Source organism: Somniosus microcephalus, chromosome 16 (assembly GCF_052327205.1).
Source record: "Somniosus microcephalus isolate GS21.2 chromosome 16, FLI_Smic_1.0, whole genome shotgun sequence".
NCBI classification, from domain to species: domain Eukaryota; kingdom Metazoa; phylum Chordata; class Chondrichthyes; order Squaliformes; family Somniosidae; genus Somniosus; species Somniosus microcephalus.
The window spans coordinates 72,067,963-72,140,051 of record NC_141002.1 but is presented as its reverse complement, the minus strand read 5'-3'; the positions used below and the strand labels follow the sequence as shown (position 1 = coordinate 72,140,051).

The 72,089-nt window shown below is 44.5% G+C and overlaps 1 long non-coding RNA gene across 1 annotated transcript; it reads right to left on the bottom strand.

Annotated features, from left to right (window-relative positions):
* Positions 1-22,434: 22,434 nt before the first annotated feature.
* On the bottom strand, positions 22,435-47,423 carry LOC147106265 (uncharacterized). Its single transcript, XR_015081475.1, has 3 exons — positions 47,328-47,423; positions 41,074-41,147; positions 22,435-22,730 (listed from the first exon to the last, which is right to left on the bottom strand). It is a non-coding gene; the product is annotated as an uncharacterized LOC147106265 (long non-coding RNA).
* Positions 47,424-72,089: the final 24,666 nt, after the last annotated feature.

Genomic DNA, 72,089 nt, shown 5'->3' with positions numbered 1-72,089 from the left:
GTGACATATCTGGCACTCAAAACAAACTGACATAGCTCAAAAGTGCCTGTGGAAAAATGTCCGTTAATAATGGACAGATTTAAAAAAAAAGTAAATCATATAAACAAACATACTGTCAACACTTTATGTAAGATACATTTTTATAGAACAAGGTAGATATAAAGAGGAATTAAACTGCCATAATCGTTCAGTGTTGTAAAGGAGGATATTTATACACTTGCTGGTGTCTTTCAGTTGTTCCTTGTTATCATGTTCAACTGCTGAATAGAGGCAGTCTGGGGGCAGGCATCTTGTATAGAACACCTCACATATGATGCTATAAAATTCCAATGACAACACGATTGCTGCCTTCAGCCCATTGTTGTTGTTCATGATGTTATTAGAGTGGAATGTCAAGATGTCACATGGGAGAAGTTCTATACAATATTCCTACTAACAGGTAGTCTAGCAGGTATTTTTCCAAGTACAAAATAATGTAACAATGGCAGCCAGTAACAGTTCTCATTTTTACTGAATTCTTAAAGTATATTCACAAATATATTTAATGAAGCCCTTGTACATTCTGATTGTGTGGTGCTTGCAGGAGTTCAGGTTTCTTGGCATGACTGCTTGCCCTGGAAACAATGTAAATCGGAGGTTTGTGGCAGCTTGATTAATCTTTGTTCTGGGGGGCAGTTAGGCCAGAGAACGAGGAGCAATTTGTGGTAGGTGAGTCTCCAAGAACAAGCCTGCAAACTGGTATTTCTCCAGTTCTAGGCAGAGACATAACATCACTTGTTCTAATTGGCATATATCCCACATGTTTGTTGTGGGGAGGGCTGCACTTTGCCACAGAGTGGGATGCACCTTCTTGCAGCAGGTAGCAAGAGTTGTACTTGTTGCGGGAGCCCTTTCTCTCCAGTGGGCATGGTCAGGAAGCACTGAGCTAGGTCCTCTGGCATTGTAAGATTGGTGAACGTCCTAGTCTGCTGTCGGAGAATGTCTGTCTGTGGGAGCTGATCGGGGTATGTGTCGTAGAGTGCCCTTCTTGTCACATGGTGTGGAGATGCCGGAGTTGGACTGGGGTGGACAAATGTAAGAAATCACACAACACCAGGTTATAGTCCAACAGCTTTATTTGAAATCACAAGCTTTCGGAGCGCTGCTCCTTCTTCAGGTGAAGTGGAGAAATGCATAAAGACACAGCTTATATAGTCAGAGAATCATGTCAGATGTTTACAGGTAACCTTTCCAACTGCCATTTATCGCACCTCGGCAGAGAGATAATCACAGCAGTCAAAGGTGTGAATGGTGTCCAAACAGGTCAGTCAGGGAAACATTACATCAAAGAACAATGAGGTGGGGTCACAAGGGGTCAAATATTGCAGATGCTGGGGTCTGTATGAAAAACAAAAAAACAGACAAAAAACATTTTTTTTGGCTGGAAATCACAGCAGGTCCAGCCGCATCTGTGTAGAGAGAACAAGCCAATGTCGACTCGAGTCTGGATGACCCTGCGTCAGGTGGGGTTACATGTAGCGTGACATGAACCCAAGATCTCGGTTAAGGCCGTCCTCATGGGTGCGGAACTTGGCTATCAGTTTCTGCTCGACGATTTTGCGTTGTCGTGTGTCTCGAAGGCCACCTTGGAGAATGCTTACCCGAAGATCGGAGGCTGAATGTCCTTGACTGCTGAAGTGTTCCCCGACTGGGAGGGAACACTCCTGCCTGGTGATTGTTGCGCGGTGTCCGTTCATCTGTTGTCGCAGTGTCTGCATGGTCTCGCCGATGTACCATGCTCCGGGGCATCCTTTCCTGCAACGTATGAGGTAGACAACGTTGGCCGAGTCACATGAGTATGTACCATGTACCTGGTGGGTGGTGTCCTCACGTGTGATGATGGTATCTGTGTTGATGATCTGGCATGTCTTGCAGAGGTTGCTGTGGCAGGGTTGTGTGGTGTCGTGGTCACTGTTCTCCTGGAAGCTGGGTAATTTGCTGTGAACGATGGTCTGTTTGAGGTTAGGCGGCTGTTTGAAAGCGAGTAGTGGAGGCGTGGGGATGGCCTTAGCGAGGTGTTCGTCGTCATCGATGACATGTTGAAGGCTGCGAAGAACATGGCGTAGTTTCTCCGCTCCGGGGAAGTACTGGACGACGAAGGGTACTCTGTTGGTTGTGTCCCGTGTTTGTCTTCTGAGGAGGTCTATGCGATTTTTCGCTGTGGCCCGTCGGAACTGTCGATCGACGAGTCGAGCGTCATATCCCGTTCTTACAAGGGCGTCTTTCAGTGTCTGTAGGTGTCCATCGCGTTCCTCCTCGTTTGAGCAGATTCTTGTCACAGCCACTGCACCAGTCAACTGGTTTGGAAACATGGAGGGGAGGGAATTATAACCCCAAAGAATGGGCAGGCGGTTAAAGTGTTAAAAATCTGAATCTGAACCCCAACATGCCTCCAATCCGCCCGCTTCTGGCTTTAACAGAGGGGGGATGGGAGCAGGCAATAAACCCGTTCCCAGGAGGTGGGTTGACAATTTATACGCCGGCATGGACTGGTTGGGCCGAATGGCCTGTTTCTGTGCCGTATATCCCATGTAAACCTCATGACATCCCAAAGCGCTTCACAGTCAATGAAATACTTTTTGAACTGTAGTCACTATTGTAATGTAGGGAAATGCTAATTTGTGCAGAGCAAGATCCCACAAAAAGCAGTGAGATAAATGACCAAATAATCTGGGTTTTTTTGGTGGTTGTTGAGGGATAAATGGTAGCCAAGACTTAAGAAAATTCCCTTGCTCATCTTCGAACAGAAGTCACCTTAGACAGGACCTCAGTTTAATGTCTCATCCAAAAGCCTCCCTCAGTACTGCACTAAAGCGTCAGCTCAGATTACATGCTGAAACCACTGGAGTGGGGTTTGAACTCGCAACTTGTTCACTGAGGTTAAGAGTGCTACCACTGAGCCAAAGCTGACACCTAATTGTTTGAAGCGGTTTGATTTTTTTTAATGAATTCTACTGCTAAGTCTTCCTCTAACTTTGCAATACTTTTAAACCCCCACACAGCAAGCCCAACTACAGCAGAACCTTGCTGCTGTTCAGTGGGAAGGAACAATAAATGGGCTTCACTACGACTCGATGAATTTTATCCCAAGAAACCCTGAAGATTGCCAACTGTGTATAACGATAAAGCCAAATTGTTATTTTTGCATTGTCTGCTGCTGCAATTTAGCTGAGATTTTGATCGCACTGACCTAAATTTAGAGGGAGATATAAACACTTGCATTCAACTGGAGTGACAAGGAAATTAGGAAATCTACATGTGCATTAAAATAATGTTTCAAATGTGATCCAAAAATGACACGGCAATTTACGGAAAAAAATATGCAAGAGTTTAGAGGAGCTTTAAAAAGACTGCAGGCAATGCAAAGATCAGGTTTATTTATTAATGATTGATTTGCAATACATAAGTGCAAATATTTGTGGCAAGTATTCAAATTTAGCTGAGATTATTGTAACAGGTGGGATTTTAATATATATTACACTTAATACCATCTACATCTGTTGTCTCTACTGTGTGAGTGAGAAGGTATTTAATTACACTGCGAGGCGCAAGGTTTAACTGTCTTAAATCCCTAAAGCATGACTTACATAAGAACATAAGAAATAGGAGCAGGAGTAGGCCAATCGGCCCCTCGAGCCTGCTCCGCCATTCAATAAGATCATGGCTGATCTGATCCTAACCGCCAATCCACTATCACAGAACCATCTCCTGAATCTAACAGAATTAGACACACGAAATAGGAGCAGGATCAGGCTACACGGCCCCTGGGCCCGCTCCGCTACCCACAGGGCCATGACCGATCCGAACCTAGACTCATGTCCAAATTCCTGCCCGCTTCCCGTAACCCTTAATTCCCTTTATAGAGTCATAGAGTTATACAGCACAGAAAGAGGCCCTTCGGCCCATCGTGTCTGCGCCGACCATCAATCCCTGTCCAGTCTAATCCCATTTTCCAGCATTTGGTCCATAGCCTTGTATGCAATGGCATTTCAAGTGCTCATCCAAATGCTTCTTGAATGTTATGAGGGTTCCTGCCTCTACCACCCTTTCAGGCAGTGAGTTCCAGATTCCAACCACCCTCTGGGTGAAAAAGTTCCTCCTCAAATCCCCTCCAAACCTCCTGCCCCTTATCTTGAATCTATGCCCCCTTGTTATTGACCCCCCTACTAAGGGGAAAAGTTCCTCTTTATCTACCCTATCTATGCCCCTCATCATTTTGTACACCTCAATCAGGTCCCCCCTCAGCCTTCTTTGCTCCAAGGAAAACAACCCCAGCCTGTCCAGCCTCTCTTCATAGCTGAGGCGCTCCATCCCAGGTAACATCCTGGTGAATCTTCTCTGCACCCTCTCCAAAGCAATCACATCCTTCCTATAGTGAGGCGACCAGAACTGCACACAGTACTCCAGCTGTGGCCTCACCAGCGTTTTGTACAGCTCCATCATAACCTCCCTGCTCTTATATTCTATGCCTCGGCTAATGAAGGCAAGTATCCCATATGCCTTTTTAACCACCTTATCTACCTGTTCCGCTGCCTTCAGGGATCTATGTACATGTACACCAAGGTCCCTCTGACCCTCTGTACTTCCTAGGGTCCTACCACTCATTGTGTATTCCCTTGCCTTATTTGTCCGTCCAAAATGCATCACCTCGCACTTTTCAGGGTTAAATTCCATTTGCCACTTTTCCGCCCATCTGACCAACCCGTTTATATCGTCCTGTAGCCTGAGGCTTTCCTCCTCGCAATTTACCACCCCACCAATTTTCGTGTCATCTGCAAACTTACTGATCATACCTTTTACATTCTCATCCAAATCATTTATGTAGATCACAAACAGCAAGGGTCCCAGCACCGATCCCTGAGGTACCCCACTGGACACAGGCTTCCAGTCACAAAAGCAACCTTCGACCATCACCCTCTGCCTCCTGCCACTCAGCCAGTTTAGGATCCAACGCGCCAAGGCACCCTGGATCCCATGGGCTCTTACCTTCTTGACCAGTCTCCTATGCGGGACTTTGTCAAAAGCTTTACTGAAATCCATGTAAACCACATCCACAGCATTTCCCTCATCCACACACCTTGTCACCCCCTCGAAAAATTCAATCAGATTGGTCAGACATGATTTACCCTTGACAAAGCCATGCTGACTATCCCCGATTAATCCTTGCCTCTCCAAGTGGAGACTAATTTTGTCCCTCAGAATTTTTTCCAATAATTTCCCTACCACAGATGTTAGGCTCACTGGCCTGTAATTCCCTGGTTTATCCCTGCTACCCTTCTTGAATAATGGTACTACGTTAGCTGTTCTCCAGTCCTCTGGTACATCCCCTGTGGCCAGAGAGGTTCTGAAAATTTGTGTCAGAGCCCCTGCAATCTCCTCCTTTGCCTCACACAACAGCCTGGGATACATCTCATCTGGGCCTGGGGATTTATCCACTTTTTGGCCTGCTAAAACCGCGAGTACCTCCTCCCTCTCGATGCTAATATGTTCAAGTATGTCACAGTCCCCTTGCCCGATTTCTATGTCTACATCGTCTTTCTCCATAGTGAACACAGATGCAAAAAATTCATTTAAAACCCCGCCTACATCATCTGGCTCTACACACAGATTGCCACTTTGGTCCCTAATGGGCCCTACCCTTTCCCTGGTTATCCTCTTGCCCTTAATATACTTATAAAACTACTTAGGATTTTCCTTTATTTTGCTCGCCAGTGTTATTTCATGGCCCCTCCTCGCCCTCCTAATTTCTTTTTAAAGTATGCCCCTGCACTTTTTATACTCCTCTAGGGCTTCCTCCGTCTTTAGTCTTTTGTAATTGCCAAAAGCCCCCCTTTTTTTCCTAACTTCTAGGAAACTGTCTATTTCTGTTTTAAATTTATGTAATGATGCAGCTTCTACAGCTTTTTGGGGCAGCATATTCCATGGACCTACCACCCTCTGAGTGAAGTAGTTCCTCCTCATCTCAGTTTTGAAAGAGCAGCCCCTTATTCTAAGACTATGCCCCCTAGTTCTAGTTTCACCCATCATCGGGAACATCTTCCCGCATCCACCCGATCCGACCCCTTCACAATCTTATATGTTTCAATAAGATCGCCTCTCATTCTTCTGAACTCCAATGAGTAGAGTCCCAATCTACTCAACCTCTCCTGATATGTCCATCCCCTCATCCCCGGGATTAACCGAGTGAACCTTCTTTGTACTGACTCGAGAGCAAGTATGTCCTTTCTTAAGTATGGACACCAAAACTGTACGCAGTATTCCAGGTGCGGCCTCACCAATACCTTGTACAACTGAAGCAATACCTCCCTATTTTTATATTCTATCCCCCTAGCAATGAAAGCCAACATTCCATTGGCCTTCTTAATCACTTGCTGCACCTGCATACTAACCTTTTGAGTTTCGTGTTGATAATGTTTAGGATGAATAGAAAAGTGACTGGTCAGTTGACAGGATAACAGCAACAACAACTTGCAATTATATAGTGCCTTTAACATAGTAAAATGACCCAAGGTGCTTCTCAGGAGCGTTAACAAACAAAATTTGACACCACACCACTTGAGATATTAGCACTGGTGGCCAAAAGCTCGGTCAAAGAGGTAGGCTTTAAGGAGTGTCTTAAAGGAAGAGAGAGAGAGGCAGAGAGGTTTAGGGAGGGAATTTCAGAGTTTAGGGCCTCAGCAGCTGAAGGCACGTCTGCCGATGGTAGAGCGATTAAAATGGGGAATGCGTATGAGGCCAGAATTGGAGGAACGCAGAGATCTTGGAGAGTTGAAGGGCTGGAGGAGGTTAGAGTTAGGGAAGGGCAAGGCCATGATAAGATTTGAAAACAAGGGTAAGAATTTTAAAACTGGCCTTCACCCAATTGTTAGTTCATAAAATGGAACTTTAATATGCAAGAATGATGGAAATTATAAACACATTGTTCAATTTTTCCGGCCTTTAGAACTATCTTCCATTACAATGACCCAACAATGGTTCCCGTTAACAAGGCTTGTACCTATGATCTAGAAGCTGTATCTGGGTTATCAGAGTTGTGCATAGTCAAGCAGCTTACAGTTTCCCCAGTTGCAATACATAATATGTAATTTGTTTACTGGATTTAATAGAGACTCGTGCTGTCCTGTCACATTCTCTTCGAAACAGTGGATGTTACCACAGATCAGAGGCTTACAGACAAAAGGAACTAATGTCTTCATTTACAATTAGTAATATGAATCACAATAATTATTAAATACCAACAGTACAATATATACAGTATATATAAACAACAAGAATAACTTGCATTGATATAGCGCCTTTAATGTAGGAAAACATCACAAGGCACTTCACAGGAGTGTAACCAGACAAATAGTGACACCAAGACAAAGGAGGAGATATTCGGACAGATGACAAAAAGCTTGGTCAAAGAGGTAGGTTTTAAGGAGCTTCTTGAAGGAGGATGGAGAGGTTTAGGGAGGGAATTCCAGAGCTTAGAGCCTAGACGGCTTAAGGCACAGCTGCCAATGTTGTAGTGAAGGGAATGGGGGATGCACAAGTGGTTAGAGTTGGAGGAATGCAGAGTTCTTGGAGGATTGTAGGGCTGGAGGAGATTACAGAGATGGGGAGGGACGACGCCATAGAGGGATTTGAACACAACAATGAGAATTTTAAAATCAATGCATTGGGCCACGAGCCCATGTAGCTTAGAGAGCATAGGGGTGATGGTTGAGCAAGACTTGGTGCGGGTTATGTTACGGGCAGCAAAGTTTTGGATGAGTTCACGTTTATGGAGGGTGGAAGATGGGAGGCCGGCCTGGAGAGCACGGGAACATACATACAGGAAACTTTCTGGTATCCGGCACCGACGTGTTGCCGGTTCATCAACTATTCCGGATAACCGAATGCTGTAGTAAAAGATACGGAGCTCAGAGCTCCGTATAAAGCAACAAACCCTGCAACAGCTTCAAAACAATCGGCACAAGTTGCAAGCGTCTCTGTAGCTTAGCAACAGCTTCAGCTACACCCTTGCACAGCAACAAATGGAGTAAAAATTGTAACTAAAAGTAAAAAAAAGTTACCTGAACCGACTCCTGAATTTTGCCGGTGGATAGAGCGTTCTGGTTATTTAGGGGCCAGTTAATCGAAAGTTTCCTGTATAATGAGTAAGTCAATAATGGATGAATTACTGGCTACAAATTGAGGTAGATGCTGGAATTTCTTGCAAAGTTGCTGCGCCCGAGTGAAGTTGCGTTGTATTTTTTCCCAAGGAAACTCGCGTCTAACTGATTTACACCAAAACATTGCTCTGCGCAAATTTCCTTGATCATTGTTCAAGAAGGTGGCTCACCACCACCGTCTCAAGGGCAATTAGGGATGGGCAATAAATGCTGGCTTTGCCAGCAACGCCCAGATCTCATGAACGAATTAAAAAAAAAAAAAAAAAAAAATTTGCACCGCTTTCGAGTTACATCTGCCAAAACGCCGCTTGGCTCACTAACATAGCTTTGCAATTTTTAAAGTATTGTTTCTCCTTACTCAGACCTGAATTGTATTTTCTATATCTTTGAACTTTTTTTATGGCATCTGAATTTGTTACATTAAAAAGTGAAAACCTTCTACAATTGTCTTTTCTTAAACATGCTGTCCTTAATGATGTCTTCAAACTTTATTTTTCACAACATCAATAAGATACTGAGGGACTTAAAGAAGGGAGATAGCATATGTTCTGTGCTTTCACAGGCCCCAATTGTTTTTGCTGATTTCCGCTTTGTTTTACACTTGTTTTTACGTTCTGGCATGTGGTAATGCAATTCTCAGGAAATTTGGGCTTAGATTCCTGTCGGCAAGGTCGGCATAGAAACCAGCATAAATTTCAACATAATTTCTGAGTAAGTGCGAGCCAAGAATTTCCGGGTCATAGTCTCTACTTTGATGAACAGGCCTGGTTTCTGCATGGTGAATTTCAGTTATTTTAACTCCCAAGCCTTTGTCTGAAGCAGTGATTGTAAACTGAGCCCCTTGTCCTTCCACTTGGAAGAACTGCTCTGCCCAACAAATTTTGCATCATCCAATTTGACTATTTCCGCCAGCTTCAGATCTGTTACTTCATGGAGGACCTCGCCGTGCTCTGTAAAATCTATGCAAACCAATCTCATTAAAGCTAGCCCTTTACAACCTAAAGACACCTGTGCCCACTGCTCAATACTATCTGGTTTCTGGGCGCATGACTTGAGAATATGTCCGCTCTCAGGTCAAGACCGGAAGGAGGCGTTGAGACTGGCCCTCGCAATCTCCAGCTATAGCAGAAAGAGAGGGCCAATCCTCCAGCAGACATACCACACCCTGCACAAACCTAGAAAATTCCATCTGACCCAAACAGACGTCTGCCCCATCCGTCAGCCCGTCTGCATAGAGATGCTGGAGACCACTCAAACGATGACACATCTAACCATCCACTTGGCCCCAAGCCCATGTATACTTAGCCTCTGACCAGAGGAGTAAAGAATCCCTACCACTCGGCAAGTTCACAGGGATTTCACTCCTGACAGCAAGGTGGTGCATCCCCCTATTGTAGTGCAGTCTAACACCTCCCTACAACAAACATGTTGTAAGCATATTCGAAACATCTGCTAATCACAACAAGTGATGTACGGTCTGTGAATGAAGCCTGGGAAACACCAGGAGCAATGGGGCTAACTTCCTGTAAGCTAGCTTCTCATCTCACAAGTTCCCAGAATCAGTCCACCTTCAGGGCTACCTGCTGAGGAGACAGGCCCCACAGTGCACAAGGCTGACAAAGACCTGTTACAGCACCTCATTTTCTCCCTGTGCACCACCTGCCCCGCCCAGAGAGCCCAACACTGACTGGGCACCATTCATCCTAATATATAGAACTATGTTTGAATCTCACTGCATTGTGAAATATGTACTATAGCATATACTCTGTCAGAAACCATGTCCAATGCATATGTAAACTTCTTGTATAAAATAAAATCAGTTTAATTTATTGCACATATATCTACAATAATCTGAACACATGCACATTCAAAACAAACTGCCCAGTTCATTTTCTAATCTATGCTTACCATCTTGAGAAGAGGATTAAAATGTTGCAAATCTGTCTGCCTAGTTGCAATTCCACAAAGGAAAAAAAAAACACATCTGTCTACATGGGTTTTAAATTGTCAGCATTACAAAGCCAATAATAGTTGTCAGCTTGGAGATTATTTCCGATACCAGCCATAACAATGAAAATCTCATAGCCACACCAACAGTCTTTTTCTTTCAGTAAATTGTTCTATGAATTTTTATACTGACAAGAAAGGCTTTGTGATGGATACGTATTACTGAGTTATGCATTAGGCAGTGTGTAGCCTTAGTCCTGCAGCCTCTGTAATCCACTCTAATTTTCCAGTAAACGTTTGTGCGCATATTGTAGCGGGATCCAGACCAAATTAGAAGAGACAGGTCTAATTGTGACGCGTACATTCCGATTTATTTGAGAACGTGGATAAATCAAGTGACGTGTCACATTCCAGTGCTAGAGATTACCCCTCCACCACAGTAAGAACCCAGCTGCCAATGAACAATGACGGGAAATGTCCAAACTGCCTGTTTTACATTTAGGTTAGCTTTAACAAAAAATGTATCACTGTCACATGAATAAACTGACTGGCATCCAGCCTAGAGATAATCCTTTAAGCAAATTGGCTTGATAGTACTAGCATAAAGTATCCATATAGGAAATAATGAGTTGGGCGTGTTTCCAAAATATGCTTTGTTAACTTAAAATAAAAGTCTGAACTCTTTAGGTAGTGAACATTTCCTCATCTGGTTTTGATGAACTAATTTTTCCATATTGCTGCATGTACAAGTAGAATATTTATTTAGGACACAAGATCAGAAAAGTCAAGGGTGAGAGAAAGCAATTTAGCCCACTGAAGCTCGCCCCTCTGATACCATAACCCTCCCAGCCTGGTATTCATCTGCACCGTCTCCAAAAATTTGTATCTCTACTTGGGGATTATTCCTTACAGTCAGTCCTTTTAATTTATCCAGTACCTTGGTCCCATGATCTCAAAATCCACTAGGATTTCTGATCATCTGAAACAACTGGATGTCATATTTTCGTTATCCTCTTTTTTAAATACTTACTAAAAAAAATTAATTTGCTATTTAGTCCCCCTCCAGAGACTTGAGCACAAAGTCTAGGACGACACTCCAGTGCAATACTGAGGGAGTGCTGCATTGTCGGGAGGTGCTGTCTTTTGACTCAGATGTTAAACCGAGGCCCCATCTGCCCGCCAAGGTGGACGTAAAAGATCCCATGGCACTATTTCGAAGAAGAGCAGGGGAATTCTTCCTGGTGTCCTGGCCAATAGTTACCCCTCAACCAACATCACTAAAACAGATTATCTGGTCATTATCACATTGCTGTTTGTGGGACCTTGCTGTGTGTAAATTAGCTGCCACGTTTCCTACATTACAACAGTGACTACATTTCAAAACTATTTAATTGGCTGTAATGCGCTTTGGGACGTCCTGAGGCCGTGAAAGGCGCTTTATAAATGCAAGCGGTTTCTTTCTTTATTTCAGTCTATCTCGTGATTGTTAAAAGCACCCAATATTATAGCTCTGTTCTTGCACCTAACTCTGAACAGTCTGCAGATCTACCAAAAATATGTAATCTTATAGACCAATATAATATCACATCACAATGTCAATATGTTAGTCTTCTAAAAACGTAATTGTAGGTTTTAGCACACACTCAATTGCACTGGAGAAGGAATATAAGTGCACAAGTGGAGTATAAATGGCGGCGCGCATGGACGTAGCGGCTTTGTCTCTCCCGAGAGTGAGCGTTTTTACCCTATTTCTGAGTCTCTTCTGGACTCTGCTGATACGGGAATTGAGGGCAGACCTACTGTACAGCCGGCAGATGCTCCTCGACATCGGGGCCGACTGCGTGCGGCTCACACTCGGCACCGTCGATCTGCCTCCCGACATCGCCCGACCCCCGGGACCAGCGTGGCGTCCTTCCCCAGCCGGAAGTCGGCGCAGACCGCGCAGAGAATGCAAGCAGAAGCGGGGTAAGAGGGCCAGAATCCAAAAAAGGCTGAAGAGGGCCCCACACAAACCCTCCCTCCCAAGTATTTTCCTGGCCAACGTCAGGTCACTAGAAAATAAAATGGATGAGATCAAACTTGATCTCTCCTCACAGAAAAGGACAAAGGAATGCTGCGCCATGATCTTCACACAGACCTGGTTGAACAACGGCATCCCTGACACCACCATCCAGCTAGAAGGATGCACGGTCTTCCGCGCCGACAGCACTGCAGACTCCGGTAAGAGCAAGGGAGGCAGTTTGTGCATTTACACCAACAATGCCTGGTGCACCAACAGTGATATAATTGATAGATCCTGTTCGGCTGATTTGGAATTCCTCATGGTAAGGTGCAGACCCTTCTACCTGCCTCGGGAATTCACGGCTGTTATCATCACGGCGGTCTACATCCCACCACACGCTAATGCCAAACTAGCACTGAAGGACCTCTACAGGGCCATCAGCGAACGACAAACTGCGCACCCAGACGGAGCTTTTATCGTCGCGGGGGACTTCAATCACATAAATCTAAAATCTGTACTACCGAAATTCCACCAGAATGTTTCCTGCCCCACAAGAGGGGAGAACACACTGGATCAAGTCTACACGAGCATTGTAGATGCTTATAAGGCCATTCCCTGCCCCCACCTTGGGAAGTCTGACCACCTCTCCCTGTTTCTAGCCCCGGCATACAAACCGCTCATCAAAAGAGAGAGAACATCAGTGAGATCAGTGAAAGTATGGCCAGAGGGGGCAGTCTCTGAGCTTCAGGATTGCTTCGAACGCACTGATTGGGGCATGTTTGCCCATAATGACATCGAGGAATACGCATCCACAGTGCTATCCTACATTAACAGTTGCGTCGAGGTTGTCACGACCCATAAAAATATCAGGACATACCCCAACCAGAAACCCTGGATGAACGGAGAGGTCCGCTCGCTGTTGAAAGCACGCGACACAGCATTTAAATCTGGCGACGCGGCAGCTTACAGTGCAGCTAGGACCAACCTAAAAAAGGGTATCAGGACTGCCAAAAGGAAACAGACACTGCGGATAGAGGATCATTTCCACAACAACTCAGACCCCCGGCGCATGTGGCAAGGCATCCAGTCCATCACTGACTACAAGAGCAAAAACACCAGCCCCCCGGTTAGCGATGCCTCCCTTCCGGAGGAGCTTAACAACTTATATGCTCCCTTCGACAGGGACAACAGGGAGCCGGCTACCAAAGCCTTGCCACCCCCGGAAGACCAGGTGCTCACTCTGTCGACCTCCGACGTAAGGGGTGTTCTACGCAGAGTGAACACACGAAAGGCTGCTGGACCGGATAGCATCCCTGGACGGGTACTCAAGGAATGTGCTGATCATCTGGCTGATGTCTTCACCGCCATCTTCAATCTGTCATTGGCCCAGGCAGTAGTCCCTACATGCTTCAAGACCGCTACCATTATTCCTGTGCCAAAGCAAACGGCTGTGACGTGCCTGAACGACTATCGACCTGTCGCACTCACACCCATCATAATGAAGTGTTTCGAGAGACTGGTCCTGGCTCACATCAAAGCCAGTGTTCCCGCCTCTCTTGACCAACACCAGTTTGCCTATCGTGCAAACAGATCAATGGAGGATGCAATCACAACTGCTCTACACTCTGCACTGAATCACTTAGATGGTAAAGAGACCTACATCAGAATGCTGTTCATAGACTACAGCTCAGCATGCAACACTATCGTCCCCAACAAGCTGGCCACCAAACTCAACTCTCTTGGCCTGAACACTTCCCTCTGCAACTGGACCCTGGACTTCCTAACAAACAGATCCCAGTCTGTCAAATTAGGTAACCACACCTCCCCCCCCCGACCCTGAACACGGGGGCCCCACAAGGATGTGTGCTGAGCCCCCTCCTCTATTCCCTCTTCACCCATGACTGTGTGGCTGTTCATGGTTCCAACACCATCATCAAGTTTGCGGATGATACCACGGTAGTAGGCCAGATCACCAACAACGATGAGTCAGCCTACAGGGAGGAGGTCCAGCGTCTCGTGAAGTGGTGCACCGATAACAACCTGGCCCTTAACATCAAGAAAACCAAAGAAATCATTGTGGACTTCAGGAAGTCTAAAGGCGGAAGTCACACCCCCATCCACATCCATGGGGCTGTGGTGGAAAGGGCGGACAGCTTTAAGTTCCTCGGAGTCCACATCACGGAAGACCTCTCCTGGTCCCTCAATACCTCCTCTCTGGTGAAGAAGGCCCAGCAGCGCCTATATTTCCTAAGGAGGCTGAAGGGATGTAACCTGTCACCCCTGATCCTCTCCAACTTTTACCGCTGCACAATAGAGAGCATCCTGACGAAGTGTATCACAGTATGGTATGGCAGCTGTAGCTACTATGACTGGAAAGCCCTGCAGCGGGTAGTCAAAACTGCCCAACGCATTACCGGCACCCGGCTACCGACCATAGAGCACATATACCAGAAACGCTGTTTACAGAGGTCACGGACCATCATCAAAGACCCTACCCACCCCAGCCACAGTCTGTTCGCCCTCCTGCCATCTGGGAGACGCTACAGATGCATTCGCACCAGAACGACCAGATTTAGGAACAGCTTCTTTCCCAGGGCTGTCATCCTACTGAACTCCACAAATAAACTCTAAAGCCTGCACATCTGCCAATGCACTTTATTATGGTTATGTTTATGTTAATGTATTACAAGACAAATGAATGTTGAATGTTTAAATGTCTTAATCTAAATGTACACTCTCGGAAGCCGCAAGCCTACATTTCGTTGTACTGCACTTGTGCACTAACAATGACAATAAAGTTGATTATTATTATTATTATTATTATTATATGTAAAGAAAATGTCAAGTAGAATACTTAAAAACCATGATGTAGCACAATCTAGAATCTTTCTAAGTAAACAAGGAATGAAATCTAAATTGCAGGAGAGTGAACTTTTGATGTCTAAGTGGACTCTTCTAGGGAAGCACATCACAGAATCACAGAATCCTCACAGTGCAGATAGAGGCCATTTCGGCCCATCGAGCCTGCACCGACACATATCCCACCCTATCCCCGTAACCCCCACGTATTTAATCCCCTAACACTAAGGGTCAATTTATCATAGCCAAATCAACCTAACCCGCACATCTTTGGACTGTGGGAGGAAACCGGAGCACCCGGAGGAAACCCACGCAGACACAGGGAGAATGTGCAAACTCCACACAGACAGTCGCCCGAGGCCAGATTTGAACCCGGGTCCCTGGCACTGTGAGGCAACAGTGCTAACCACTATGCCACCGTGCTGCCCTTTTATGTCTGTGCCCAACTCTCTGCAACTCCCTTTGTCTCACTACATCTCTTTCTGCCTTTACAAGTCTCCTAAAAAGTGTCTTTCTGACCAAGCCGTCAGTCACTTTCCCCACTTTGACTTTCCCCATTCCTCTGTGAAGCACCTTTTATATTGAAGGTGCAATGCAAATGCAAGTTTTGTTTTCCTCCTGAAAGTGTATCTAGATGGCCGAAGACCTGTGCTGCCTTGTACTCACTTCTAAATGTAGCCTGCAGCCTGCAAAGAGTCTAGCACACTAATAGTTTCAAACACATCCACAGCACAATATATTGTCTAAAAACAACTTACTATTGATCAATAGGTGGTTTCATAGTCTTAATTACATTGTAGGAATTCTGTGGTATGTGGCCTCCACTATGAACTCTTGTGTAGGAAGAAAGCTTATAATGCAAGGATTATGATCCACTAAGTTATTTTTTTCAAGGCAGCCATTCGTGCACCAAACATTAAATAAAAGTAGGCTTTTCTGAGGCATTGTATGTATTGCTCAGCAGAAAATTTGTTTTGTTTAAAAAGCAGTTACAAGTCTGACTTATGATGAGACCCAAGAGAAAACAGCCAAAGGATAGTCCAAGATTTCAACTGCAGAATTGTTAAATCAACTTCAGCCATGCTATGCGAATTGCTTTTCCAAAGAGTCAAATGTATGGTTTCTTTGGTGACCTTTAGAAATTGCACCTGTGTGACAGCACTTAAAGAAAGACTATTGCCCAATATAAATAAAGAAGTTCCACAACGCTGCTTTCATACTTTTTGATCCTCCTGATTCTATGTATAACTGCACTTTCTTTCTTTGTATCATAATTTATAGAAAGTTGTTGCTAATACAGGAAACTTTTTTTATCCGGCACCGACGGGACCGGCGTGGTGCCGGTTGATCAAAAAGTCCAGATTACAGAGAGGTATACTTACCAAGGTACGAGAGCCCCGTACACGGCCACAGGTGCAGGAGCCCCAGTTACACGGCACTTGTGCAGGAGTCCCGGTTACACGGCCGCAGATCCAGGCGTCCCTGTTGCACGGCCACAGGTGCAGGAACCCCGGTTACACGGCCAGAGATCCAGGAACCCCGGTTACACGGCCACTAATATATAGTAAAACTTACCTGAACCTACTCCTGAATTTTGCCGGTTAAGAGAGATTTCCAGATATTTAGGTGCCGGTTAAAAGAGAGTTTCCTGTACTGTACGTGATGTTTGTGACAGCCATCTCTGTTTTTAAGGTGGTGTTTGTTGAGGGATGACTGTTGATCCAGGATCATAGAGGTCTACAGCACAAATGGAAGGCTATTTAGTTCATCATGCCTAAGATGGCTCTTTCCTCGAGCAATCCAAAACTATTCCTATTGCCCTGCAGCCCTGGGTCTTTCACTACTTCAAATATTTATTCAGTTTTCCCTTAAGGATGCAATGGTCTCTGCCTCAACCACTCCTTATGGCAAAGCGTTCCATGTTCCAACAACCCTCCACGTAAAGGGATTTCTTCTAACCTCTCTCCTCACTCTCTTTGTAATGGCTTTAAATTGAAGACTCCCTTGTCATTGATTTCTGAACTAGAGGAAATACTCTTTCACTATTCGCCTATCAGAACCATTCATAATTTTAAAATTCTCCATTAAATCTCCTCAGCCTTCTCTGCTCCAGTGGAAATAATCTTTATATCTCATGTTTTTCCTCAGCACTAAAATTTCCAATCCCTGATATTATCCTGGTGAAAATGGAAAAACCCTACTCTTTTTCAGTTAATGCTATGGATTTTCTTGTGCCTAACTGAACAGTCAGAGGCGGCTTCAGTTTAATATATCATCTAAAGGATAACATATTTAACAATGCAGCAGTCCCTCATTACTGTACCAGAGTGTCAGCCTAGACTATGAAGTCCTGGAGTGGGGCTAAAATCCAGAACCTTTGGACACAGATGCAATAGTGAACTAAGCATTTACATTTACATGGATTACCAGTCGTAAATGATAATGGAAACATGAAACAAAATGGGACCAAGCACACTTCCCCGAGGAAATCTGTTGTTGTGATGAGATGACAAATGTCTATTTATAATGGCTCTGTGTTTTGCATCCTCCGAGGAAGTGACATTTCCTGCTTAGCGCTTCACTCGATATACAGCTTCTCGATACTTTAAAGAGATGCCAGAGACCAGCTGCCTCCCCACCAGGCAGAAGAATTGGAGGTAGAATCATCCCCGTGCCACCCTTGCACACCTCCAAGTAACTAGCCCAGAACAGCATTGGAGGAGGCGAGGCCATAGTACATGGCCAAAGAGACCTAGGAGGAAAATGGAAGGATTTTATTCCTTGAGAGCAGATGCTCCCCATTTTCTTCTGCTATTCAGCACTTGTGTCCATATTCAGATCAAGGCTGTGATGAGGTCTGGAGCTGAGTGGTTCTGATAGAATCCCAACTGAGTGTCAGGGAGTGGTTATTAGTGAGTAAGTACTGTATTGCTCAATGGTATTATTGATGACTCCTTCCATCACTTTACTGATGAATGGGAGGCGAGTAATAGGGTGGTAATTGGCCAGGTTGGATTTATCCTGTATTTTGTAAATAGGATGTGGCTGGGTAAGCTTCCACATTGTTGAGTAGATGCCAGTGTAGTGGCTGTACTGGAGCAGCTTGACGGAGGAGGTGAGTAGCTCTGCTGTACAGGTCTTCAGGACTTCAGCCAGGATGTTGTCAAGGTCCATAGCCTTCACTGTCACATACACTCTGCCACTTCTTAATGTCACGTAGAGTGAACCAAATTGGCTGGACACTGATATCTCAATGGTAGGAATCTCAGAAGGAGGAACATCCACATGGCACTTTTGGCTGAAGACACTTTCAAATGCTTCAGCTTTATCTCTTGTAATCATGTGTTGGACTTCATCATGTTAAAGAAGCCTCCTCCTCCCATTTGTTCCCTAATTGTCCACTACTATTTTCAACTGAGTGTGGCAGGGCTAGAGAGTTTTGCTCTTATCCATTGATTTTTAGGATGATTTAGCTGTTCCTGGCACACCTTTTCACATTCCCATTGAACCATGGTTGGTCTCCCAGCTTGTCGGTGATTGAGGAGTAAGGGATGTGTCGGGGCATGAGGTTACAGATTGTGGTGGTAGACAACTCTTCTGCTGCTGCTGATGGTTTGCAGTAACTCATAATGACCCAATTTGGGCTGTTAGATCTGTACTTAGTCAACCCCACTTAGTGTGGTGGTAGTACAACATTATACAATGTATAATGTCATCGCTGTAGAGGTGAGTTTCTGTTTGCACAAATCCACTCCTACCAATGCTATCGTGGACAGATGTATCTACAACAGGTAGGTTGGTTGAGGACAAGCTCAAGTAAGTTACTCCAATGTGTTGGTTTATTTACCACCTTCCTAAGGCCCAGTCTCACAGCTACATCCTTCAGGGCCATGCCAGCTCAGTGGTGGTACTACCGAGCCACCTTGGTGGTGGATTTTGAAGTTCCACCATCCAGAGTCCTTGCTTCCCTGAGTGCTTCCTCCAAGAGAGGAATTCATGTTTCGGCTGAGAACCTTTTCTTTTAGATTTTCAGCTTTTTGCTTTTTGTTCAAATTGAGTTCAGTTCAGTTGAATCAGTGGAACCTAAGGGTTTGGCCAGTTTAGTGCCTAGTTTAGTTGGAAAGACTAGGAAGAAAAGAATATTGAATATATAAAGGTTAATTACAAAATAATAGCTGAGTGTTCAGATTTCACTGCAGGTAGCTAGTTACTGTAGTATAAAATCTACTGCAAATCAGTAATAAATATAATATATATTCCCCAATGGAGACGATCTGGAAAATTTCAATGTGGGGAACAGGGTAGCTCTTCTCCCCATCTCCTCCACACACACACACACACACACACACACACACACACGCACGCATCAAGTGAGTGACATTTCCAGGCTTCCCTGAGAAATTCTGCCTAGTACACCACCAATGGTCTGTCTGTCGAAAGCAGGTGTAGGTTCTGTTATGGTCATTTAAAAGGCCCCAAAATAACTGAGGCAAAAAAACAGCTAATCCCAGAGAGCACTGATTACCTTGCTGTGATGGTCTAGTAGCTCCTTTGGGAGCTGAAGACTTGTGCAACTTTCTATTACGCCCATCCTGGGCTTCCTCTGCTGTGTTGGAACTTCCAGCGGGCTGGCATTGCTGATGCGCCTGATAATGATCCTGTCTCAATTTGGCATAGGGCAGGTGGCCCTCATAGTTGGCAGACATGGGCCCACTCTGCCACAGTTCCACCGGTGGAGTGGATAAATCCCCAAGGCCTGATAATCTACATCCTAGGGTACTTAAGGAAGTGGCCCTAGAAATAGTAGATGCATTGCTGGTCATCTTCCAAAATTCTATAGACTCTGGAACAGTACCCATGGATTGGAGGGTAGCTAATGTAACCCCACTGTTTTAAAAAGGTGGTAGAGAGAAAAAGAGGTAATTATAGACCGGTAAGCCTGACATCGGCAGTGGGGAAAATGCTAGAGTCCATTATAAAAGATGTAATAGCAGAGCACTTGGAAAACAGTGACAGGATCGGACAAAGTCAACATGGATTTACAAAAGGTAATCATGCTTGACTAATCTACTGGAATTTTTTGAGGATGTGACTGGTAGAATAGATAAGGGAGAACCAGTGGATGTGGTGTATTTGGACTTTCAGAAGGCTTTCGATAAGGTCCCGCATAAGAGATTAGCGTGCAAAGTTAAAGCACATGGGATTGGGGGTAAGGTACTGACTTGGATAGAGAACTGGTTGACAGACAGGAAGCAAAGAGTTGGAATAAACGGGTCTTTTTCCGAGTGGCAGGCAGTGACAAGTGGGGTACTGCAGGGATTGGTGCTAGGACCCCAGCTATTCACAATATATATTAATGATCTAGATGAGGGAACTAGATGTAATATCTCCAAGTTTGCAGACAACACAAAGCTGGGTGGGCATGTGTGCTGTGAGGAGAATGCTGAGAAACTCCAGTATGATTTGGACAGGTTGGGTGATTGGACAGAAGCATGGCAGATGCAGTATAATGTGGATAAATGCTAGGTTATCCACTTTGGTGGCAAAAACAGGAAGGCAGATTATTATCGGAACGGCAATAGATTGGGAAAAGGGGAAGTGCAACGAGACCTGGGTGTCCTTGTGCGCCAGTCACTGAAGGTAAGCATGCAGGTGCAGCAGGCGGTTAAGAAGGCAAATGGTATGTTGGCCTTCATAGCAAGAGGATTTGAGTACAGGAGCAAGTATGTCTTGCTGCAGTTGTACAGGGCCTTGGTGAGACCACACCTTGAGTATTGTGTGCAGTTTTGGTCGCCTTATCTGAGGAAGGATGTTCTTGCCATGGAGGGAGTGCAGCGAAGATTCACCAGACTGATACCTGGGATGGCAGGAATGACGTATGAAGAGAGATTGGGTCGATTAGGCTTATATTCGCTAGAGTTTAGAAGAATGAGAGAGGATCTCATTGAAACTTATAAAATTCTAACAGGACTAGACAGACTAGATGCAGGAAGGATGTTCCCGATGGCGGGGGAGTCCCGAACCAGGGGTCACAGTCTAAGGATAAGGGGTAAGCCATTTAGGACTGAGATGAGGAGGAATTTCTTCACCCAGAGAGTGGTAAACCTGTGGAATTCTCTACCACAGAAGGCAGTTGAGGCCAATTCATTAAATATATTCAAGAAGGAGTTAGATATATTTCTTAAGGCTAAAGGGATCAAGGGATATGGGGAGAAAGCAGGGACAGGGTACTGAATGTGGATGATCAGCCATGATCTCATTAAATAGCGGAACAGGCTCGAGGTGCCGAATGGCCTACTCCTGCTCCTATCTTCTAAGTTTCTATGTTTTCACCGGTGGAGTGGAACCATTGGAATTTCTGTCCAATATGGTGATAGAATGATGATTTTTTTTTATTTGTCTCATTGCTACGTCTAGTGCTGATATTTATAGTATAGGGAACATCATCACAATTTCATTTACTTTACCCATTTATTCTCAGCCGCTCTTGTTGATTACTTTTTGGCTATGATAAGCCTCCTCTAAACCTTAAACTTGCTGTCATTTGCTCAAGATTTGGCACTTTAAATTCCCCCATGGATTCTGTTCCAAAACATTTTCTTTACCCGATTCAGTTTTCACTTGTTGCCAGATGGCAGAGTTAGGGATGCTGTCAAAGCTGGGAAATTGTTTTTGCTTTCAGTTTGCCAATGCTGGGAAGTAACTCACCTCAGCCAAGTTTCCCTGCATTGTTTCAACTGCTAGTGAATCTGAAATATTCCAGCCAAGCCAAACAATAATGTGTTAAAGTTTACTTTCTACCTTTAAAACCAACAATAATAGTCTCTAAGAGCCAAACTTTGGTATTGAATAATAGATTCAGTTCCAAAACTTCTAACAAAATAAGGTCACAATGGCAGTCAAGAGTAAAAGTAAATCTAACTAATTTAGAAGTGCAAAAGAATTGACTAAAAGTGAAAGGAATGGACGTTCATTCACACTACAATTGTAAAGTACGTATATGCAAAATGGTTTTGCTTTCACACTGATGCTGCAGTTATACTGTAAATGCACCCTGACTCCTAAGTCAGGGCCCAACCTAACACTTTGATGAAACAGAGTGAGACTTCCTGGAGGAGACAGTTTCACTGCATTTCACTTCTCAGTCAGTTTGGGCCTTGACAACCAATTTACAGTTCACAAGTTTCTTGTTGGCAGAAGCTGAAACTGGTTTGCACCCAGGCTAAACTTGTAGTATGAATGAACCACTAGGTTCCTGCCTCCAAAGTTGTGCTCTCGAATCAGGATCATTTTTGCACTCTTCTTGCTGAATTTGCAGATTGAAAACACTCCAAAAATAAGTATTTCCACACTTTTCTGGAAATATTCTCACTCATTCACATGCATGCAAGAAAAAAATTATATAAAGTAACACTGAAAACAACAACAACTTACATTTATATAGTGCCTTTAATGTAGAACAATTAAACAGTGCTGTTAGGTAGGGAGTCCCAGGATTTTGACCCAGCGACGATGAAGGATCGGCGATATATTTCCCATTACTCAGTAAAGGGTTGGGGATCCAGCGGAACTTGGTCCCTTCCCGAATTCTGGCTTGCCTGCCAACCTTACACTGCATTCCCAGGCCCATGAATTTCAGGGCTACATTCTCCAGTCACTCACTGCATTTTGCTTCATTGCGATTGTTAACCTCTCTTCACCAACATGAACAATGTTCTGTGCAAGGACTAGAAAGCAAGAGAGTGGCACTAGTACATGAGCTCTTGAAGTTTAATTATAAATTTTCATGTTACTATGTACATCAAAAAACATACAATATATTTTTTACAGTTTAAACACTGCATTGTTTCTGATCATTTTGCTCATAATACAAAAAGATGAATAATATATATAATTGTGAACATTTTGAAATTAATCAAATTGTATATTGCTTGAGGGGTTCAAATAGCAACAGCCACAGACAAAAGCCAAATGGTGTATAGGTGGCATAAAAATCTAGGGATTAAGTTACAGCATTATAGTCATTCTTTACTGTCTTTGCAAAATGAAAGCAATAGTTTTGACAGTTAAAAGTAGAGCTTAAGTGACATTGAAGACTGCAAGAGATAATTGTAATGTCATCCCAGCAAAATGTGTATACAAATGATTCTCATGAAGGGACAATGATGACATTTTTTTGCTGTTCTGAAACAGAATTACAAGAGAGTTAACATAATACTGCATCAGAAGCTGTGCGTTGTAGGTATATTTCAGTTGTGAGAAAGTGCCCACAGCATTGTGTATTGTATGTCTGCACACTTGCAAAACAAACCTAGCGCAGCATTGCGTGACTTCCACCAAAACATTAACCTATCCTCTTTCATATATTGAACATTACCATTTGTTGGTGCTACAGGCACAATATCCTGCACTTCTGGTTATCAAATGAATGTTTATTTAATATTTTTTCCACAGTGGCTCTATGCATTTTGCTTTTTTGCTGAAATAGTTCATCTTTTAGATATATTTTCAATACAAGTTTTTCCTACTTTTTTTTTACTATGAATGAGTGAAAGACGATGCCATTTGGACAGAAGAATGAAATGGTATTCACCTTAAGTGCTCTTTGATAGCATGATACAGCACAGAAGGAGGCTATTCGTCCCATCGTGCCTGTACAAGCTCTTTGAAAGAGCTATCCAATTAATCTCACTCCCCTGATCCTTCCCATAGCCCTGATAATTTTTCCCCTTCAGGTATTTATCCAAGTCCCTTTTGAAATTTACGCCTCGGGCGACTGTCTGTGTGGAGTTTGCACATTCTCCCCGTGTTTGCGTGGGTTTCCTCCGGGTGCTCTGGTTCCCTCCCACAGTCCAAAGATGTGCGGGTTAGGTTGATTGGCTATGATAAATTGACCCTTAGTGTTAGGGGGATTAAATACGTGGGGTTACGGGGATAGGGTGGGATATGTGTTGGTGTAGGGGTTACGGGGATCGATGGGCCGAAATGGCCTCTATCTGCACTGTGGGGTTTCTGTGATTCTGTGAATCTGCTTCCACCATCTTTCAGCCAGTGCATTCCAGATCATAACAACTTGCTGTGTAAAAAAAACTGTCCTCATGTCGTCAAGGTAGGTGCTCGACAAGGTAGATGCAGAGAGGATGTTTCCCCTCGTGGGGGAATCTAGAACTCGGGGGCATAGTTTCAGAATGAAGGGTCGCCCTTTTAGAACTGAGATGAGGAGGAATTTCTTCTCTGAGGGTCGTAAATCTGTGGCATTCTCTGCCCCAGAGAGCTGTGGAGGCTGGGTCATTAAATACATTTAAGGTGGAGATGGACACATTTTTGCAAGATAAGGGAGTGAAGGGTTATGGGGAGCAGGCTGGGAAGTGGCTTTGAGCCCAGGATCAGCCATGATCTTATTGAATGGTGGAGCAGGCTCAAGGGGCCACCCGGCCTATTCCTGCTCCTATTTCTTATGTTCTTATGTCCATAGTTCTTTTGGCAATCACCTTAAATCTGTGTCCTCTGGTTACTAACTCTTCTACCAGTGGAAACAGTTTCTCCTTATTTACTCTATCAAACCCGTTCACGATTTTGAACACCTCTATCAAAACTCCTCTTAACCTTATCTGCTTGAAGGAGAACAATCCAGCTTCTCCAGTCTGTCCACATAACTGAAGTCCCTCATCCCTGGTACCATTCTAGTAAATCTCTTCTGCACTCTCTCTAAGGCCTTGACATCCTTCCTAAAGTATGGTGTCCAGAATTGAACACAATACTCCAGCTGAGGCCTAACCAGTGTTTTATAAAGGCTTAGCATAATCCTTGCTTTTTACTCTACTCTGCTATTAATAAAGCCAAGGATCCCATAGGCTTTTTAACAGACTTCTCAACATGTCCTGCCACCTTCAATGATTTGTGTACATACACCAGGTCTCTCTGTTCCTGCACCCCCTTTAAAATTGTACCATTTAGTTCATATTGCCTCTCTTCATTCTTCCTACCAAAATGTATCACTTCACACTTTTCTGTGTTAAATTTCATCTGCTATGTGTCTGCCCATTTTACCAGTCTGTCTATGTCCTTGACCTGAAACGTTAACTGTGTTTCTCTCTCCACAGATGCTGCCTGTCCTGCTGAGTATTTCCAGCATTTTCTGTTTTTATATCCTCCTGAAGCCTGTTACTATCCTCCTCATTGTTTACTACATTTCCGAGTTTCGTGTCATTGCAAACTTTGAAATGATGCCCTGTATACCCAAGTCCAGGTCACTAATATATATCAAAAGTGCAGTAATCCTAATACCGACCCCTGGGGAACACCACTGTATACTTCTCTCCAGTCTGAAAAACAACCGTTCACCACTACTTTCTGCTTTCTGTCCCTTAGCCAATCTCCTCAGTGATCCATGCTTTGCCGATTCTGCTGCCGCCAAGTTTGTCCAAATTCATACAAGGAAGTTCTTTGTGTGGCAAAAGGCACAAGTCAAAGAACTATTCACATGTGGAGACCTTCTGATAACATGTCTTGAAACCTGTAGAACAACCACCAGCACAGATGCATTATAACCACACCTTTTGTCTACATAGGTATTTTGTGTATCACTGTTAGCTTGATAAATGTGGAGATACATTACTGTATGAGCCTACTGTTGCTCTCTAATCTGACATGGATGTAACGGTGATCATAACTGATGCTGCTTGGTGCATGCTCCCATGATGGGCAAGTGGCAGCACTTCAATGATGGACTAACATACTCTTAGGCAAGATAAACGGTGCAACAAGTGGTTCTCATTTTCCTGGACTCCCAGCTTCATCAGACAGACTGGGCCATGAATAGAGTAAAAAATACTGTCACTAACATATGGCAGCAGACCCACTCTTGTGTCAGAAGCAATCCCATTGAGAATGAAAGAGGGCGTCAATGTACCTCGTAGGCGATCTTGCACAGTGTACTTTCACTCCTGGAACCTGTATTTGAAACCAGCCCAAACCGATGGGATAAAGGTTCACTCTTTGATGGCTGTAAGAAGGAAAGCCTTTTCACACTTCTCAGAAAGTACTTTAGATATAGTGAATTAAGCTGCTTTAGTAGTGCTGGTCTGCTGTGACCGTGCCACTTCCTCAGTGCCTGGTCGAGCACAGTCAGCTGCAGCTCCAAACTAAACTTCTTGCATTTGCTATGACGACTGGCTAGGAACGTTTTTCTTTTTTTTGCACTGGCCAGCCTTATCAAATCTGGCAGGTTTTCTTTGGGGAAGCTGCCAACTGTATGAGGCCTCTGTGTGGGGAGACAGCAACACTAACATGGCTGTACAGCAGCTTATTATCAGCTTTACTTTGAAGTGCAGTGACTGTTCCTATGTAGACAAATGGAATAGCCAATTTGTGCACAGCAAGGTCCGTCAAACAGCAATAAATGGCAAGTTAGTCTTTTTTTTTGCTTTGAGATGTTTCTGAAAGACATGATCAAGTGCTGTGGAAGTGCAAGTCTTTTCTTTAGGTATCCCATCAAAAAGGCATTGCTGCATTGGAGAAAGTTAAGAGAAGGCCGACTAAGATAATTCTAAGCCTCGTGAAGCGAGAGTTGCAGAGCTGAATTTGTTTTCATCAAAGAAAAGATAGTTAAGAGAGGACTCGATCAAAATTCTGAAAGGTATAATAAAATACACGTGAACAAGCCTTTTAATTAAAGTTGTGGTTGTTGTACAATAGGACATGGCTATTACTCCAATAGATCTGATATGGTTGACGTGTTGCAGGACATCCTCCATTTTATAAGGATAGTCCTACACGTATGGGGCACCATCCAATTCCATATTATCGTTTTAAAATTGTATTTATTTACTCATTCACGGGATGTGGATGCCACTGGCAAAGCCAGCATTTATTGCCCATCCCTAATTGCCCTCATTGGGTGGGGGGGGGGGGGAGGGGGCGTTGCCATGGGATCTTTTAAAGGGTTAAATTATGAGGATAGGTTGCATGGACTAGCCTATTCCCTTGAATATAGAAGATTAAGGGGTGATCTAATTCAAGTGTTTAAGATAATTAAAGGGTTTGATAGGGTAGGCAGAGAGAAACTATTTCCTCTGCTGGGAGAGTCCAGAACAAGGGGAGTAACCTTAAAATTAGAGCCAGGCCGTTCAGGAGCGATGTCAGAAAGCACTTCTTCAGACAAAGGGTAGTGGAAATCTGGAACTCGCTCTTCCCCCGAAAACCTGTTGAGGCTAGGTCAATTGAACAATTCAAAACTAAGATTGATAGATTTTGTTAGGCAAGGGTATTAAGGGTTATGGAATCAAGGCGGGTAGATGGAGTTAAGATACTGATCAGCCATGATCTAACTGAATAGTGGAACAGGCTCGAGGGGCTGAATGGCTTAATCCCGTTCATATGTTCAAAGGATAAAAGATCATGAGAAGCTATCAAGTGTAGTAATAATTAATAATAGAGAATACTGGAAATACATAGCAGGTCTAACAGTATCTGTCAGAACTGGTTTAGGATGCTGTACAGCCCCTATATTGGATTGGAGAGGTCGAAACGTGTGAAAGCAAGAGTACAGCTAACTATTGTTGCAAAGAGGCAGCAAAAGGGTTTAATAACATGTAAACATGTTTTTAAAGCCTAGAAAGAATTGAAAATTGCTGGATAATATACAAAAGTTATCTCAGTCAGGCTGTGAAAAGGAAGGAAGAAAAAGAGTGGGGAAACCAGCTCCAGAATGGAAGGGAAAGGTATAAATAATAAACAGAAAGATCTTGGTGATCTCTTATGGTACTCTGAGTGGAAAATGAATACTGCCGTCATTGTGTTTGTGTGTGCAATGCCATAAAGAGCTGGTGAGAATTAGAAATTAAAAATCGCTCCAAAGGCAGACCAAGTTCACACAAGGTGCAGCTGTAAAGTCTGTGGGTTGTTTAGCTAATTAATGCACAGACTCCAAGAGTAACTTAAAACAGGACTTTACTATTCGAAGGTCAGGGCGAATCTGCCCAATAACTCCTGGCACAACACTTATATACTGGTGTGGTCACCGTCGGTATTACCGTATACAGAAGCCAAACAAAGTAGTGCCACACCTAAAATAGTTCTCTTAAAGGTGAACGGTTACATACAATAGTTCTCTTAAAGGTAGACGGGTACATACACTACAGCAGCGATGTCTGGTTTATAAGGTAAACTGCTCAGTTCCACAGTAGGTAAAGCACAAATGACAGATGTTGATAAGAGGTGCTTAGTACAAATGGTACAACTTCCCTATGTGTACTGTTACAAAAATAAAGAAAATGCGAGTGTTAGCCCACTTCAGTCTTATTCAACTTAAAAGAACAATTTCTCTCTGGAATGTGTCCTGCTGCCGAGGACAAAGATCTCCCTCCCGTGCAGCTTTCTGCCTTTTTGGTGTGTGTGTGTGTTCTGATTTTTAAAAGCTTCTCTCCCTGACCAACAGAGATCGAAAACGTTCTTCAACACCAAGGTGCTAGCTGTCTTTCTGAATGATCAGACACGTTAGTAAATTGGCCATTGTTTGGTTTTAGCAGAACCAGTTCCCTATCTTGCATTTTAATCACTCTCGTCTGCCGATGGTTTCACAATCCTATGTAACTGCCTTGAGAAGCTAACCCCTGTTAGGTGAGATTTTGTTCAAAAGGCATTTTAAAGGAGCCAAAGTTCAGGTCCTTTCCACAGAAAAATGGCCAAACAATCCCAAACTGTGACAAGAGGGTACAACACCAGTGCTGGTGTGATATGATAATTTAAAAAAAATTGAGACACCAAGGTGAAGGGCCCGAAATCCATAGTGCAGGACCCCACAATTGTGTAAATAAAGACAATGAGGTAAATCAGAAAGACGTGTTTGATTAGGTGATGTCAAGCTTAGCTTTAAAAGTCCAAATGTTGTAGAAGAAAGATGAAGCTACAGAGTCCCACAGTTTTGAAATCCTGGGAAAGAATGAGTTGGACTAGGAAAATTGGGTGGGGTGTAAAACAGGTGACTATCTCACTGCTGCCCATTTCCCACCAGTAGGAACAGTTAAAATTGACCCCGAGTTTTGAATTCAACATGGTGAGGATATAGAAGGGAAAATTGTAGCTCGAACACTGAAATCTGCTAACTCAGCACAGAGTGGGAATCAAAGTGTCTAATATTATTGTACAACATTAATTGATCTTAATGAAGTTGCATCTCTTGTTCTTTAGCACTGTCCCTCCTAGTCTTCCATTCTCTAATTCTTTCTTCCACACTCTCTCCTTCTCTCATCATGTCTGACTGTTTTCTCTCCATAAGAAATGTAAGTAAATGTTCCCTTTTAATATATCTATATGAACTTAAAATAACAACAGAAAATGCTGTAAAAACTCAGCAGGCCAGGCAACATCCGTGGAGAGAAAATAGAGTCGACGTTTCGGGTCAAACCCTTTTTCAAAACTGGAAAGGAAATGAAATAGATCGAAAGGCAGGGCTGGGAGAGAACAAAAGAAGTGAAGAGACATTAAGAGGTATTTAAAATGAGACGAGATGGTGATAGGACTAGTGGAGACAAAAGACAGCTGAGATTAGGTGTGAAATGTTCTGGCAGAATGAGACAGCTGCCATGTGGGAGAGAGAAAAAAAAGGAAAGGGGGGGGGGAAACCCAAAACAAAGGGGTGGTTAAAAAATATAAGTAAAAATGTAATAGGGGCCGAGGTTATGATCTGAAATTATTGAACTCGATATTGAGTCCGGAAGGCTGCAAAGTGCCTAATCGGAAGATGAGGTGCTGTTCCTCGAGTTTATGTTGAGCTTCCGTGGAACAATGCAAAAGGCCAAGGACGGTGAGGTCTGAGTGGGAATGGAGCGGTGAATTAAAATGACAGGCGACCGGAAGCTCGGGGTCACACTTACGGACTGAATAGAGGTGTTCCGCAAAGCGGTCACCCAATCTGCGTTTGGTCTCCCCAATGTAGAGGAGACCGCATCGTGAGCAGCGAATACAGTATACTAGATTGCAAGAAGTACAAGTAAATCGCTGTTTCACCTGGAAGGGGTGTTTGGGGCCCTGGACAGTGGGAAGGGGGGAGGTATAGGGGCAGGTGTTACATCTCCTGCGCTTGCACGGGAAGGTGCCAGGCGAAGGGGAAGGGGTGCTGGGGGTGATAGAGGAGTGGACTAGGGTGTCTCGGAGGGAGCGGTCCCTACGGAATGCTGAAAGGGGAGGGGAGGGGAAGATGCGTTTGGTGGTGGGATCACTTTGGAGGTAGCGGAAATGGCGGAGGATGATCCGTTGAATGTGGAGGCTGGTGGGGTGAAAGGTGAGGACAAGGGGAACCCTATCGTGGTTCCGGGAGGGAGGGGCAGGGGTGAGGGCAGAAGTGCAGGAGATAGAACGGACACGGTCGAGGGCCGTGTCAACCACGGTAGAGAGGAATCCTCGGTTGAGGAAAAAGGAAGACATGTCGGAAGCACTGGTGTGGAAGGTGGCATCGTTGGAGCAGATGCGGCGGAGACGGAGAAACTGGGAGAATGGAATAGAGTTCTTACAGGAGGCGGGGTGGGAGGAAGTGTAGTCCAGGTAGCTGTGGGAGTCAGTGGGCTTGTAGTGAATATTGGTCAATAACCTATCCCCAGAGATGGAGACGGAGAAGTCGAGGAAGGGAAGGGTAGAGTCAGAGATGGACCATGTGAAGGTGAGGGAAGGGTGGAAATTGGAGGCAAAGTGAATGGAATTGTCAAGTTCAGGGCGAGAGCAGGAAACGGCACCGATACAGTCATCAATGTATCAGAAAAAGAGGTGAGGGAGGGGACCTGAATAGGACTGGAACAAAGAATGTTCCACATATCCCACGAAAAGGCAGGCACAGCTAGGACCCATGCGGGTACCCATAGCAACACCTTTGATTTGGAGGAAATGAGTGGAGTTAAAGGAGAAGTTGTTCAATGTGAGAACAAGTTCAGCCAGGCGGAGAAGTGTAGTGGTGGATGGGGACTGGTCGGGCCTCTGTTCAAGGAAGAAGCGGAGCGCCCTCAGGCCATCCTGGTGGGGGATGGAGGTGTAGAGGGATTGTACGTCCATGGTGAAAAGGAAGCGGTTGGGACCAGGAAACTGGAAACTGTTAAAGTGGCGGAGGGCGTCCGAAGAGTCATGGATGTAGGTGGGAAGAGACTGGACAAGGGGAGAAAAGATAGAGTCGAGATAGGAAGAGATAAGTTCCGTGGTATGAACTTGCTCTGATCCAGTTACAGTAACCATGGCAACAGTTGTAAGTATTGCTGTAAGATTATTTTTGGCAAATGTGTGTGTGTATCCAGAAATGTTATTCTACCTGATTTCTGTGATGAATTGGTGTTCTGTCACATTTCAAATCATAAAATAGTCTCTCTCTATATATATTTATTATCTATTTATGAGATGTGGCTGTTCATTTTAAATTTCATTACTACCTGCTGAGCGAGAATCCCCCAGCAATCTGTTTCTCTTTCCTAATGTTTTCTACATGGCAGAGAGGATGCACATTACTGTCAGGTATGCAAAATGTCACTTCAAAGGCATTATTCCTATGCAAATATATTTTGATTGCAAAACCATTTAATGTAGACTGCTCATTTTATCCTCAAATCAGTCAATATAAAGTGCTGGGAAACACAAGAAAGTGGGCTGGGGTGACACATCTGGGAGGAGTTTGGGAAATTATCACTTTAATTTGATAAGCTTGGTTGAGCTATGGAAGAGACCTTTGTTTTCCTCTGTCTCAAATGGTAGGAGAGGTATTGCACTCCAAAATCAGCAGCATTCATCGAGGCGGAGGAGATTCTAAGATGGTTAGACGAAATCTAATTCGTTTATGTTAACCATGTTTAGTTTTACTCAGAGTTAGTGAAAAGCCCATGTTCTTTGTTATTTTTGTACATACAATGAGCTCTAAATGAAATGTTCTGTAAGCAAGTGAAATCTGTTGTATCAATTTTCTGCTACTATCTAATTAATATTATTGAACCTGATTTGTAGTTTATAGCCTAAGTCACATGGTCTTGATCGTGTTTATTCTTCTGCTATCATAGGACTAGGGGAACACAAGGGGTTTGTATTAATTCAGTAACTATTACATTAACAAGGATGCCTGTGCAACCCCTAGGCAATACTACATTACTGGATATTGTGCATATAAAATCACATTACAGTTTGTCGGGAGATATGGCTTGCTTATCAGAGCCATCCTTGACATTGAACATGAGAGAAATATCTGAGCAAAGACCAAAAAGACCAAACATGTACTAATTTTATTTCGGGATATTTCCCCTCCTATTTACACTGGGAAGTTTAGTACCAACTGAACTATTGGGGGAGCTTGTATTTTTAGACAGGGGCCAAAAATATGTTGCCACTCTTATTTGGTGAGTTAGTCTATCTAAACAGTTACCATTGTCCCCGTCCCTTGCCACTTGCAAGAATACTGTCCATTCTCGAGAGTTTAACAACTTGTATGTTTTTTTCCTGATTTGCCATTTTATATCAAGATATTCAAATTATTTCAAATGACTACAAAAACCAACTACAGCTTCTCTTTTCCTTCGCCAAACTACCTCTTAGCTTGATACCACACATATGGTGTAATATACAGCTGTGATGGCGTAATGGGTGAGGAGCAGTAGAAGGTGAGAGGGATAACTCCTGGTAAACTATATCCTATAATAATAATACAGCTTTTAGAAATGTACTTGCAAATGGGATTCTTTTCTAGACTGAGAAAATCTGATATTTGTAATTGTTTAATTAGTTTTATATATCTCTCGTTACCAAATAGTACTTGTTGAAAACCTCCCTGGGAAAAGAATGACACCCAGGACATGACCTGATCATATATTTCATACTCAATGATCAATCAGTTCACTCAGTGACACTCCAGATACTTAATATTTTTAGTGGATGTCCCATGCCCACCACTTTTACACTTAAAAAATGTAAAAGAAGAAAGACTTGCATTTATATAACGCCTTTCATGACCTCAGAACTCTCCAAAGCGCTTTACAGCCAATTAAGTACTTTTGAAGTGTAGTCACTGTTGTAATGTAGGAAATGCGCACATCAGGGACACACAATCAGTAATGTCATAATGACCAGATAATCTGTTTTAGTAAGCTTGGTTTTAAAAAATAAATGAAGAAATAAATTTGCGCTATTTACGTATCGTATTAAATAAATAAATAATCTGTGGAAGTAACATGGTATAATTACATAAAGATGCATTGCCTGTTCATTGTAAATACATAAATAAACCTGTCATCAGCTGCACCTTTTTTTTAATTCACTTAGGGATATTGTCCATCCCTAATTGCCCTTGAGAAGGTGGTGGTGAGCTGCCTTCTTGAACCACTGCAGTCCATGTGGTGAAGGTACTCCGACAGTACTGTTAGGTAGGGAGTTCCAGGATTTTGACCCAGTGACGATGAAGGATCGGCAATATGCTTCTAAGTCAAGATGGTGGGGAACTTGGAGGTGGTGGTGTTCCCATGCGCCTGCTGCCCTTGTCCTTCTAGGTGGAAGAAGACACAGGTTTGGGAGGTGCTGCCGAAGAAGCCTTGGCGAGTTGCTGCAGTGCATCTTGTAGATAGTACACACTGCAGCCACAGTACACCGGTGGTGGAGGTCTTGTTGCATGCGGGCATGGACTGCTTCATTATCTGTGGAGTTGTGAATGGCGCTGAACACTGTGCAGTCATCAGCGAACATCCCCATTTCTGACCTTATGTTGGAGGGAAGGTCATTGATGAAGCAGCTGAAGATGGTTGGGTCTAGGACACTGCCCTGAGGAACTCCTGCAGCGATGTCCTGGGACTGTGATGATTGACCTTCAATCACCACAACCATCTTCCTTTGTGCTAAGTATGACTCCAGCCAGTGGAGCATTTTCCCCCTGATTCCCATTGACTTCAGTTTTACTAGGGCTCCTTGATGCCAGACTCGGTCAAATGCTGCCTTGATGTCAAGGGCAGTCACTCTCACCTCACCTCTGGAATTCAACTCCTTTGTCCATGTTTGGACCAAGGCTATAATGAGGTCTGGAGCCGAGTGGTCTTGGCGGAACCCAAACTGGGCATCAGTGAGCAGGTGAGTAAGTGCCGCTTGATAGCCCTGTCGATGACACCTTCCATCACTTTGCTGATGATTGAGAGTAGACTGATGGAGCGGTAACTGGCAGGATTGGATTTGTCCTACTTCTTGTGGACAGGACATACCTGGGCAGTTTTCCACATTGTCGGATAGATGCCAGTGTTGTAGTTGTACTGGAACAGCTTGGCTAGAGGCGCGGCTAGTTCTGGAGCTCAAGTCTTCAGTACGATAGCCGGGATGTTGTCGGGGCCCATAGCCTTTGCTGTATCCAGTGCGCTCAGCCGTTTCTTGATATCACGTGGAGTGAATCGAATTGGCTGAAGACTGGCTTCTGTGATGGTGGGGACCTTGGGAGTAGGCCGATATTCATTGTATATAAAAATAGGATAAACACAATATACACTACATATGTAATTGTATAAATACATATATTTGTGTATATTACCCATGCACCCCAGAAGATTTTTCAATCTCTCAGTCAACCTTCAGATGCATACTGTAGAGAGCAAGGGGAATCCAAATTATTGGCCACATATGACCCCCCAAGCCCTGGCAATCTGAACCTTGACATCTGGGCAGCTTATACTTCTTATGCGTTTACATTTCATGGGTTTGGAAGTTTGGAAAGGGCTATTTTTAGCACTCTTTCTTCATTGCCGGATAAGTCCTAAATCTGAATACTTGGATCTGTTAGTATCTGCAGCTTGAGATGTATGCAAATTAGTGTGAACATGGATTGAAACTTTATGTGACTCCCACGATATGTGGTCCATGATGATACACACTTATATGGCCCACGAAGACAAAAATATTGGACGCCCCTAAAGTACAGCACTGACTTCCCCCACTTTGATACTAACGAGCTTTACTTTAACAGCAGGTTTCTACACTGATTCATTCAAAGATCCCACTTTTGATCAAATTGACCTATATCAAAGAATGTTTATTTCCCCGCTTTTCAATACATTCTAATCTATTGAATGAAATCGCTGCTTCTCTCACACAAATGACTAATAATTACATTAAACAGAATAAACTACTACAATGATTTCTTTTAATAATGAATTTGATTAATATCTCGATATTTCCTTGAAGATTTTTATTTGAAGTTGAAGCTCAGAATCCACATGTGCATGCTGTAAAGTATGTACTGCCTGAGTCCATAAGCCCTTGTGTGCACTGCCTGTTCTCCTCTCCTCTGCAGGGACCAGGTGCAGCCATTCCTCAAGATGTGATTTTTCTTTAAGCTGCTGCTTGTGGGGCTGCAATAAGGCACATGGGATTGGGGGCAAGGTATTGACTTGGATAGAGAACTGGTTGGCAGACAGAAAGCAAAGAGTTGGAATAAATTGGTCTTTTTCCGAGCGTCAGGCAGTGACTAGTGGGGTACCGCAGGGATCAGTCCTAGGACCCCAGCTGTTCACAATATATATTAATGATCTGGACGAGGGAACTAGATGTAATATCTCCAAGTTTGCAGACGACACACAGCTGGGTGGGCGTGTGTGCTGTGAGGAGGATGCCGAGAAACTCCAGTATGATTTGAACAGGTTGGGTGATTGGGCAGAAGCATGGCAGATGCAATATAACGTGGATAAATGCGAGGTTATCCACTTTGGTGTTAAAAACAGGAAGGCAGATTATTATCTGAACGGCAATAGATTGGGAGAAGGGGAAGTGCAACGAGACCTGGGTGTCCTTGTGCACCAGTCGCTGAAGGTAAGCATGCAGGTACAGCAGGCGGTTAAGAAGGCCTTCGTAGCGAGAGGGTTCGAGTACAGGAACAAGGATGTCTTGCTGCAGTTGTACAGGGCCTTGGTGAGACCACATCTTGAGTATTGTGTGCAGTTTTGGTCGCCTTACCTGAGGAAGGATGTTCTGGCCTTGGAGGGAGTGCAGTGAAGATTCACCAGGCTGATACCTGGGATGGCAAGAATGACATATGAGGAGAGATTGGGTCGATTGGGCTTATACTTACTGGAGTTTAGAAGAATGAGAGGGGATCTCATTGAAACTTATAAAATTCTAACAGGACTAGACAGACTAGATGCAGGAAGGATGTTCCCGATGGCCGGGGAGTCCAGAACCAGGGGTCACAGTCTAAGGATAAGGGGTAAGCCATTTAGGACTGAGATGAGGAGGAATTTCTTCATCCAGAGAGTGGTGAACCTGTGGAATTCTCTGCCACAGAGGGCGGTGGAGGCCAGTTCATTAAATATATTCAAGAAATAGTTGGATATATTTCTTAAGGCTAAAGGGATCAAGGGATATGGGGAGAAGGCAGGGACAGGGTACTGAATTTGGATGATCAGCCATGATCTCATTGAATGGCGGAGCAGGCTCGAGAGGCCGAATGGCCTACTCCTGCTCCTATCTTCTATGTTAGATACATTAATTTAAAGGCCTGTAAATCTATGCTTAAAAACGCTTATCAACAAAAAATGAAATGAACTAAATGTCTTGTGATTGATTTGGCCTTTGTGATTATTTTCTGGTTGTTTCAATTTTGTGCTACAGATGGCTTAGAGCAATTGATCTGAGTGTTTACTGTTTAGTGTTGTGTATGTAATATGTGTGCTACTTTGAACCTATGGACAGGACTGCACTACTTGTAGGGCGTAGTGATACGCAGTACCACTCCTGGCCATGGGGTATAAATAGTACTGTGGGTACTGATCTCCCCTCAGTTCCCGCCTGTGGGCATGAAGTAAAGATCTACGTGTAGTCCCTACCTCCAACCAGTAAAGACCTGTTTGAGTTATACGTTTAAGTCTTTGTGTTAATTGTTCAATACAATACACATACTTAACACTGGCGACAAGTCAGGTTCTTACCCTGCGGCAGTTGAAGAGAGGTTTCAAACATCACCACCCCACTAGAAGCGACAGGCTTTAGGACTCTGAAGCCTCCATCAGCGACTGAGCACTGGAATGCAGCAGCCATCCTGACAGCTTCCAGCGACTGACAGAAGTCTTTCTGCAGTTTCCTTGTTCAACCTAGGTGGTGGGGTAAGCCGTGCAGTGTTGGCTGCAAAGACAGGGCTGGGGAAGTTGGAGAAGATAAGGGCGATCGCAATCCCTGATAAGAGCCGCGGTGAAACGCGTGAGCGGGTAAGCCAGAGCCCGGGAGGGAGCGAGCAAGAGCCGCTTCGGTCGGGAGCCACTTCGCTATCCAGCGATCGCATCCGCTGATAAGGGCCGCACTTGGGCGATCGCGGCGAAGATAGGGGCCGCACTCGGGGGCTGAAGGGAGACGGCGTCGGGGGACGGGTGAAGACCGCCAAGCGCGGGAAAACCGCCATTTTGTGGGCGGAGGACGACGGCAAGAGCGGGAAGCCGCCATCTTTGATAACAAGTAAAGAAAATAAAATCTGAGAAATTGCAAATCTACAATGCCTAAACACGGGAATATTAGCACCTTTGATAGTGACCTCGAAGATTGGGCCATATATGTTGAAAGAGTAAAAAATTATTGTAAGGCCAATAAAATTCGTGACCAAGATAAAGCTCTAACATTATTAAATTTAATGGGTGCGAAGACATACGGGCAATTGAAACACCTGTTATCACCAGATGAACCGGCGGATAAGACGTTCGATGAGATTGTTACTGTCCTGAAAGATCATCTAAACCCCACGCCGCTGATGCTAGCGGAACGATTTAAATTTTATGACAGAAGGCAGCTACAGCATGAAAGCAATGCTGAATATTTGCTGGAATTGCGTAAATTAGCGAAATATTGCCAGTTTGGAACGGGACTGACAGAGGCACTTCGAGACAAATTTGTGTGTGGTTTATTTAAACAGGATACACAAAAGCGACTGCTCGAGGAGAATGAGCTGACGCTTGAGAAGGCGGTCACTATGGCAGCAGCACACGAAGCCGCAGCGAGAGGCACGGCAGTAATGCAGCTATGGTCACCGGAGCTCAGTGCACACAAATTGGGTGTGAGTTCTGGCAAATGTTATCGTTGTGGAAAGACAACGCATGATCAGAACCAGTGTTGGTTTAAAAACCAAGAATGTAGAACTTGTGGTAGGCTTGGACATATAGCTAGAGTATGCAGGTCAGGGAAGAAGACCAGCAACAAGAAGTCACCGCAAGGAAAATACGCAACGGTACACAAGGTGACCGAACAGGAGTCCGATTCAGACGCTAGCAGTAATGAACTGGCTAGCTTAAGAGTACTCAACGCGGGTAAGGGTGCAGACCTCCAGACAATTTGGGTCACTCTTCAGATAGAAGGAGTCCAAGTAAAACTGGAATTGGACACTGGATCGGCATTGACGGTCATAAATAAGAAAGATTATGGAAAGTTATTCCAACATATTCCCCTACAGGATACGGGGATTATATTGAAAACATACACGGGGCAAAGAGTGTATCCCATCGGGAAAATAGAGGTTGCAGTGGCCCACAAGGGCGAAGACAGTCAAATAATGGACTTATATGTGATATCTGAAGGAGGTCCTCCACTACTAGGACGGGAGTGGATTAGGAAAATGAATATGGACTGGCATTTCCTACAAACAATAACGAGTGAGAACTCGGTGAAGATAGTCGGCCCAGACTCTGGAACGGATGATGGTAAGCCCAACTCAGGTGCAAAAGACAAAGTTTCAGCACAGAATTCCACTGAACAACAACAACATAGTTTAACTGTGGATTCTGAGTCTGGCAAGTCTACTGATGTGCCCATTTCTGAGGGACACCGGGCTCGAACTCAACTCCATTTCAAACTACAACAGCAATTAGAACAAATGCTTCGCCGTTTTGAGCAAGAGTTGAATGCAACGAAAGAGTTCTTTGATATAGAGTTGGAGAATCTGGAAAGACAACAGAAGCAGCTGATGGAGAAAATGGAGCAGGAGCACACAAAACGTCTGATGTCAGAGGAGTTAACGGTCAGCCAACTCCTGCATATGCTGAAGGACAGGACTCTGAAATGGGAAAAACTTGAACACGAACTTCAATATTCAAACGAAAGGGGTTCGGAGCTCTCAAAGGTTATTGGAAGAGCTGAGGTGGCAACACAGACTGAGATGACTGCAACAGAGCAGCCCTTGGATGCCAAAAGTACGCTGACTCACGTCAACGTAGAACAACAGACCGCTGAAACAGCTGCTCCGGTAGAGGGATTGAATAGTCCGATCAATCAATCTCCAAAAGAAGTTGAAGTAGTAAAATCTCAAATGAGGTCATTAGTAAACGACTTGCTGAAAGCCCAGAAAAAGCTGGATGAAGAGGTACGCATGAAGAAGTCTCTTCAGGAAAGATGTCTGGACTTGGAACAAAAGCTGGCTAACGCCCAGCTGGGTATGGAGGAAATAGAAGACCCTCTCGCTGGCCTAGATCAGGACGACACCGAATATTACTATGTCCTGTCCTGCCCAACTTGTAACTTCGACTCCCACCATACAGAAATCATGGAGGAGCACCGAAAGTCTACGGAACATCGGGAGAAGGTGGCTCTACTACGGAAAAAGGAGGAAGAGAAGGAGGAACTGCGCATGCAGCTGGCAGCTGACAGTGGAGCCCAGAGAGTCTCCAAGAAGCAGAAAAGGAAAAGTCGAAACAGAAGATGACCCATCTGAACCATTATTACCTCTACCAGATCACACACGTGGTCCCTCCGAACGGAGCCAATTCAGTTCGGAAGTTCAAACTGTTAAATCCATGGAAGGACTATTGAATGAGTCACTCCAGCAACGTGAACCGACTACACCACAGAGATTGAATCTGTGAACTGTTTTCCGCAGAGACTGAATCTGTGATCTGTTTTGACATGAAGTTATCTATGTATCTATGTTATTCTGTTATGTAAACCTGAAGTTATATATGTATATAGGTTATTATGTTATGTTAAATGGGGAGATGACTGTAAAGCTAAGAAGGGAGGAATGTTGTGTATGTAATATGTGTGCTACTTTGAACCTATGGACAGGACTGCACTACTTGTAGGGCGTAGTGATACGCAGTACCACTCCTGGCCATGGGGTATAAATAGTACTGTGGGTACTGATCTCCCCTCAGTTCCCGCCTGTGGGCATGAAGTAAAGATCTACGTGTAGTCCCTACCTCCAACCAGTAAAGACCTGTTTGAGTTATACGTTTAAGTCTTTGTGTTAATTGTTCAATACAATACACATACTTAACATTTAGTTTAGAAATAATTGGCCAACCAAGGTACAGTTTTCTCATATATTAAAAACGCTATAAATTCTGGAACTCTAGGATACCATTCTATAAAAGGGTCTGCACCTGAAATGTTAACTTGTCATTTCTCTTTATAGAAGCTGAAAGGCCAGCTGTGTACTTCCAAATATTTTTTGATTTTATTACAGTTTATTGAGTATTTATATCTATAGACCAAGCACATTCTTGATGTGTGCTCATCATCCTTCAAAGATGTTATCACACTCAACTCAAATCTGGAGAAACAGAAAAGCTAACTAAGGCAGATAGAGCACCGAATAATTGTTTAACACTAGAAATTCTTTGAATTGCTAATGGTATTTCTATTTTTAATATTCAGCTTTCAACTCAGCAACATGGATACAAACTTGGCTCAGGGATAGAAAACAGAGAGTTGTGGTGAATGGCTGTTTTTTGGACAGGAGGGAGGTATACAGTAGGGTTCCTCAATGTTCAGTACTAGGACCACTGCTGTTTTTGATATACATTAATGACTTGGACTTGCGGGTACAGGGCACAATTTCAAAATTTGCAGATGACACAAAACTTGGAAGTGTCGTAAACAGTGAGGAAGATAGTAATAGACTTCAAGAGGACATAGACAGGCTGGTGGAATGGACGGACACATGGCAGATGAAATTCAATGCAGAAAAGTGTGAGGTTTTGGTTGGAAGAATGAGGCGAGACCATATACACTAAATGGTTACAATTTTAAAGGGGGTGCAAGAACAGGGGGTGTTTACGTACAAATCTTTGAAGGTGGCAGGACAGGTTAACATAGGGTGACCATACGTACCCGTTTTCTGGGACAGTCCCCGGATTAGGTACTGTGTCCCCAGACAAACAATGTCCCCGGAAGCATCCCCGGTTCTGGAAACCAATCCCCAAATAAAATGTTCAGTGATTAAATGTAAAATAGTTTCAGGCAATAAACAAGAACTCTGGCCTACAGATTTAGGAAATTAAATTTAAAATTTCACCCCCATTAGTTACATCCATAAACAGTACACTATAATTAGCTATCGCAGGTGTGGCTGATGTTTCAACAACCTGGGTCGTGACGTGCTGGAGACGCCGCCCACCATGATGTCAAACCGGGGTGACTGAACTGACCAATCAAAGCAAGGGAAATTGAGCTGCATTTACGTCATAAATAAATTAGACGAATAAAGTGCGGGCAGAGGCGTGATTATCCAGTGAAAGACGGAGGGCTAATGGGTGGTGTATTTGTGAAAGAACAGAAACAGCGCGCCAAATTTAAGAAAGTAATTTTAATGAACCAGTATCTTGTAAGTACTTGGATATGTTCTGTACTTAGTGATTGAGGTGTTTTATTCAACCCCTAATTCTAAAGAACTCTGGACCCCAAAAAATGATTTATTTTCATAAATGCTGATTGAGCACAGATTCACTTTTTAGGCCTGTTCATCTTTGTTTTTAGCTTGTGTGCAGTGATACTGATATAAACACTAGTAGTACATTAGTGGTCAACAGATTAGTGGGAATGGGGCAAAGGAGGAAGTCTCTTGGCTGCCTTAGATTGGACCTCAGATGCAGAGCAATATGACCAGCACCAGCAGCAGCAGCGGCAGAACCAGCCTGCTATTGAGACCCCTGCAGTTGGACAGCAGAGAACGGAGCAGCAGAGGGGTGAAGCTCGCAGGAGGCACTGCCTGCGACACAGGGTGTACAGGCAGAGGCTGAGTTTCCTTGACATGTCGGAGCAGCAGTGTCTCAGGAGGCCCAGGTTGTCACATCAGGTGGTGGCAGATATCTGTAGCCTCCTAGAAGAAGACTGGTTCCCTGCTGGACCTGGTGGCCATGTGTTACCAGTGGCTGTCAAAGTTACCATCACCATCAAGACTTTTGTCTCCAGATCCTTCCAGTGCTCTGCTGGAGACACATCCAGGATTTCCCAGTAGATGGCCCACAAATGCTTAAGACAGATGGCTGATGGGTTGTTTGCCAGGGCCAGCAATTATGTGAACTTCGTCTGCGATGACACCAGTCAGAACGAGTGGGTGCTCAGGTTTGCGGCTCTGGCTGGCTTCCTACAGGTTCAGGGCATCATCGACTGCGCACGCCTGGCAATCTGCGCACCCCCAGATCAGTCAGGAGTATTTGTGAATCACAAGGGCTTCCACTCCATCAATGTGCAGCTGGTATGCAACCACAAAAAGATATTCCTGCAGGGGTGTGTAAGATTCCCAGGGAGTTGCCATGATGCTTTTTTCATTCGGCAGTCCAAGCTCCCTGACCTCTTTGGACCTGCAAGCACACTTAAGGGGTGGCTGCTTGGAGACAAGGGATGCCCACTTCAAACTTGGCTGATCACACCCGTCAGAAACCCAACCAATGAAGCCCAGCAGCATTACAATGAATGCCATATAATCACCAGATGTGTGATCAAACAAGCCATCAGCATGCTGAAGATGTGATTAAGGTGCCTGGACAGACCTGGAGGTAACCTTCAGTACACACCAGCCAATGGTTGTAGTGTGCTGCGCTTTGCATAACATTGCGCTGCAGTGAGGTTTGGACCTGCAGGAGGAACGAGGTGCAGAGCACAGATCGTCTGTGGACGATTCCTAGGAGGAGGAGAAAGAAGGTGATGAGGGCAATGCAGCACCAGCTGCTCACATTGCTGTTAGGGATGCCCTTATTCGTGCAAGGTTCATTCAAGTTACACCAGTGGACCGATGTCAGAAGCACATGTAACGGCCACCATTTCCCGCCCCCTCATCCCCACCCATCCACCCATGTCACTAACACAAAACAGTCCTGCAAACAACCAGCCACTCCTTGCACATCCCCACATTGGTCCCCGTCAATTTATGTCTTGCCATTCATCATCAATCAAGTTAAAAATCAACTTGCCACCCAACAACCAAGAATGGGCAAGATGGGAAAGTGCTGCACACTAATTAAATTTATGTGATTCTGCTAAAGAATGGAAACTTCAAAACATAACATTCTCTCATACACCCATGTACATACCCTTGTGTAACTACTAAGCTTTATTATTCCTTTTCCTTCCACTCCTATGCGGTGCAACCCCTGCAGCTTCAGCAGAGGTAGAGGCAGGATGCTCAGATCCCGGCTGACTGCTGAGATGCTCTTAGCCGATGACCTCTGGGTTTTAGAGCCTTTGAAGGCCTCGCCAAAGACTGCTCCACCTGCACCTGTGCAAGGGCAGACTCAGCCATCGGGAGATGAGGCAGCATGTCGGGTACTGACTGGGGGGCAGGGGGCAACGGGTAAGAAGTGGAAGGGCTTTGAGTGGAGTCCCCACTTCCATGTCCTCTTTCGCCATCATCCCTTTCATGGGCCAAAAGCTCTTCACTGCTACCACTCTGCTGGAGAGCACTTTGGTGTATATCAGTGCAGCGCTGCAAGGCCAAGGCTAAGGTAGCTGCCATCCCATTCAAGGCGGCAGACATGTTGGCATCCCGAGTGTGCACAGCCATGTTCAAGGCATGCATGGACTCATTTGATTGACAGGTTTGATGTTCCACGGAGTTGGCCACTCTATCCATGCAAGAAGACATCATCGCAATGCCCTGCAACATCATCCCACTCGTGCTTGAGGCGGACTGCTCCATTCTCTCTGCAATCGTGGTTAGTGTGCTTGGAAGGCCTGTCAGTACAGAGCACATTCTCTACTGCTCATCAATGATTATCCTTTTCATCAACGGCCCCCGGGGTACAGCATCTGTGTCCAGCTGGGCAGTGCTTGGAGAGGACAGCACCCTCCAATGCGTCACAGCTGTTCCTGCCACCAGCATCTGCTCTTGCTCACTTGTGAAGTGTGAGTCACCAGGTGCGAGTATCTGAGCTGGTGTATGGTAAGTATGAGTCCTATGACTGTGCACCCTCAGAACGAATCAGCTCCTCTGAGGATTCATCGTCCGTGAGGTCCATGCTGCACGCATGAAGGCCCTGGCAGAGAGAAAATATATGAATTAGTATTAGCAAGCTAAGTATGTTGTAAGTTATCATTATGAAGATGATCATATTTCACTCGCTGTTTAAATCAAATCTACATGACTGAGTGTTGTATGACATGTAGGTCGCTGATATTTAATTGTGTCACCAGATAGCTGGGAAGTCTCCATCTCTGATGGCCTGGTACACCGAAATGCCACTAATCTTCAGCGCTTCCTCCTTTGCAGTTGTTAGCTGGGAATTCTGTGGAGGACCACCTCCAGTTCTCTCCCTTTCCGTAGTGTTCTGTGCTCTCTTTTCCCACAACGGGGGAAAGAACAGACCTATGAGTGACTGTAATGGCACGTGTTCACCTGATGGATGCAGTGCATTTAGTGAGGGTGACTATCAGGGAGAGGCATGAAATTGCATAAGGATGAGGGTGAGTGACAGTGGTGGATGGATAGATGTGGATGTGAGAAAGTGCATAAAAATAGATGGATAGGTGCACCAGGGACCCGGGTTCGAATCCGGCCTCGGGTGACTGTCTGTGTGGAGTTTGCACATTCTCCCCGTGTTTGCGTGGGTTTCCTCCGGGTGCTCCGGTTTCCTCCCACAGTCCAAAGATGTGCGGGTTAGGTTGATTGGCTATGATAAATTGACCCTTAGTGTTAGGGGGATTAAATACGTGGGGTTATGGGGATAGGATGGGATATGTGTTGGTGTAGGGGTTACGGGGATCGGGTGGGATATGTGTCGGTGCAGGCTCGATGGGCCGAAATGGCCTCTATCTGCACTGTGGGGTTTCTGTGATTCTGTGATTCTGTGACTTGCAAGGTAAATGAGTGTGAGGAGTGATGTGATGGACTAGGCTCGACAAGACAGAGTGATGTGCACAGCAGGATGTAGGAGAATGTGCAACTGTACTGCCTTTCCTGAATTGGTTAGGTCATTAAAGTGCTTCCTGCACTGAATCCAGGAGCGTGGCACAATGCTCCTGCTGCTCACCTCCTGGGCCACCTCCAGCCACACCTTCTTTGTGGCAGCAGCAGGTTTCTTCCTCCTGTTGCTGGGGAAGAGCATCTCTCTCCAGCTCCTCGCAGCCCCCAGCAGTGCATCAAGAGCGAGGGTTGTCACTGAGGCATGCATGGACTCACTTGATTGACACGTTTGATGTTCCACGGAGTTGGCCACTCTATCCATGCAAGAAGCCATCATCGCAATGCCCTGCAACATCATCCCACTCGTGCTTGGGGCGGACTGCTCCATTCTCTCTGCAATCGTGGTCAGTGTGCTTGGAAGGCCTGTCAGTACAGAGCACTTAGCAGCCTTTGAGCATCCTGAATCCATGGTCACGCCTCGTCTTCTCTTGCTTCCAACTCCATCTCCTCCAAATTCCATCTTTGGATTGGCCCTGTAAATGCTGGAGTTGAGATTGTGCCAGGTGGGTCCTCATCGTGCCCTATGCCGTACAATCGACGGAAGTGAAATGATAATGAGCAGTCTGCATTAAAATGTCACTGACAGACGCGCTGAACTTACTTCTGGGTTTCCCACGTGATATCAGACCCCCCACCCCGTTCCCAATGCGCCTCCGAGTTAATATTGGGGCCTATATTTTAGTTTAATTTGATCAGTTGTGGTCACCATTTTATATTGTCGCTATTGCTTTTTTCAAACATCCTCCTTCGGAAACATTCTATGGATTGGGAAATATTGTGGCGTCGTGCTCTTACCTGTATGTGAGCAAGGCACTCCATAAAATCTGAAAATACTCATATGGATGAGAGGACTGCAAGATCCATTATGAAGTCAGTCTGCATAGAAAGGTTAATGTATAACTATTGCTGAAATATTCAGGCCCGTCTAACCATGGTGATGCATGTTAATTACCTTTGTTAGAGCACGACTGTTTTACTAAATGTAAATGAGTATGCTCAAGAAAAAGGTTTGAACAATGATAATAAAATAGCTGGCAGACGTGAGTGCTGAACAAAGACTATTTCGAGCTCGTGTAAGTGAAGGTGCCTGAATCAAAACTAAAGTTCAACCCTCTCATCAGTGAGCCGGAGAGATGTTAAAATCATTGTGTCGAAGATATAATTGTACAGTGCTGATCTGCATAATGTGCTTATTATTATTGTTCTAATAAAAAAGTACTTGACACAAAAAAAATCACTTATTTTTGTTGAATTGGATTTAACAGGACATAGGGTGATTCTTAAACTGGTATAATTTAGTCCTCAAAGGTAACTTGGTTGAAATCAATACAGCTGCCCCTTCTTGTAATGGCACGTATGCTGTACTGGAACAATATTTCACCATGTGCACTTGTTGCTGTCTTGAGTGAAATTCTTTTGACTGTAAATCAGAGAATATTTTGCCCACGACAGGTCACCAAGTCGTGCAGTAATTTATAGATCACTATATATTCCCAGAGATATTCAGAAGTGTGTCAAAAAGGCTTGAGATATTTGGAGTTATACTATTCCTATCTTAACAGTAAAACTGACCATTTTAGGTCCTCAGCAACACCTTGGGACAAAACAGTGCAAACCTTCAAGATTGAAGACAGGAGAGAACATTTTACATCTTAAGACAATTAATCATTTATGCATGTTTCTCTGCCCTTTGGAACCATCATATAAAATGCTAGTGTGTCTAAAATGAATGAATTTCCTGTTCAATAGAGCTGTTGCATTAGGTAAGTAATTTTTTTTCAGGCTATTGCTTTCAAAGACTTAACAACCACAACAAAATGCTCATTTTAAATAATGTCCAGCCAATTTTCCAGAGCTGAATGGAATAAAATCACAGCATATTTATTATTAATGGTAAATATTACTGAATTTGATATTTATTCAAATTTGGAGTTGAGAAGCTGCAGATTCATTGAACAGACTTTACATGTGGTAATTTCCTGTCTAAATTTATTAACTCTAAAGGAAACATTAGATCTCACTACACGTATTTCTTCATGGCTTCAATTCTTATAAACACATCTGCATTAAATAGTGATACAGTGCTTAATATAAGGAGTTAATGAAGTTTCCTTTTTATGAGTTTAGTTCAACAAAAGCTGCAATCTCTAAAAACAGATTTGCACAGATACTGGGAAATATTCACCTTTTCGTCTTAAACTTGAATCATGGACTTCTGCTGAACCTCAACTGAGCCTTTATAATGCTCGCTGAAACAGTCTTTGTAAAGAACAAAGCCATAGACCACAACATTTATAGGCTATTCAGGTCAAGAGAGCAGCCAGAAATAGATTTGTTTGGACATCTATTGACGCTGTATAAGAGCACCCAGCTGTTGGCTTGCTGAAGCCATCCAGACAATGTGTGCTATCTAATGCAGCTTGACTCATTCTTACATTGAGTGATAGCTTTAGAGTAAAAGTGACTGGAATACTAGTTCCAGATTCTTATGTTTAATTGCGGAAACCAGGATATATCGGAAGATATACTGCTTTCTAAACTAAACAGAGCTGGCAAACATTTGTTTTATCTTGGACTGCATGTACAAACACATATAAAATTAGAGTTGATAATTAAGCTGCTAATTTGAGCTGAAATTTAGACTCTTTCACTAAACAGGTTTGTGTCACTCGTGTTCTGTCTAAGCTGTGTTTTTCTAGTCTTGAAATAAAGATAATTTATTATTTAGGAATATACCAGAGTTAAGTTGTAATGGTGTACTACTAGTAGAGAGTAAATTAAGAAAATAAGCACATGTAAAATCATTAGTATTCTGTTTTATTTAAATATACATAGAGTAAATAAACATTGATACATGGGGCATATTTTACCTAAATCTGGCACAAAATAAGTACATTTATACTAAAAGTATTCACTTTGATCCAGTGCAAGCTGTTTCATCATAATATCACCATATCACCCCATAATTGTGGTTAAAAACATGCCAATAATACTTTAGCTTCATTAACCTCACACAAATTCTTGCCTCCACTGCAAAGCAAAAATAGCAGAGTGAAATTGTTGCAAATGAACAAAAGAAATGCAAAGCTGCTGTTTGGGAACAGTGGGATCTGTCATTGTTGAACAAAACATGGAGTGAGATTGCTACAAAAATACATTTCCTGTCCCACGTGGGCTGGGCAGCAGGTAAGAGTTGGATCCTCATCAATGAAGTTCGAATGTTTGGAAACAGATTAGTTGGCTGCTTTAAAAAAAACAATGGTTTTTCTATTGGCTGGTGATGGTCGATCTGACCTTCCATCCTAGCCCGTGACCTTTTCCTCAATGAATACAAAATAATGGAATTTCTCATAGAAGAAAACATCACATGGATTGGCAGTCTGAAAATCTATAAAGACAAAGCGACCAGAAGATCAGTACAGTGCCCATGTTTATCAATGGTGAAATTGTATCGCTCTTTTCCCCCATTTTCTCCCCTCACATACTGAACATATTATTCAGGTTTCTCAGGGATTAGTAGTCATCTGATACATCATTCAAACGGCTATTCTTTATAAAGATAGAAAATTGCGTTTATATAGCGACTTTCATGACCTCAGGATGTCCCAAAGTGTTTTACAGCCAATTAAGTACTTTTTCCAAGTGCAGTCACTGTTGTTATGAGTGAGATTAAAAAGTGAGAGTGTTAGGTTATTTCACCATAGGGAGCAGCACAGTTGAGCCTGAGACTACTCTTGTCCTCATCTCATGTCTGTGCAGTTTAGGGGCAATATGCTTGAAGTCGGTGCCACAGATGGCATGGTGGAAGTTGGGGGGGAATGTGCAGTAGAGCAGAGTTGGAAGAATGGAGGGTGCAGGTAAGGACATGGCACTGGAGGAGGTTGATGAAGTAGGTGGAACAAAAGCAAGAAGGAATTTGAATGCAAGGATGAGGATTTTGAAACTGATGTGCTAAGGGACTGGGAGCAAATGGAGTTCAGAAAGATAGGTGAGTTGGATTTAGTGTGGAATAGAATGCAGCAGGCAACATTATGGATGAATTGGAGTTTATGGAGCATGTACCTCAGAAGGCCAGCGAGGACACATTTGGAAAAATTAAGTCTAAATATGACAATGGTGTAGACGAGGGTTTCAGCAACAGCAGGGCTGAGGAAGGGATGGACTGGGCAATGTTTCAGAGATGAAAGTAGGGAGTATTGGTGTCGGACTGGGTGTGGGGTTTAAAGCTCAGCTTGGGGTTGAGCATACCATCTGGATGAACTTAAGTGGGCATCCAGGAAGCTGGACGGGACCTGGGCTGTAACGCAGACTTTCTAGTGGTTGCCAACCAGATGGCACTAGTCTACAAGATGATTTGGCTCATCGTGAGTTAATATCAGACAGGCAGTCAGACAGCATGGCAACAGTCGAGGGATTCGAAATGATTGGTCCAAATAATAAAGGTACAAAATCAATCTTCAACTGAGTTGAAAATATCTAAATAGGCCATCACTTAAGTGCTGTATAAAATATTTCTTAACTGTGAACAAGAAGTTAAAGAAAGAAATATTCAAAACCAAAGTGAAGAGAGAAATTGATACAGCCAACAAACGAGCACAGTGTTCAAGTTTTATCAGGCTCAGAGCTGCAGGCCAATTAGTTCACAACAGTGTGAAGCTATAAAAAGGTTTGTGCTTTTCCACAAAGTGTTTGTGAAAGTACCATAGATCAATGCTGGCATTTTCTTCTTGCCCCAAAATAAATAAAATAAAACATTTCTAATAACAATATGAACGGAAAGAGTAAACAATAGCATGAAAGAACGGAATGAAATAATCCCTCACAGTTCTAAACCTGAGATTTGGCAGTGAGCCAGAAAAACTATACTTTAGGAAAAAATGTATTAAGTATATTTAATTAATAGATTATAATAAACTTGTTGCGATAAACTTGTTCTTCAAATGAATATAAAACTTAGCACATAAGTCATGTCTTCCTGCACTTTGATGTCTAAATATAAAGGTATCACCTAGCTTTATACAGAAAGAGCAGCTACAAATAGGAATATGATTTGTGCATCAAATATGCTGAGATAATTCAGACCAAATCTCGATTTAGAACCAATAAAGACTTCAATGAAATGAGGAACAATTGAGTCCATTATTTTGAAAGATGTAAGTGACTTCTATTTATTTGAATACAAGTCACTGAGTTACACTGGAGAATGGATGAATCTCATTCAGGGTTGTATTGTAGTTTACGGATGTATTTTCAAAAGCAGTACAAGGCACTTAATATAGATGTGGTCAGATAATGTGAAAGAAAACATTCAAAGGCATTGAGGGGAAACATGATGGGGATACGATTCAGTGAGTGAGGGAACAAATTAGATTATGGTAAGTAGCACAGGAAATTACTTGGATTAGGTACAATGCAGCAAACATGTCATCAGGCATTCCATGAGAGTCTGTTGTAGGCCATTCTGAATCATTAGTTTCAGAGGCATGCCCAGCATCTGTTTGCTTACAGTTCATCCAAATTTTTTTTTAAAGTTTCATCCTATTTGCTCTGTATGTATGTTTCTTTTAGTTTAAAGAGAGGCAATCCCTCTACTGTGTTTGGAGTCAGGAGCTGAACTCATTTTACTTTGAATGCTTCAACAAACTGCATGAAGTGATTGTCTTTTCCATTACTCAACAAGTCTAAGGAGGAAGTTATTCCACATGTCTTCTGGTTCTTCTATTATGGTTTTCCACAAAACGTATCTTTATATACATCCTATCTATTTCCTTCATTATTTTAAGACTGCGTGCATATCCACCTTGATCTCTTTTTTCAATTAAAATAGATTTAGCTTCCTTATCCTCTCTACATAGCATAGTGATCTAAAAATAGAATCACCCCTGTTGCCTTTCACTACATCTTTTCCACTATCTCAGTATCTTATGTATGTTGACCATGCCATTAAAGAATACTACAGGTGGGGGAGGGGATTTTAACAGCTAGCGTGCTTCTGGTGGGAAATCGCTGGTTTCAGTTAGTTTCCCACCAGTGTGGAGAAGGGGATCCAGGAGATTCTCACGGTAGGGGAAGGGGCAGCTTATACTTTGTTTGTGGGATCCTTGCTCCACCTGGCCCCACAAAGGAAAGTAAAGAACTTACCTGAAGAGTCGCTTCAGCTTGCCGATCCTCTTCAGCTTCCGAATGTTCTTCACGCTGGCAGGAAAGCGGTAGCGGCGTCTCTGTTCAGGCCAAGGTTAAAAATGCTGGCAGCGCTCGATGATGGCAAGTTTAGCTACCTGTCCAGAAGCATCACTTAAAATTGGAAACAACGGGTTTGGGGCAGATTTCCGGTGGATAAGAGAAACCAGAGCTTTTTAACTGCCCACCCGCCCATTTACTGCTGGGCGTGTTGGGTTAAAATCCCTCCCGCCGTGGTCTCACTGAAGATTTAAAAGTTATCAGTAACACTTTATTCTATGTGTAGGACTAATTGAAATAAAGAATAGATTTGCCTTTCTAATCTAGGCTGGAAAGAACTGAATTTAAGATGGCCACCACAAATTACATGACATCAACTACCAATGAGATTACAGCATATATCCCAAGGCAGGAAACAAACAACCAATCACAATACTTCTTACTAACATAGAGAATAATCACCACATTCACTCCTCCTTTTAAAATATACTCCAACCTAAATAACCTTTACAATTTATAATTAATTATTTACAACTAAAACTATGCACAGACAAAATAAAACTATTCAACATGACACAATACTAAGTGAGCAACAACAAATAGTAACATTGCACATAAGTATTAAGTATCTCTCAACTAAAACAATATAATATAATATTTCAACAATTTTAAAACATTACTATCAATTTAAAAATCCATTTTCAATCGGTCGACCGGATATCTTGTTCGTGTCGACCTTCTTAACCTTGGTGAAATTCCTTGCCCTCCCACACCAGGAGACACAGAAGTATCTTCTGCAGGAAGGCTATCCATATCCCGATTTTCAACGGTTTCCGGATTAGAAATCCCATCAGGAGGTAAACTGGGACGGTCATGAACATCCATCGAGGGCTGACTAATAGAAGTATAATTATCTGCAGTCGGATTGGAAATATTCGTAGTATCTGTAACAGCATCCACATTATCTGAATCATGACTATTGTTAATATCCTCAGAAGTGGGCTGGCCACCACAAGGAGCCAAGTCTTTAATTGAAACGGTACTTTCTTTCCCATCTTGGAATCGAATATGAGCATATTGGGAATTTGCCTCCAACAGCTCCACCTCCTCCACTAAAGGATCATATTTTGACAATCTAACATGGCGTCGAAGCAGCACAGGTCCCTGCATAGTAAGCCATGAAGGTACCGAATATCCCATAGTAGATCTCCGCGGATAGTTAAAGAGCCTTTCATGGGGGGTCACATTAGTAGCCGTTGAAAGCAATGATCTAATGGAATGCAGGGCATCAGGCAGTACCATTTCCCACTGTGTATTCTTAAGGTTCCGGGATGTCAAAGCCAACATAACTGCCTTCCAGATCACCCCATTGTATCGTTCGCACTGTTCATTACCCTGGGGATTATACGGGGTAGTTCTGCTAGTAGAAATTCCCCGACTCTGAAGGTATTCCTTCAACTGGGAAGACATAAAAGAACTTCCCTGATCCGAATGGATATACGCAGGCATCCCAAAGATGACAAAAAGTTGAGTCAGACATTTGATAACTGTAGCAGCTGATACATCTTGATATACCTATCAATTCATCCAATGAAAAGCGACGAGTTAAGACAGTAACTATAGGTTTTTATTGGCTAAATAACAGAGCCCACCCTCGTGGGTGATCGGATCCAACAAGGAGGAATACCAGCCAGTCGACCACCTTTATACCTGGGCAAGTAGGTGGAGCCATGGGCGGAGTCAGCAGTGGTCAGCCCAGGTATAACAGCGTGACACGAGGCGACCTCGTGTAGTGATACAACAGTGTAAACAGTGATAAACATAGTGTAACGATATAACAGTGATAACCATAGTGTAACAATAGTGAACGATAAAAGTGGTTTACCACATTCACCCCTTGTTTAGATTTGAGTCCGGCGGGGTGAAGTGTACTACCAGTTCGGGTATGTCAGTCTGTCCGGAGGCCTCGTAAGCCTTTCCGATCGTCGCAGCAGCGGCGGCGGTGATGCAGTATCCGATGTTAATGCTGGTGTCTGCGTGGTCGGCGAAGGCTCGTGAGGTTCCGGCATGCCGTCTACCTCGGCTGGATTTGGGGGGGTGGTGGGGGGTAACGGTGGTGTCTCAGGGACGCCCGAGGGTGCGAGGTCTCGTAAGGAGACTGTGTCCTCCCGCCCGTCTGGGTATGCCACATAGGCGTACTGGGGGTTGGCGTGCAGAGGTCCACCTTCTCGACCAGGGGGTCCGTTTTATGGGCCCTCGCGTGCTTTTGCAGCAAGACGGGCCCCGGAGAGGTCAGCCAAGTTGGTAGCGAGGTTCCCGTAGTCGACTTCCTGGGGAAAACAAACATTCGTTCATGGGGGGTGGCGTTAATGGCCGTGCAAAGCAGTGACCGGATGGAATGCAGCGCTGCCGGGAGGACTTCCTGCCAGCGAGAGGTTGGGAGGCCCTTGGACTTTAAGGCTAAGAGAACGGCCTTCCAGACAGTCGCGTTCTCTCTTTCCACCTGGCCGTTCCCTCGGGGGTTGTAGCTGGTGGTCCTGCTTGCAGCAATACCTCTCGCTAGTAGGAACTGGCGAAGTTCCTCGCTCATGAAGGAGGAGCCCCGGTCGCTATGTATATAGTTCGGGAACCCGAACACGGCGAAGAGGTCGTTCAGGCATTTGATGACCGTGGTACTGGTCATGTCTGGGCAGGGGAAGGCGAAGGGGAACCGGGAGTACTCGTCAATGATGTTGAGGAAGTACACATTACGGTCAGAGGGCGGGAGGGGCCCCTTAAAATCGATGCTCAAGCGCTCGAAGGGGCGGGTGGCCTTGATCAGGCTTGCTCTGTCCAGCCTAAAGAAATGCGGTTTGCATTCGGCACAGGTTTGGCAGTTCCTGGTCATGGTCCTGACCTCCTCGATGGAGTAGGGCAGGTTGTGGGCCTTAATGAAGTGGTAAAGTCTGGTGACTCCGGGGTGGCAGAGGTCGTTGTGGAGGGTCTGCAGTCTATCAATTTGTGCGTTGGCGCATGTACTTCGTGATAGAGCATCTGGGGGTTCGTTCAGTTTACCAGGCCAGTACAAGATCTCATAATCATAGGTGGAGAGCTCGATTCTCCACCTCAAGATCTTGTCGTTCTTGATTTTGCCCCTCAGCTTGTTATTAAACATAAAAGTGACCGAACGCTGGTTGGTGAGGAGGGTAAATCGTTTGCCTGCCAGGTAATGCCTCCAGCGTCGTACAGCCTCCACGATCGCCTGGGCCTCCTTCTCGACCGAGGAGTGTCGGATCTCAGGGCCCTGGAGGGTCCTTGAGAAGAAGGCCACCGGTCTCCCCTCCTGGTTAAGGGTTGCGGCTTGGGCGAAGTCGGATGCATCGCTCTCCACTTGGAAAGGGATAGACTCATCCACCGCGTGCATTGTGGCCTTAGCAATGTCTCCCTTAATGAGGGAGAAGGCTGCGCACGCTTCTGCCGTCAGGGGGAAGGAGGCGGACTTCATGAGGGGTCTGGCTTTGTCCGCATAATTCGGCACCCATTGGGCATAGTAGGCGAAGAGCCCCAGGGTCCTCTTCAGCGCCTTTGGACAGTGGGGGAGGGGAAGCTCCATGAGGGGGCGCATTCTTTCGGGGTCGGGGCCGATGACTCCGTTCTCTACTACGCAGCCGAGGATGGCAAGGCGCGAGGTGTTAAACACACATTTCTCCTTATTGTAGGTGAGGTTCAGCCGTTGGGCCGTACGGAGGAATCTCTCCAGATTAACATCATGGTCCTGCCGGTCGCGGCTGCAGATGGTGACGTTATCTAGATAGGGGAACGTGGCTTGCAGCCCGTTCTGGTCAACCATCCGGTCCATCTCCCTTTGGAAGACCGAAACCCCGTTGGTGACGCCGAAGGGAACCCTAAGGAAGTGGTAGAGGCGGCCATTCGCCTCGAAGGCGGTATACTGGCGGTCCTCAGGGCGGATAGGGAGTTGGTGGCAGGCCGACTTAAGGTCGATGGTAGAGAATACTCGGTACTGTGCAATCTGATTGACCATATCAGATATGCGGGGAAGGGGGCATGCGTCCAGCTGGGTGTACCGGTTTATGGTTTGGCTGTAGTCGATGACTAGGCGGTTTTTATCGCCGGTCTTAATGACTACGACCTGGGCACGCCAGGGGCTGTTGCTCCTCTTGATGATGCCCTCTTTCAGGAGACGCTGCACCTCAGAGCTAATAAAAGCTCTGTCCCCGGCGCTGTACCGCCTGCTCTTGGTAGCGACGGGTTTACAGTCGCGGGTGAGGTTGGCGAACAGGGAGGGGGGCGGAACCCTGAGGGTGGATAGGCCGCAGGTGGTACGTGGTGGGCGGTTTAAAGGCTGTTGGTTGTCGACTGTGAGTGGGGGGAGGGGTCCACCGTATGCCAAAGTGACACTTTGAAGGTGGGATTGGAAATCCATCCCTAGTAGGACGGCAGCACAGAGTTGGGGCAGGACGAGAAGTTTAAAATTTTATACTCCGTGCCCCTAACCGACAGGGTCACAACACAGTATCCACTGATGTCTGTTGAATGGGACCTCGACGCCATCGAGATCCGGTTGCGTGTTGGCTGGACAGTGAGGGAGTAGTGGCTCACCGTGTCTGGATGGATGAAACTCTCCGTGCTTCCGCTGTCGAACAGGCAGGTCATGGCGTGGCCGTTTACTTTGATGTCCATCATGGACTTGGACAGGTGATGCGGGCGAGTTTGGTCCAGTGTGACGGAGGCTAGTGTATGGCTGAGCGAGCTGCTGTAGTCTGCGGGTGAGGCTGTGGTCGGGTCTGGAGACAAGGTGGCGGTCGAGTGTGGTGAACAAAATGGCGGTGCCCACGATGTTGCATAAAATGGCGGAGAAGATGGCCGCCCCCACAACTCACATGAGGCACTGCCGGTGTCGGTGGCCTTGATCAAAGATGGCCACCCCCACAACTCACACGAGGAGATACTGGCATCTGTGGCCTTGATGAAAGATGGCCGCCCCCACAACTCGCATGAGGCACTGCTGGCGTCTGTGGCTTTCCCCCTGCAGGCCTTCGCGAAGTGGCCTTTCTTGTGGCAGTCGGAGCAGGTCACGTTTCTTGCAGGGCAGCGCGCCCTCGGGTGTTTCGCCTGGCCACAGAAAAAGCAGCCGGCGGCCCGATCGCGGGGCTCCGATGTCGCAGCCAGTACCGGGGGTGGCAGTCCCGATCGGGTCCGGGATGCCGATGCTGAGGTAGGTCCCAGAGGCGGCGGTGCGAGGGGTATTGCGGTCGGGGTCGGGCCCGAGTCCCAGGGTCGCGCAGCACAGTACCTGGAATACGCCTCGAGGTCCCGATGGGCCACTTCCAGAGAGCGAGCGAGGGCTGCAGCTGTGTTCAGGTCGAGGTCCTTTGATTCGAGCAGTCTTTGCCGTGAGTAGTCGGACCGAAGGCCTTTCACGAAGGCATCGCGGATATTCTCTTCAGTATTTTCTGCAGCCGTTACAGCTTTAAAGTCACAGTCCCTGCCGAGTGTTTGTAGCGCCCGTAAAAATTCATCTACAGACTCTCCTGGCTGTTGCGGGCGGGATCTTAGGAGATGTCTGGCATACATAGAATTTACCGGGCTCCGGTACTGCTCTTTCAGCAGGTTGAGGGCGGCCTCGTATGTAGTAAGGTCCTGGATGAGTGCAAATACTTTAGGGCTCACTTGGGCGGTCAGAACTCTTAGTTTGGATCTCTGAGGCACGCTGGATTCTCCCAGGTAGGATTCAAAACAGCTCAGCCAGTGTTTGAAGTCGAGGGCTGAGTTTGCTGCCTGTGGGTTTAGATCCAGGTACGGCGGTCGGAGGGCTCGCAGCCAGGCTGGCTGCTGTGGCTGTTGTAGCTGGGCGTCTGACTGGTCGTTTGGCTGCTCCGTTAAAGACATTTCAAAATTTAACCAATAAAATTGATATACCTATCAATTCATCCAATGAAAAGCGACGAGTTAAGACAGTAACTATAGGTTTTTATTGGCTAAATAACAGAGCCCACCCTCGTGGGTGATCGGATCCAACAAGGAGGAATACCAGCCAGTCGACCACCTTTATACCTGGGCAAGTAGGTGGAGCCATGGACGGAGTCAGCAGTGGTCAGCCCAGGTATAACAGCGTGACAAGAGGTGACCTCGTGTAGTGATACAACAGTGTAAACAGTGATAACCATAGTGTAACGATATAACAGTGATAACCATAGTGTAACGATAGTGAACGATAAAAGTGGTTTACCACACATCTGCACAAGGAAAAGCAAAAGGGAACCTTGAAAACTCGTCCACAACAGTAAATATATATCGGTTTTGAGTAGTTGAAGGAAGAGGCCCCTTGAAATCGACGCTCAAACGTTCAAAAGGAGAAGTAGCCTTTATAAGATGAGCTCGTTGAGGCTTAAAGAAATTCGGTTTACACCGAGCACAGATAGAACATGATGAAGTCATCCGCTTGATGTCTTCAACTGAAAAGGGCAAATTCTTACTGCGTACGAAGTGTATCATCCTCGTAACCCCAGGATGGCATAAGGCATTGTGAAGATTAATAAGCGTATCTCTGTGAATCACAGAACAATAAGCACTCGACAGCGCATCAGCAGCAACGTTATCCTTCCCCGGACGATAAACAATATCAAAATGGTAACATGCCAACTCAATCCTCCACCTCATTATTTTATCATTCTTAATCTTTCCAAAATGTTTGACATCAAACATAAAGGACACAGACTTTTGATCAGTTACCAACGTAAAATGTCGCCCCGATAAATAATGTCTCCATTTACGCAGTGCTCCTACTATTGCATACGCCTCTTTCTCTATTGAAGAATGCCTTTTTTCACTATTGTTCAAGGTACGTGAGAAAAAGGCCACAGGTTTTCCATTTTGGTTCAGAGTAGCCCCAATTGCAAAATCAGAAGCGTCCGTCTCAATCACAAAAGGAACCTGCTCATCAATAGAATGCACAACTGCTCCAAGGATATCCTTTTTAAAATTATCAAAACACGTCCTGGCCTCCCATGATAGAGGATATGTCGTAACCCAAATAAGAGGCCGGATCTTCTGTGAAAAATTTGCAATCCAATTATAATAGTAAGAAAACAGTCCAACAACTCGTTGCAAAGCCTTAGAATTAGTAGGACAAGGTAAATCAATCAATGGTCGCAGACGTTCTGGGTCTGGTTTAATTTTGTTTCCCGAGATAATGTACCCCAGTAGATTTACCTCAGTGGTCGAAAAGGTACACTTCTCTTTATTGAAAGTTAAACCAACTTTTTCCGCAGCTTGAAGGAATCTTTCTAAATTAGAATCATGCTCCACCCTTGATTTGCCACACACCGTGATGTCATCTAAGTATGAAAAGGTGTCAGAGAGAGAGTTATCACTTATAAAAGCATCCATTGCCCATTGAAAACAAGCAACACCATTAGAAACACCAAATGGTATTCGGCAAAACTGATACAGCTTTCCACCAGCCTCAAAGGCCGTATATGGTTGATCCTTCTTAACAATAGGAATCTGATGATAAGCACTCTTTAGGTCAATAGTGCTAAAAACCTTATACTGAGATACTTTATTGATAAGCTCATCAATCTTAGGCAAAGGGTACGCATCTAATTGAGTATACCTATTAATAGTTTGGGAATAGTCTATCACCATTCGTTTCTTATGTCTCTCGTTAGTCGTGACAACTACCTGTGCCCGCCAAGGCGAACAACTAGGTTCAATGATTCCTTCCAATAAGAGACGTTGAACTTCAGAATTAATAAATTCTCTATCCTGACTGCTATACCTTCTTGACTTGGTAGCAATTGGCTTACAATCCGGCATCAAATTGGAAAAAAGTGATAATGGAGAAATGGATAAAGAGGTTAATCCACAAATAGATAAAGGTGGTTTAGTCCCTCCAAATGAAAGACTGAGAGACTCGTGTAACTGAAGCACATCATGACCAATCAAAATATCCGCACAGAGATTAGGCAAAACAGATAGGCGTATATCAGTATACGTATTACCTAGAAGAATCAATTTCACAAGGCAACAACCAGCTACTTGTGAAGTGAGAGTCGTCTGAGCCATACACACCTGATAGGAAACAGGTGAAATTTTCAAATGCTTCTCCTTTGCAAACTGAAGACTTATAAAACTCTCGGTACTGCCCGTATCTATAAGGGCCTTCACTTCCAACCCATTAACTTGGGCCGTAACTATAGCTTTGTTTAGGCCATGAGCAAATGCAGCAGAAATTGATGCAATAAACGCCCTATCTAAAGGCTGAATAGTCACAGAGGAGGTAATTGAACCTGATGATTTACACACACGTGCGTAATGACCTCTCTTGCCGCATTTACTACACACAGCCTCCCGAGCAGGACACTTCAGACGAGGGTGCCGGACGTTCCCACAAAAATAACACTTCTGAACCCTAGAGGCAACAGCCGCTGAAGTAGAAACTGTTTCAGAATCTAGTAAACCACTCCTATTAAGTCCACATAATTCCCTTTCATCCGGAACTGCCAAAACCACAGTCACAGGCCGATTAAAAAGAGCATAAGAATCCAAACTTCTCTGAGCCACATCCAATGTAGAAGCTTGCTCAAAAGCACTCTTAAGATCCAAAGTCTTATTTTCTAACAACCGCTGACGAATTGATCTAGACAGTAATCCATTAATAAAAGCATCCCGTACCGATTCTTCCTTATATTCTTCAGCCGTCACAGCCTTATAATTACAGTTAACACTAAGGCACCGAAGTGCTTGTAAATAAGTATCCAAAGATTCTCCCACCTGCTGCCTACGGGCAGATAGAAGGTGATGTGCAAATACCTCATTCTTTGGTTTAACAAAAATCTTTTCCAATGTAGAAATAGCCACTTCGTAAGTTTTACAGTCCAAAATATACTTATACACATCCGGAGCAATGTAGTTGATCAGCATATTCAGCTTATTTAGAGACTCTTGATCCAACACGCCCAAAAAGTTTTAAAATGTACAATACCAATGTTTCCATTTATCATCCACTCCTGCAGAATTAGGGTCAGCATTGAATCGTTCTGGTTGAAGATATCGCTCCATTCTGACATAAAGTTAATAAATTGAAATAAAGAATAGATTTGCCTTTCTAATCTAGGCTGGAAAGAACTGAATTTAAGATGGCCACCACAAATCACATGACATCAACTACCAATGAGATTACAGCATATATCCCAAGGCAGGAAACAAACAACCAATCACAATACTTCTTACTAACATAGAGAATAATCACCACATTAATATAGTCCAACGTTTTATAATTTTTCTTCAAACACTCTGCTTTCTCACTTAGCAAACTTAAACTGGCCATGGATTCCTCCATCCTTACCTCCAACAACAAGTGAAAGGAGCTGAAGGACTTCTTTGTTACTAAGATTGAGACCATCCATTCAGTTGGCTCTTCCGCATCCTGTTTCCTTTGCATATCAAACCAAACTTTCCCCAAGGCTGCCGCCTGCCCTAGCCCATAACCCACGTCTTTCTCTAGTTTCTCTGATATCTCCTCTCAGGCCCTCTCCAAGCTCTACTTGTCCATGAGATCTACCACCACCTTCCTTGACCCCATTCCCACTAAACTGTTGATCCTCATTATTATGTCCGTGTATAATTGAGACACGGGCTGCAGGAGTTGATTATAACAAGTCTTTACTGAATGGAGACAACCTGGAAACTGAAACTACAGAAGCCTGCTAGGGCCTTTTATACAGGGGTGGTCACTGCCGGTACTGCAGTCTGAGACCAGTTATTCCCTTAAAGGTACATACACAACAATTCCTCCCCTTTTAGATAAAAAGTACATAACATTCATTTAACAACTAAATAATAACTAATTACAATTACAATTACGGTTGCTAGATACATTGGTTGAAGTTAAGCAATTATAAGTTCAGTCTTTGAGGAGGCTTCCTGATTCTGTCTGGATAACGCCTCTTTGGGATATCAGGTTCTTCTGGCAAGGTTGAGTCGGGATCAATGTCGTTGTTTGGTTCGTCTGCTTCCAATATCACCGATTCTGCGGTAGATGCAATTGGTACTTCGGTTTCATCGTCAGGTGTATCAGATCGTGGTGTGGAGTTGACGTTTTCCAGTGACTCTAGAATCTGGTCAGCATGGCATCTTACAATGCTCTCCCCAACGTCCACGGTATACATTAGAGGTCCTTGCCGTGTACAGATCGTTCCTGGCTGCCATTTCTCTGTGCGGTAGTCCCGGGCCAAAACTGGTTGACCTATCTTAAAACTCCTGGTCGGCCTTTCATTCATATTCTGAAACTGCCTGTTCTCCACATCTTTTCTGACGTTTGGCTTAACCAAATCCAAGCAGCATCGTAGTCTTCGATTGAAGAACATCATGGCTGGAGTTTGGTTGGTAACCGCATGTGTCGCATTCCAGTAGGCAAACAAGAAGTTATCCACCTTGTGTTGTAGGGGTATATCTTCATTACACATTGCCTTGATAGCCTTCTTGAATGTTTGAACAAACCTCTTGGCCAATCCATTAGTGGCTGGATGATATGGGGCGGATGTGTAATGCTTAACACCATTGTTCTTTAAGAACCTCCGGAACTCTTCAGACACAAACTGTGGTCCATTGTCAGAGCAAATCTGTTCAGGCAGCCCATTCCTGGCGAATATGGTTCGTAAGACTGTGATAGTTTTTTCTGTGGTGGTTGAGGACATTTTTATTACCTCTGACCACTTTGAATGTGCATCCACCGCAATTAAAAACATCGAGTCCATAAAGGGACCAACAAAATCAATGTGCACCCTTTGCCATGGAGATGAGGGCCACTCCCATGGATGTAGAGGGGCTTGTGGTGGGGCGTTTTGGACCTTCTGGCGTCCTGTACAGCTCTTGGTCATCTCTTCGATTTCTCTATCGATTCCCGGCCACCACACAAACGCTCTGGCTAAGTTCTTCATTTTTACCCCTCCCAGATGACCCTCATGAAGCTCATTGAGCACTCTATCCTTCAATTTGGGTGGAATTACTACTCTGGATCCACACATCAAGGTTCCTCTGCACACTGACAGCTGTTCTCTTCTCGGCGAGAATGCTGGCAGCAGTGGTTCGCCATGTGCTGGCCATCCCTTCACCGTTAAATCATAGACCCAGGAGAGTGTCGGGTCATTTCGTGTTTCCTTTTCTATGTTTGCATTCGTCACAGGGAGACATTCGACTATAGTCGAGTGGAATAACTCCACTGGATCCACTGCCAGTTCTTCTTCCACCGTCGGCAACGGTAGGCGCGACAATCCATCAGCATTCCCATGCTGTTTAGTTCCTTTGTACTCGATGTCATATTGGTGAGCCCCTAGGAAAAGGGACCACCTCTGTAGCCGTTGTGCCGTCATTATCGGTACGCCCTTCTGAGGGTTGAAAATGGAGACGAGAGGTTGATGATCAGTTAGTAGAGTAAATTTCTGACCGTGCAGGTAGTGATTGAACTTCTTCACCCCGCACACCAGGCTGAGGGCCTCTCTGTCAATCTGGGCGTAGTTACGCTCGGCTGAAGTTAACGAGCGTGACGCAAAAGCTATCGGCCTCTCTGAACCATCAAGGAATTTATGTGACAGTACCGCCCCAATGCCGTAGGGAGACGCATCACACGCCAGTCTTATCAGTAGTGATGGGTTGCAGTGAGCCAATACTTCTCTTGAAGGGATTAGGTCCTTGCTCTTCTGAAAGGCCCGCTTGCATTCATCGCTCCATTTCCATGCTACTCCCGTTCGTAGTAGGGCGTTCAGTGGATGCAGAATTGTGGACAAATTCGGCAAAAACTTATGGTAGTAATTCACCAATCTGAGGAATGACCTCAGTTGCGACACATTTTCAGGTGCTGGAGCCTTAACTACCGCTTCAATTTTGTCAGGGGACTTATGCAACCCCTCTTCATCAATCACGTGGCCACAATACGATATCTGTTTCTTGAAAAACTCGCACTTGGGGCGATTGGCTCGTAGCCCATGTTCACGTAGTCTAGCACCTGCTCTAGGTTGGCAAGGTGTTCACTGTCATCTTCACCTGTCACTAGGATGTCGTCCAAGTAACACTGAGTCCCCGGAATCCCTTGCAGGACTTGTTCCATCGCTCTTTGCCATATCGACGGAGCTGATGCTACTCCGAATACCAGTCGATTATACTGGTAAAGACATTTGTGAGTGTTTATCGTGAGATACTTCCTAGAGGATTCTTCAACCTCCATCTGCAAATATGCTTGTGCTAGGTCAATTTTTGTAAAACGCTTCCCTCCAGATAGTGAGGCGAAGATATCTTCTATCCTTGGAAGAGGATATTGTACTGTGTGAAGGACTGGGTTCACCGTCACCTTGAAGTCCCCACAGATGCGAACCTTCCTTGGCTCCTCAGACTTATTGTTTAACGTTTTTTTCATGACAGGAACGATGGGTGTCGCCCACTCGCTCCAGTCTACCTTAGATAACACGCCTGCATTCTCCAGATTCTCCAGCTCTGCCTCGACGGCTGGGCGAATTTCATATGGTACCTGTCTTGCTTTGAAAAACTTGGGAATTGCATTCTCCTCTATTTTTATCGAGGCGGTTACGCCTTTAAGAGTGCCCAGTTCTTGTTGCAATACCTCTTTGGCGTCAGCTAAGATTGTTGACAATCGTCCAGGGGTGACGTCGTCATCCTTTTTACCAGCCACCGTCAGTGCCTGAATGGAGTGCCAGTCTAAACTTATCTTTCTGATCCATTCACGTCCCAATAACGGTGGTCCACCATCTTGCAGAATGTAGAGATACAATTTCCGTATTTTCTTGCCGTTGTATTCGACAGGCACCCTTATTTTTCCTCTGGGGTATACTTTTTGCCCCGTATACGTCCTCAAGACGATGGATGTCTCTCTCAAGGGTATGTGTGAGAATAGCCGCTCGTAGTCTCGTCGATTCATGACGGTTAGAGCTGATCCTGTATCCAATTCCATTTTGACCTGGAACCCTGCTATCGTGAGGGTGACCCAAATGGCTTGGTGATCCTCTTTTGCGATTACGTTGTGAAGTTTGAGACAGCTTAGTCTCTTGTTCCCGGATTCACTATCGCTCATCTGGTCTTCGGAACTACTGTCCGTCATCTTTTGTACTTTCCTGTACGGTTCCTTAGTAGCCTTTTTGTTATCGTTGGTCTTCTTCCCAGACCTGCAAACTCGTGCAATGTGTCCCATCTTTCCGCATTGCCTGCATATTTTGTCCTTGGACCAGCAGTCCTTCTGGTCATGGTTTGTTCTGCCACAGCGATAACATTTTGCAAATCCCTGTGTCATTTCGTGGGTGCCGTATTCCTGTGGCTTTTGTTGTATTTCCGCAGCTCCCCTTGCTGCTGCTTCGTACGATACTGCCACGCTGAAAGCCTTATCTAGCGTCAGCTCTTTCTCTGAGAGTAACCTCTTCTGGGTTCCTTCGCTCAGGAGTCCACAGACAAATTTGTCCCGTAAGGTATCTGCCAGTCCTGCTCCGAACTGGCAGTGCTTTGATAGCTTGCATAGTTCCGTAAGGTAATCAGCATTGCTCTCATTTTTATTCTGATTTCTCCTGTGGAATTTAAATCTTTCTGCTATCAGCAGCGGTGTAGGATTTAGGTGTTCCTGTAGGATAGCAACAATTTCGTTAAAACTCATCGCCTTCGGTTTGGCTGGAGTAATCAGGTCCCGCAATAGGCTGTACGTTCTTGTGCCCATTAAATTTAGCAATACCGATGCCTTTTACTCATCGGCTATTTCGTTTGCCTCGCAATATACCTCGACTCTTTCCACATACATGGTCCAGTCTTCTATTGCATTATCAAAGGCAGTGATATCGCCAGTCTTTGGCATCTTGAAAATCTGAGGTGGCGCCTCCTGAGCTTTTCCTTCTTCCCCGCCGAGTTAAGATGGCGCCTCCCGCGCTTTCCCGCCACTGCCGCTGCTGCCAACGCTGTTGCTGGCGATTATATTTATTTTACTATCCTGTAATGGCGACGCCCTATGGTCTTCGCGCCTCCCCGATTGCTGCTGCCAACGCCGCTCTCCGCGGTATTTTTATTTTTCTATCGCGCTTCAATATTTGCTCCATTAATTGAAGAACCGTTCCTGTCATGGAGCGGACCCTCTGGGACACTTCCCTCCCTCTTCTTAGGTCCGAACGCTGCCCGGCTTCGAAGCACCGGCCGCGCCCTGTGTGCTCCACCCTCTCTCTCTCTCTTTGCTTCCCGACTTGCTGCCCGGCCCCGTTGCGGAGCCACCCGATTGAGCTCTAGCCCGCCGCAGCCCAGGAAGGATCAGTGCACTACCTGCCACCAGCCCGATTAGCTGGGAAACCACAGACTGGAGAGCCAAGCCTGGCTCTCGACAGTCTCTCCTGCAATTTTTCAATTCGATGATTTGGAGGGCGGTTGCCCACGGTCGACGTCCGTTTCTCGAGTTTCTTTGGATTATTTTTTTTCTTTCTTCTGGCTCCGACCTTCAATAACGTTGTCTGAGGTGCTGCCGAGTTGCAGGTAAGTTTGTTTCTTACTCGTCGCCAGTATTATGTCCGTGTATAATTGAGACACGGACTGCAGGAGTTGATTATAACAAGTCTTTACTGAATGGAGACAACCTGGAAACTGAAACTACAGAAGCCTGCTAGGGCCTTTTATACAGGGGTTGTCACTGCCGGTACTGCAGTCTGAGACCAGTTATTCCCTTACAGGTACATACACAACACTCATCTTCATTTCATGGCCACCATGCTAGTTGACACTATAAAGGGTTCCCTTTCCTTAGGTACTGTCCCACTCCCTTTCAAAACTGCTGTCATCACCCCCCTCTTCAAAATATCCACCCTCTGTCCTTGCAAACCACCAACCCATCTCCAACCTCTCAAAAACAATAACTTGCATTTATGTGGTGTATTTAACATAAAAATCTCCAAAAGCACTTCACAGAAGGATTGCATTTGGGATCTTGCTGGTCTGCGTAGCTCAGCGATTCACTGCCTGAACAAATTGCTTATTTTGTTTTTGTGCAAATCACAAGATTTTTAAATTATAAGACTGTGTTCCAGGAATAGCAATTTCATTTTTAGAAATCAGTTGTGAATTCTTTGATGTTTCAGATCTAAGTAGCAAGAACAATTGAATCATTGTCCTTTATATGATTGGAATCGCTGTTAATATGATAACATTTTTAGAGCTTCATTCAAATCAAATCTAATATGAAACCTTTTAGAACCTTTTGTGGATGACAAATTCACTTTGAACTTAAATAAAATGACAATGGCCCGGATATTCCGATCCCTACGGGTGTGTACGCGCTGTGTACACACCCTCTGGGACATCGGAAATGCCGGATTCAGGCATGCACAGCGCATGCGCTGAAAACTGGCATTTCTGATCTATTAAGAAAGTTCTTGACAGAATGGACGCCTGCCCTGGAGAATAGCTCAGCTTTCTGGAGACCCTCCGCCCGCAGAAAACCTTTAGAAATCTTACTCCTGGTAAAAGCAGGCGTGAAGGGATTAGTGCCAATTAACTGCCTGTTAACAGGTAGTTAACAGGCAGCTTTTAGCCTAATCCCCATTTTGAGGGGTTTCGTGTGGGTTTCCCGACGGCTCCAAACCACGCCAGGTTAGAGCAGGCGGGCCGTCGGGTTGAATGAGTTGGAGGGGTCGCGATGTCGGCGCTCAGGTGAGTGATGGGTGCATGAGTGTAAAGGTAAGTGTGTTTGGTGTGTCTAAAGTGTGTAAAGAACTTTTACTTACCTTTACTTACCTTAACAGCCTTTCTTCCTGTAGCCGTCGGGAGCGCATCACTCACCCGGCACTGAAAGCTGAACGGCTACGATCTGTCAAAAGTGAAAGCCTTCAGCTTTTAGTGCTGCTGAGATTTCTAAATGAGTCTGCGCAGAAGGACTCATCTTAGAAATCAGACTGTCAGTGTTTGACAGCTTCAAACAGCTGTGAAACACTGATATTTCAAGAAATCTTGACATGAAATTTCAGTCTGTGACGTCACCTGTTGCCGGGTGGCCCTTAATTGGCCTGCTGAGCCCGCTGGGCGGGCTCAACAAGGTCAATCAAGGGAAAATCGCGCGGATTGGCCGGACGTCTAAGTAGGTGGGTCAGAAACCCGAAAGGGGAAGTCCCGCCTTCTTCCCGACAGGTTCGACAAAATCGACCCCAATTTGTGCCATTGTTACAGCCATATAGAAGCAGAGCCTTTTCTCCACTATGGCAATCATGATGAAATTAGCATCGATTGCAAAATAGAAAAGAATAGAAGCACTCAAACAACCATTAATTTTATTCTTTAAGCTTACAACTTTCAGTCTTTGTGTTAAGCTAACATTAGGTCTCAGCTGGTATTCATTCAGCCAGATTTTCAGTCCTCTGTGTTAGGAGGAAAGCAGGGCCTAATTTAAAGTGACCTCCTGCATCTGACAAACAGTAGCACTAAAGAAGGGGAGATGGAAATATGACCTCCACCTGCCTTGGAGTGAACTTTCTGTTTGCTCCAGCACTGTGCTACAAATACGTTAACACTGGTACAAGCAGCACTTGCACCAGTACATCAAAACAAATATTTTCCCTGTGGTCAGTAGATTTAAAAGTAATTAGTTATATTTTATGGGACTGCACCCTAAGTTATTGCGAATTAGACTCTTCCCTTTAGCATTCCCTCAAAGAAACTAGTAGTGATATGGAGGATGAAATCAAATCTCTCTCTTTCCTAGCTGGTGTTGTAGTTCTGTGGTCGCAGCTGGAGCTAACAGTAATGAGGATAGATGTCTCATAAATTGCTGCATCTGCTGACCCTTGTCACATGTTCCCCTTCAAGAGAATACATCACGAAAGTAATAGGGAACAGCAGAGAAAACAAAGACCAGCATGCAAAAATAAATCAAAAGTTAAGCACCACTGGTGATGTGGGGGTCAACTGTAGAAAATGTACCACCTTGCAGTGACCAGTGATGGACACGAGGTTACAGCATTCCAAGATCACTTGGGTATGTGCAGAGGCCTTGAACTTGGAGCGGCAACAGAAGGGAACCCTCCTCGGTGATTTGCTATCTGGGGAAGCTCCTCTCCTTGGGTTTGTGTTTTGTGTCACAATAAAACACTTAAAAAAAATCCTTGTAAGAGGAAGGGAAAAGAATCAAATGACGAGTCTGCTTTCATGTATATTTTCTGGAAGCTGGTTACACAGTAGTATTGACAGAAGGTTAGGAACAAGTTACTGGGCCATCCTATCAGCTGGGATTTTATGTGTGGTATGAGGAAGTAAAAATAACAAAAAAAAAGCAGGGATTTAAAAAAAAATTACATTCAGTTAATTTCTAACCTAAAGAAAGTGCTTCAGACCTTTGTGAGCATTTTTATAATCATTTTCTTTTCTGTGAAGAAATCACTCCTGGTTAATAAAAGATTAAGCTGAGTGCTAACTGTATGGATATAGCCAGCAGTCAGGCCATTTCTGGGCAAAGGATAAATATAGGGCTAAGCATTTGTATGCAGCACCTCACTGCAAGATGCCAGAAATAACTCAGCGGACTGTTCACACATATGCAAAGATTGCCAGAGGCAAGTCGATGGGAAGACGGAAAGCTTCCAATTGTAACTTTGGAATTCTTGCCCCTAATTGACCCTTCAGTTTCATTTTTATATCCAATTCAAATTTAACATGAAGGAAAATGATTAATCATCACAGCCTAAATTCATCACTACATCATTTTACTCCTATGAAATTACTTATGCATTCTCATCATCTTCCCATAGGGTAAAAAAGAGAGATATGAAATGCAACTTAATTACTCCCCAATTCCATTGGATCAATTTGACCATGAACCTTTAACCTCTCCATATTTTTTTTTCTCCTTAAATCGAGTCAATTGATAATTCCGGAATATATCAAATGGAAAATTTACATTCCCAGTTTTACAATGATATTTAAAGAAGCAAGAAATTGAGGTTCAATCTGGCCAGTCTCTTTAGTGGGATTAGAAATTGCCATTTTAGTTGAGATTTAAAAAAAAAAGAAATCTTGAAGTGCCACTAGAATATAAAAGGCTTTGGGGTCAAAATTCAGTATCGCCCCGTTTGGAGCGCCATTATCGGCCGTGCGCAAAGTTTAGCGCCTGGCACTAATTATCGCCTCCGACGGCAAACTTGGCTTTTATCACCCCTGGAGGTGATTGGAGCGCTAAATCAGGCGCTTCACACCTGTCTTAAGGTGCAAATGCCGAGGAGCGAGGCGCTACCTCAGAGCGTGGGCGAAGCAAGGAAGGGCAAATCAAAATGAACCTGCAAAGTGCTGCTCGGTACCCAAAACTCATTCACACAGCATTGAATCTCTCCAGAAGTCTCTCTCTCTCTCTCAGAATGCGTGGTGCAAAAACGTCACCAACAAAAAAAGGCAGGAAGTGGTCACCTTTAAATAGCGCTCCCCCAGTCCCTTTCTGACTGCAAAACGCTCCCCTCAACCTGTCGTTGCTAGCGGCAGGCGGTAAGGCAGGGGGCACCACTCAATATCCGGTCCGGGGCGCTACCAGGGCGTTGCGCACTCGACTGACGTCACGATCTGCCGGCACAGGAGATCGTGGCGGTAGTGTTTAGTGCCGCCGCAAAATGTCTAGTTAATTTCACGAGCGGCGCAAACATCGCTGTGCCCGGGCGCTAGTTGGTTTGCGCCCCATTAGTGCCCTCTTAAGGCGCTAACGGGAGGTGCAAGCAACTGAATTTTTCCCCCGTTAGGTTTTAACCAGACAGTCCCCACCACTTATATCGGGCACCTACGTGTTAACATGGTTTGCCCACTATATGAGGTGGCCGGTAAAATGCATAGCGCTTCTCAAATATTAATCTGGCATTTAAAATGCCCCCAAATCACCAGTGAACAAAGCAAACCAGTGTGTATACGGTTTCACTAACTTTATTTAAGCTTGCTAAAAAGTAAAAATAACAAGAGCCCGGAATTTACGGTTGTAATGACGGCAAAACTGTCAGTGCTCGGCGTCATTACTGTGTAAAACTGACAGCAACTTCTGACGTCCACACATGCACAGTTAAACGCGGAAATCAGGAAGTTGCTGTCAGTGATACACTGCTTCTCCACAGGGTACGCTGTTGCAATCTTCGCAGTTCCAATCAACATAGAATCACTGATTTGACATGAACTTCAACTTTTTATGCACTATTCTCATTGTAAAAACCACTGAAAATGTTAAGCCTTGTTTAATCAGATGTAATTGAATTTTTAATAGTGTACTAAGTCATAATTACTGCTGAACAACAACTCTGGCTCTGAAAAACTAATTTTACATGTGTGGAGTCTCATTCCCTCAGAAGAACATTTTAAAATTGCATGATTTTTAAAATAATAAAAATTAATTTTATTTTATTTTTTGAAAATGTATTTATGATATTTCAGCTTAATCCCATGTGTATGTCTCAATCTTTATTTTGCTTTCTGTACAATGATTAAAATGTGAATTATAATCCCTGCTTTTTACTTCCTGCTTTGCGACCTGTGAGAATACTTCAAGCTGATTGGCTGATCAGCCTGCCTGCTGTCTGCACTGTTGCTGGAAACCACAGATGGCGCTAAAATTCAAAATGACATCGGAGTAGAGGAAATCCACGCTCTAGAGCCCGCTAAATCTTTCTGGGCAGCTTTTTTTTGGTCAGTGGCGAGCGCTGTCCCTTCGCCGCTCACCACAAAATCCGGGCCATTAATTTACATATTACAGAGCATATAATTGTTCTGAACCTTACACTTTACACAACAGGAATCCTACTCATCAACAGCGAAGAATTCTGTAATCTGCGTCTGCACTGCCTTTGTCTGGCAGTATGGACGTCAATCCTTATCCACCTTTCTTGGATGCCATTCAGTGAATAGCTGCCCACGCTGTCCCTAAGTTAGCAACAGTAGATTTTGGAAGACCGAGGTGCTGTGCTAGGTCATAGAAACATAGAAACATAGAAGATAGGAGCAGGAGTAGGCCATTCGGCCCTTCGAGCCTGCTCCGCCTTTCAATGAGATCATGGCTGATCATCCAAATTCAGTACCCTGTCCCTGCCTTCTCCCCATATCCCTTGATCCCTTTAGCCTCAAGAAATATATCCAACTCTTTCTTGAATATATTTAATGAACTGGCCTCCACCGCCCTCTGTGGCAGAGAATTCCACAGGTTCACCACTCTCTGGGTGATGAAATTCCTCCTCATTTCAGTCCTAAATGACTTACCCCTTATCCTTAGTCTATGACCCCTGGTTCTGGACTCCCCGGCCATCAGAAACATCCTTTCTGCATCTAGTCTGTCCAGACCTGACAGAATTTTATAGGTTTCGATGAGATCCCCTCTCAATCTTCTAAACTCCAGTGAGTATAAGCCCAATTGACACAATCTCTCCTCGTACGTCATTCCTGCCATCCCAGGTATCAGCCTGGTGAATCTTCGCTGCACTCCCTCCATGGCAAGAACGTCCTTCCTCAGGTAAGGTGACCAAAACTGCACACAATACTCAAGGTGCGGTCTCACCAAGGCCCTGTACAACTGTAGAAAGACATCCTTGTTCCTGTACTCAAACCCTCTTGCTACGAAGGCCAACATACCATTTGCCTTCTTAACCGCCTGCTGCACCTGCATGCTTACCTTCAGCGACTGGTGCACAAGAACACCCAGGTCTCTTTGCACTTCCCCTTCTCCCAATCTATTGCCATTCAAATAATAATCTGCCTTCCTGTTTTTGCCACCAAAGTGGATAACCTC